General features: G+C 37.2%; 4 protein-coding genes and 1 pseudogene across 4 annotated transcripts in view; 1 reads left to right on the top strand and 4 right to left on the bottom strand.

The window, feature by feature from the left end:
- LOC119986182 (WAT1-related protein At2g39510-like) overlaps positions 1–1,501 on the bottom strand; it is a 2,159-nt gene extending 658 nt beyond the window's left edge. Inside the window, exons 1-5 of the mRNA XM_038830739.1 lie at positions 1,291–1,501; positions 1,124–1,186; positions 927–1,043; positions 496–742; positions 236–400 (exon numbers count right to left, since the gene is read on the bottom strand). Coding sequence (XP_038686667.1) covers positions 236–400; positions 496–742; positions 927–1,043; positions 1,124–1,186; positions 1,291–1,484 — 786 coding nt within the window. The 5' untranslated portion in view covers positions 1,485–1,501. The remainder of the gene's footprint in view (positions 1–235; positions 401–495; positions 743–926; positions 1,044–1,123; positions 1,187–1,290) is intronic.
- A 31,677-nt stretch (positions 1,502–33,178) lies between these two features.
- Positions 33,179–38,054, bottom strand: LOC119985487 (annotated as a pseudogene).
- A 1,015-nt stretch (positions 38,055–39,069) lies between these two features.
- LOC119985486 lies at positions 39,070–40,323 on the top strand. The gene is made up of 2 exons (XM_038829780.1): positions 39,070–39,227; positions 39,489–40,323. Exons 1-2 carry the CDS (start codon positions 39,070–39,072, stop codon positions 40,321–40,323), a joined length of 993 nt encoding a protein of 330 aa, XP_038685708.1.
- An 11,451-nt stretch (positions 40,324–51,774) lies between these two features.
- On the bottom strand, positions 51,775–53,910 carry LOC119985485 (WAT1-related protein At2g39510-like). The gene is made up of 7 exons (XM_038829779.1): positions 53,729–53,910; positions 53,546–53,608; positions 53,347–53,463; positions 52,686–52,932; positions 52,426–52,590; positions 52,123–52,271; positions 51,775–52,039 (listed from the first exon to the last, which is right to left on the bottom strand). The coding sequence occupies exons 1-7, from the start codon at positions 53,908–53,910 to the stop codon at positions 51,775–51,777; spliced, it is 1,188 nt and encodes a 395-aa protein (XP_038685707.1).
- Positions 53,911–65,619: 11,709 nt separating this feature from the next.
- LOC119985484 (WAT1-related protein At2g39510-like) lies at positions 65,620–67,922 on the bottom strand. Its single transcript, XM_038829778.1, has 7 exons — positions 67,709–67,922; positions 67,544–67,606; positions 67,341–67,457; positions 66,711–66,957; positions 66,451–66,615; positions 65,967–66,115; positions 65,620–65,884 (listed from the first exon to the last, which is right to left on the bottom strand). The coding sequence occupies exons 1-7, from the start codon at positions 67,888–67,890 to the stop codon at positions 65,620–65,622; spliced, it is 1,188 nt and encodes a 395-aa protein (XP_038685706.1). The 5' UTR covers positions 67,891–67,922.
- Positions 67,923–72,089: the final 4,167 nt, after the last annotated feature.

Here is a 72,089-nt window from a genome sequence, read left to right as displayed (position 1 = left end):
AGTTATTGGATGTTACCTTAGTATATATCGGCTCGCTAAGTACATAAAAAAAATAAGGTTCAATTATGCCATAGTTTGAGCATTAAAGAGAATATCGATGTTTCACATGGTATTTGAGACTTGGGAGAAAGGTGAGATCTTAGATTCAAACTTGGTCTCTTTCCATCTAAAAATAATTAAAATGCTTTTATCCGATGACTGATGCGTAAAAAGCATGTATGGTTTCTTATCTTACTCCATATAGTACAGCTACGATGTTGCTCCTTTGCTTTTGTATACACCAAACTGAAGTTTTGCCTTGTTCAACAGCGAAGGCAAGAACTGTGCTTTCTACCATTCCCATCATGCATTGCAAAGTTGTGAGAGAGAGTTTAGCTGGGTACGATTTTAGTGTAAATGCCTGTAAATCAATACTATCATAAGAAATTGTTGGCAGCAATTAAAAGTTGATCGAATTAGTTAGTTTAGGTTTAAAGAAAAATTTTCAACTATTACTTGCAAGACGAGAAAAGCTGAGGCAATGAAACAAGCAGATACAATCATGACAGCACCCTCTCCGAATTGTCCCTTATGATTAGTGCCAGCAATTATAGCAGCTTGATTAACATGTTGTCCATTAGTCCATTGAAAATTTAGGTGTTTTCCTTTGACAAAAGTCATTAGCATTGTTCCTCCAACTGTCACAATTGTTCCAATAATTTTCGCTTGGCTGGACAGCTCCTTAATCTTCACTTTCTCAAGCCTACATAGATAACAATATGTTAGATCACCATTACAACGTACATGTGTGGATCGTGTGGGTCGGGGCCTTCGGGTTGAGATGGGTCGGGTAAGAATTGCCATCTCTGCATATGAACACTTACGCCATGCAGACCCTAAGCATAGACACATGCAATCAAATTGTTGCGAAAGAGAAGGTTAATTACCTTAAAGTCCAAGCCAGTATGAACGTGATGGCAGGAACAATATTGAATATAGCGGCGCTAAAATTGGCGCTAGTATTTTTCATGCCGGAGTAGAACAAGTTATGAAAAGCTACTGGCCTGCACAATAATCACATTCCTTGATCAGAGACATAAATAATCAATTTTTGATGAATCTACAAGGGATGAGAAATCATTACTCAAACAAGCTGAGCAGCATTATCTTTGCAAAGATTGGCAATGTCATCTTTGGTCTTGAGTTCCTGTGGAGATACTCAAGTGATGTAACTAATCCCATAGAAAAAGAAAAGAAAAGAAAAGAAAAAAGCTCAATGCCAAGTATAGCAGAGTAAGAATTATTGTAGACCTTTCCAAAACAAAGGCGAACGGAGCAATGACAACAGAGGCGATGGCCATCCGGTACACCACAAGTACATGTTGGCTCATACCATCATTTAAAGCTGCCTTGATAATAATGTTCAATACTCCAGAAGCACATTGCAATAGAATCACAAGCATGTATGGCTTTGATCTATCGATTAGGCTCGCAAAAGACCCCATAGTCACAACTCACAAGGCCTTCTCTATTAGTGCTCAAGGTCTTAAAACACACACTCACTCACACACACACACACGCATATATATATATTCACAAATATATGCTGTAGATATTGTGATCACGTATTCTTCACTTCATGGTAAAAAGAAATTTCGTGTAGGAAAATGCCAAAGGGCTCTTGACAAAAAATGACTACTCACTAGTCACTACCTTAATCAAATGTTGTCATTCAATGACGTAAGACAAAATTTGGAATATTTACATAACTATTATGAATTATTATTACAATGTTATTAAGAGTTTTGTTATTTACTTAATAGAAAATCTAGTCAAATTAGTATTTTAATTTTATTATTATTTTTTTTGGTAATTTCATGTTATATTAGGGTTCTCTCAATTTTCTTGGTGGATTCTAAATTATATTGTCTTAGTCTTAAAAAAAGCAATTGATCATTACGTCTGCACTGCACACGAAAATTCAAGCATTACACCAGCAATAATTGTTGTAGTTTTGCAGGAATCTAACAAATATAGCGTGGAATGCTTCACATGGCTTTCTGCGTTCCTTCGTGGGGTAGGGGTGGACTGGGTCAAGCTTACATAACGTTGGATTTTCGAGTCTACGTGAGCAATCCAGGCAACCACACAAAATCCAGGCAACATTATTGAATGCTTAATTGTTTTATATGAACGGATATATAAGTTTGTTTGCGAACACTAAGTGAGTTTGTTATCAAACATAAACGAGTTGGAACTCAGCTCAGTTTCCTATTCGGCTCATCTTTTATTAAACAAATGTAAGAATTTTGTTCAAACTCATTTGTTAAGCTTCATTAATAAGCCATTAGGATTAACCCAAAGCGGGGCTAAGGAGAAACAAAACCGCATGAGTACGAGGTATCTACGGTGACCGAATATCTTGCATAACGTTGATTTACGAGTCTAATTGAGCAATCAAGTTATATAGGACTTCTCTCAGCTAACTAAATACACAAACTGACAGCGATCATAAATGTTAAAACCATATTTTAGCTTGTCTATAACCATATTATTGAATGCTTAATAGTTTTATATGAACAAATATACAAGTTTGTTTGCGAACAATAAGTGAGTTTGTTCTCAGACACGCTAAGAATTTTGTTCAAACTCATTTGTTAAGCTTCATTAATAAAGCCGTACGTTCAAATTAACCCAAAGCGGGGCTAAGAATGAACAAAGTCGTGTGGGTTCGATATATTCATAGTAACCAGATAGCCGAAAACGAGGTTAAGGAGAAACAAAATTGTGCAGGTCCGATGTATCCACGGGAATCGAATAACTCAAAACGGACAATATTATTAACATGTATTGGGGTGTAGATTTCTGATATTATATATTGTTGACTCTACCTGTTGACAACCCTAGTCCTGTCTAATTAAACATTCCACGACGTGGCTAGACTTCCGACTGGCTGGCCAACCTAGATTGATGAAGTCTTGGTCCTCTCTACATAGATTCTACTTTTTCTCGACTCTCGTACGTTATCATGGCTCTTGGGACCACGTAATGTGGAAAGGAGAAAATTAATTTCTTGGACAGTGGACTTACGTCAATATGGAGGCAACCACATAAATTCTTACGTTTTTCTTTAATTTGCTTTTGAATAGATTTTCCGGGGTCTATTTCACAACACCATATAATGACTGATGCAAATTGCATGGAAAAATAATTATTTTCTTTTTTAGTCATTAATCAAACAAATTCTCTCAGATCTTCTTGCTCATTGCTCAGGCTCCCAACTACCATACATGGTGAAAGCTTGTGTGCTGATCACAAAGATAGTTAATCAAATGATCGAACACAACCACTAATACGAGGAAACTCAAATGGGAGAAAACCTTTAATCTACATATCGACCAACCTTTGAAACAAATGACTAAGCTTTAATAAGAGTTAGAAATAATAAGTTTCATCTCACTCACTCTAATCCTTTGATCTAGCGAATCTATAAATCTCTTTCTTGATTATCTATACGGTGTATGTCTTATACTTCTGGAGTCCGCCAACGAATCTCACAAGTGAATTTGGAAAATTTCACGCTCAATAAATCTCTCTCTTGATTACCTATACATTGATCTATTTTCACTCAAGTACAAGAGAGAATGAAACCCAAAACAAAGATGTGAAGCTATATAAATCTCAAAAGAATCTTCAATTGCTTTGATTACCTTCTTTGGGTGCATTCCTGTGTATTTATAAAACCTGTGACTAAGAGATTGTTTGACCTTTGGTTCTACATGTTTAATTTTGATAATATTAAATCATTTGTAAATGATATTAAAACATTAAAGCAATATTTGATTTATGTGAATAGAATTTAAATGAATATATTTTATTGATTGTCTTACATGATCTCATGTTTTAAATGAGGCTTTTGCCTAATACTATGTGACATGTACTCATACTTGATATATTGTTGGAAATTCGGAATTGCAAATGAACTAGAATGGATTAAATTAGAGCATGAATTTTTCAGTTATCATATCTTAACCAATTTAGGTCCAAATGACTTGAAACTTGAACCACATGCACATGATGGTCTAATATATGTTCTAGGAATATAATAATGAAAAATTAAGCGCATCACATATATATTTGGTCATATGCTTAAATTTTGTCAAAACTAGGTTTTACCTAATTTTGTACATATGCGTTCTTTGTGAACGTGGTGAATCAAATGAACTCCGATTTAAATGAAAATTTGTGTGTACCTTATTTTCATCACTATGAACATATTTGACTTTGTAAAGTTCAAGAGAAAAGGTCGTTTACATTGAGTTTGTAAAATGACATTGAATTTACACTTAGAATTTATTGGTTTCACTATTAGTGACATATTTGGTTGGTTGAGTGACCAAACGATTTCCGATTGTTATGAAATTTTATACCGAAATTCTAATACGTATAAAATGATTTATAATGCAGTAATATGAATTTTCTAGGTTGTTTTTCTAATATAATTAACCTGTGCGCTCTACATGAAGCTCTTTGAGATTACGCAATTGGGGAGTTCTACCTCTTATTTTTTTGTAGGTCAATCATCTTTGTGTACTCATATAACTCAGAATTCAGTATGTTCAAGAGAAAGTCTGGTTTCTAAGAATGAGCTTTGAGCTCTAGGAAACTATGGAAAATCCTATTTTCACGAACTTACCACTAAGGACTTGATGGGATGATTGAAACGAGCCTTAGGGCTAAGCATTGGGGTCATATGGAAGGTATTCAAGCAATTATTGGAGTCAAAAAGGCATGAAATGAAGATGTGCAAAATTCTATACCCAAGAGAAATACCGATCAATCGGTTTGGGTTCCCGATCGATCAGAAGTGGATGGCAACACTTCATCTTTTATGACAAAGCTGATTCGCGATCAACCGGTGATGAAGTCCGATCGATCGGATTAGGGCTTGGCATCGGGCTGGGCTGGCGTGAAAATATGAGTCCCAAGCCCGGCCCGGGCCCAAATGAGTCGGGCCAATAGGCAAGGCTTCTGGGCGTGGGCCGGGGCTTCCGGACAATGGGCCGTGCTTAATTATTACCATTTTATATATATATATATATATACACACACACATGTATAAATACACATATATACATATACACACATATATACATGCAGATATTGTCTGCAATAGACATATACACACACAGTAGATATCATACATATATATACACAGCATATATATATACATACACACACGTATAAATGCAAAACAATGTGTGTAATACACAATATATATATATAATCTTGTGTCATTTGTCGAGCCTCGGGCTGGGCTAAGGGCTCAGGCCAGCCCAAAGTTGGGCCAAGGAGTCAAGCTAGGCCCGACCCCAGAAATGGGGCCCAGGCCCCCCAAGACTAGGGGGCTGCCCAGGCCCGATGTAATTTTGGGCCTGAACCTGGGTCGGGCTGGGCTCGGGTCGGGTCTCGGATCACTTGCAGGAATACCATTTCGTGAATGTCAAGAAAAGAAGGAGAGAATGAAGATTTTTTGGAAGGGAAAAGTGTAGAGCCAAAATACTTGGAGGAGATTCATCCAACAAGGCTTTTACCAAAAAGATACAAACATGTGGGACCAGCCTTGTACTCTCCATAAGAAGTGGTATATTCTTTGCTTGGCTTTTTCATTCAAGACTTGAGCTACCAAGAAGATTAGTTTGGCGCAACCAAACAAGGTCCTTGCCTAGGGTTTGCTTTTGAAGTTTTGGAGCTAAAATGGAAGGACAAGATTGGTTAGTACATTTTCATCCTATGACTGAGGTTTGCTTGTTGTACTACACAACTTTCAAGGGCAAGGATGGAGACCAAGAAAGAGAATCAATGGCTGTGGTTATGACAACCATTTTGCTTGCAAGTATAGCCTTACTTGAGACATGTGCAACGGCTCTATAAGGAAGGGCTGAGATTTGATTTGTTTGAGTTATCAATGGCCAAGATTAGGATCTGCAATAAATGGTAAAGATCAACTCTTGAAGTTTGATCCAATTGCTGCAAGCATAGGAGAGTATTGACACGAAAGAGGGATCTTCTCTTTCATTCAACTTGGAGAAGCATTTGCCATCAAGAGAGAACTTTGTTCAAAGCTTTCAAGCATTCAAGCATTCATTGTCTACTGAAATTCCAGCTTCTTCCTGAGCCACTACTCAAGGCCTTCTCACTATTTTGCTGCTGCAAAGAGAGGGTGCTTCTGCTTAGGCTTAAGGTGTTACTTCTCCCAAAATCACCTCACCTTACCTACTTGTAAATCCTACCTGTGAGTGTGTGATTGTTGTTATTGAGAGTTCTTCACTTAAATAGCTTAGTGCTAGCTATGAGAACCTTGGCTGAAAACCCTATTGGGAAAGTCCCTTTGTTAGGGCAAATTGTAAACAATGAAGTTTGAGGGAGTTCTTAGAAGCCTTTGGTGTAGTTGAGTTTTGTGGGTCTCGTAAAATCACACCTTAGTGGAGTTGGGAAATCTTAGGTTGGTGAATCTAGGTAGTAGACATAGGAGAAGGGTCTCCAAACTACTATAAATCGCTGTGTTGATTTTGTTTTGTTTCCTTACTCTTATTTGCTACTTGTTTCAAATTGTAGGATTTTCAAAACCCTAATCTGTTCGGGATTATCAGGCTGACTTAATCTTTGAATTTTGATCTGAAATTTTGATAGTGTTTATCAAGGTGTTGTGAGATTGCATATAAAATTTTGTTGCATTTAGACATCATTTAATAGGTCAAATTTGTATTGCAAAATATGTGCGCAGTGTGTTGTTTGAAAATTTTGTTTTGTGCAATTCTTGATTATTTGATATTTGATTATTACCATCTTGTATCACATCCTACATTGGATTGAATATTTATTAGAATAATCATTAGAGTCTAAATTTGTGTGTTATTTGTTAATTGTCATTAATTTGTTCGAATTTGAAAAAGCGATTCTAAAAAGGAGATTTGGGGACACAATTCACTCCTCTCTTGTGTTAAACTCGATCCTTCAGAGATAAGTTGATTGAAACATTATGATCATGATTAAATTCAACTTATCAACAGGCTTGTTAAATCTCTTAAATGATGATTATCAATTTCCAGTTAAGTGATGCATGAGAGAGTAACTGTATCTCTGATGAACCCATTATCACTTCGAGAGATTTTAACAATAAACAAATAAATGAACTTTATCTCAACAAGCAAGTGTTTCAAGATTTATCCAAATGTCTAAATTAAAGATTATCCGTTTTATCCATACATGATAATTTAGGACAGAGTATGAGTAATAAAAAACATCTAATCCAAGCGTCTAAATAATCACATATGTAACAGATAAGATCTATTAAATCAAATCCAACCAAAGTAACCTACTTCAAGATTACTTTCCCACAGTTACACAAAGATATTAGACAAAATGTGGTGAATGACCATGCAAGTGACATAGTAGCTAGGATTAAAAATTCTACAATCACCCCCTTGGCAATTGCGAGGTCAAAACCAATTGAAAATCCTAATCACAGCAGTCCAACAAAAACCTCCAGACCACAAGGATATGACCATCTGCATACCATAACACAAACGCTGATCAAAGACAAAGATCAGTAAAATAACAGAGCCCGCAAACAAGTTTAAAGCACTATGCACACAATCTAATGCAAGCATATCAATAAAGGAAAAGAAACGCAAATCAAACCAACGTTCAAATGAAAAATAACAAGGGAATCCACCCTAAGGTTGAGAGAAAACTCTCTAGGTTTGGATATATTGATTGAAAATGAAAGAGATAATGACCACTTGGGCCGGCTTCATACACCTGAAACAGAAAAAGCCCGTTTGAAGCTTGAAACGATGGAATTTTATGAAACAACGGTAGGGCCTAAAGGTACCAGGTTCGGTTCAAAACATCGTTTCGTTTTAACAGATCAAATTTCATCAAATTCAAACAACATTTGTAAAATTTCCAATTGGGCAAAAACCAAGCAAAAATTCCTTCCCGTTGGAAAATGATTCCTACTGACTAGTAAAAATGATAATTTCCAGCAACTTTCTGTTTCTATCATTTTAGCTTCAAATCAATCAAAAGATTTACAACAGGTCAAATCATCTTCCCTTTCTTGAAACCGGGTTGCCAAAAATGTGGTTAGCATCGCGTCAGACTGGTGATCACCGTGGTGGTTGTTTGATCTTAGATTCTTGAGGATTCGTTCGACGACTATGGTACGATTAGGTAGTGCCACACCTACTATTGGAACCAAGAGTTCCGATGGTTCATTTCTACCCAGATTAAACCCTATTGGGTACTGGTGTAGTCGAACGGTAAATCTACACACTCACGATGTCCTTGGTCTTTGGCTCTCTAGGATATACCGATCAAATAAAAACCATAACCAAGCCGTAGCTCACTTGTCCAAAAGTTGGTTTCTCCTCAGACCCCTTTCCCGCAATTGACCAATCTGTCCAATATCCATTTACTCGCTTGTCCCTTCTATCCACATTAGATGTTAACATATATAGATAATTGTAGTTCCTAACCATTAACAATGCATTTTCATGGAGGACAACATCTCGTAGTAACTTTGCAGTGAAGCATGCTTTTGCAAGAGCACTATTAGGATGGGTGACCTCCAGGAAAGGCAAAGCAGTACGAACCCGTTATATGCACGGGAGCCGGATAATCCAAACCAACAAATATTGTTGATATGTATTGGACTAAAAATTCTAATATGGTATATGAGCCAACTCCACTTGTTTGTGTCGAGAAAAAGGCGGTGAAAAACGAACCAAATTTGTTGCAGAATTGTAACTGTTTGGATGACACAAGTGTTGTCCGGACAGTCAGTGGAAAATCAATCTCGGTGGCATGTAGAACACAGCATGTTCAGACAGCTCAAGTGGTTATCTAAACAGCTGTCGAGCAGTAGCAGTTCTAACCCAAGTTCAATTATGATTTCGGGGTTTTTTTAGGTGTTTTAGGGTTTTAAGTCACCCGAAACTCCTCATATCTTGTAAACCCCAGGGACTACAATAAAAGGTTAGACATATTATTTTCTCTACAACAACCCTTTGACAACTTTGGGGTTTTGTTCATCCGTTTTGCTTGGGAAGAGTGTGAGAGATTTTGGGTAGTTCTTGACATAGAGAGCTTGTCTCTTTGGGATTCTTTGTAACCTCATTCATATTAGTGGAACTTTTATTGGCTTCGCCCAAGGATTAGGCAAGTTGTCGAACCTCCTTAGACTTGTTTCTTGTTCTTTTTTTCTATTTTGTTTCCTCAATATTGTTTCGTCAAATTGAGACATCATTATTCACAATAGTTTGGGTCACCTATTGGGCCTTTTGAGTGTCTTTATGGATGGATCACTCACAGGTGAGGGGTACTTGTGGGGCCTTTCGAATGTCCATTGGATGAACAATCCACATGTAACCTTAAACCCGTACTGTTCACTTGTTGGGTTTGGTATAACCTAACCCACAAGTGCTGATTCTGTGAGATTCTGCGAGTGGACTATTGGGATAGGTGACCTCCGGGGAAGGCAAAACCGACAATATTGTTGATGTGAATTGGGTTGAAAATTCTAATATTCAAAAAATCAGTATATCAATCTATGTTCAACCGTAAAATCAACCAGTTCATATATACAAAACAAAATGACCACTCATCCTCTATTGTGCAGATCTAGCTTGGCTTGCAGACGTCTCAAGTTGAACCAAATTAGGCTACTACTAGTGAAGATTTACGAGTTGTAAGATGGACAAATGTAAGCTAAAGAGTCTCCCCAAGGTGTTTTCCTTGAGAAAGAGACTCCGATACTTAAGTCAGATAAACAAGAAACTAAGAAGTCTGGGGATCATAACTCTTAGAGAAAAAGTATGAAAGTTGTGAATGAATCTTTTACTTGACTGGAGCGCCTTTTATAGAAACAAACTTGCTCTAATTCATATTAGATTTGAAATCTTGCCTTCTATGTGAACTAGGAGATGTTAACCTTTGTTCTTTCAGCTGAGTTAGGAATCTCCTTTAATAATCCTGAAAGTTACCTTACCACTACCATGAGTAGAAATAGTTCTCTCAGCCTCGAGGTAGGTATCTTGACACAGAGATATATGCTCTGCTCTCTCCCTTTGGCATTTTTTAGCCACACCGAGGTGAGGCTTATCGAGATATATCTTCTCATATTGGTCTTGGGTGTGCTACCTGTTAGTTTTTGATTGGTAGGTCGTATCATCAAATTTACTCATAGTACGATATTTAAAAAGTGAAAATAGACCAAACAACTTAGAAATTAATATATATATATTCAAAGTTATATAACTAGATATTCACGTAGTCATATATTTGTACAGTGTGAATACATGCAGGCATGTTTATCTGCCATTGTAAATATAGCGGATATATATATATATATATACACACACACAGACACGTGACAAATAGCTCATGTGAGCAGGATAAGAAGCTAGAGTAGAGGCATTATATTTGTATCAATAGCATAATACTTGTTAACATATATTTCACATTTATTGTAACCAAACACCTCGATCGTATAAATACGATCAAAAAGCTATTTTATATTTTCCAATTATGCGACTGGCATACCTCTTTAAGTAGAGTGTCATAGATAGAGGTACAGTAACACAAAAAGCAGTGGAAATCATAACAGCATAGCAAATCTTTTATACAACACCATCACCATCTCCAATTGGCTTCTTCTCTATATTTCCCCTCTCAAATTCCTTCCAATTCTTTTCCCCTTCTCCTTTCATACCTCTACTCCTCTCCCCTTTCACTAAGGCTTCCTGTAAAATTACCAAACTCCCCCACCCATCAAATCTCCTTCCTTCAATGTCACTTATCTCCATGCTTACTTCATCCACGTGCACTTCCCTTTCGTCTAATCCATTGCACGTGACCACTAACCTGCACTCCACCAAATCCGCTTCCAATCCTAGTCGTCCATCTCCTGCCATGATCGTCGAGTAATGGAGTTGCACGTTTCGTGTTGGAGAAGGCTATTCTCGTGAAACTAGGTTCCTCGAGGACATGTTGGACGCTTGCTTCCCAATCGGGTCGATCACAATCCAACTCAAACTCACATTCTCTTTTAGATGCTGAAGAACCTCTTCAATGTCTCCTTCATGTTGCATTGGAGTTGAAACGACATCGTTTGATCCATGTAACTTGATATGGAAAGGTGAACAACGAAACTTCCTCGTCGTGGTGTTTGTTTCTTGAATATTCGAGACTATGAGTTTGTTCTTGTAGTGGATATCAACGGTTGAGATTAAATCTAACGGTCCAAATGAACGATCTTGATTTTGGTTGGAAGCTTTTAGGTGCTCTAGAAGGGGGAAGGAATCTGAGAAGAACAAGCAATGACCGCCGGGGAAAGTGGAGATGACTTGGCAGACACGCAGGTGGTTGGTGGAGCTCCACGTGATAGAGCAAATTTCTAGCCATAGTTTGTAGTCAGTAGAGAGTACGAGAAATTGCAACGATGTGCAACCAATAGTAGCGAGAGATGGGCCGTCGTGTCGGGTCAAGATCTCGGTTTGGATGATGTCATGGATTTAGAGTGGGGAGAGTGGTGGTTGATGTGCAACAGAGAAAGAAAGAGCTGCCATGAACAAAATGTAATGTAATGTACCTTACGATTTGTGCAATGCATTCGTTAGCAACACTGTCAGTTTTATTTATATAGGAAAGCTAATGATTTAGGCACGGGGAAAGACGACTTTTGGTCACTGTGTAGTGTTTCTAAGGAGAAATAAAAAAAACTTACTGATTTCCTGATCGATACAAATAAACGAGGATCGGTTTCCGACTTTATTACTAGAACCAAGAACTATTTCACAGTACGAACATTTTTTATTCGCTTGTAAACTTTGATTCTCCAAGATCAAAGTGTATGGAAGATTTTGACAGAGAGATCTCTATCTTTTTCTGTACTATGTTCTCTCTTCTTAAAGAGAAGAAGACGTCAGTCACAAATTTGTAACTGACGTAATGAAGTTACTAGCGGTTGTCTCCAAGACAACTACTTAATAACCCATCTATAGGTTGGGTTGGGTCAAACCCTCATGGGCGGCCCATATCCAAGATCCAATATCCAACATCTCCCACTCGCCCATGTAGGGCTGGGCCCTTTTAATGTAACTTTCTAATTTGTACAAGCAAATTCATACAAGTGAATGGACCGTGCGACCTGAAGTACACAAACAATGGGAGCTTCAATATAGAAACCTTCCATAGGCCATATAAGACCAAGAACTATTCCACAGTACGAACACTTTTTATTTGCTTGTAAACTTTGATTTTCTAAGATCAAAGTGTATGGAAGATTCTGACAGAGAGATCTCTATCTTTTCTATACTATGTTCTCACTTTTTAAAGAGAAGAAGACGTCAGTTACAAATTTGTAACCGACATAAGGAAGTTACTAGCAGTTGTCTTGCTCAATAACCCACCTAAGGGAAGGGTTGGGTTGGGTCAAGCCCTCATGGACGGCCCATATCCAAGATCCAATTTCCAACATCTCCCACTCGCCCATGTAGGGCTGGGCCCTTTTGATGTAAATTTCTAATTTGTACAAGCAAATTCATACAAGTGAACGGACCGTGCGACCTGAAGTACACAAACAATGGGAGCTCCAATATAGAAACCTTCCATAGGCCATATAGGAGACATCAACCTCTTTAAGAAATTATTACTTCTGAATATGTATTTATATACCCCAAGTATTTTCAGTTATACATGATTTGAGTATTATCCAATCCCTCACGAATTCTATACTCAACCCATCCTTACAATTACAAGTATTCTAAATGAAATCAAACTTTTTTGAATGAGATGATTTCGGCCGGTGAATACCAGTAACAGGTGTAAAACCAATAAATAATTTTCTTTTCACCCTCATATCACTCAGATCTGAATCAACATGCTTTCGTAGGAGTGTTCCATTATGTCGAATCATTCCATGACCATAGGTGACACTCTTAAAGTAACAAACATTAATTCATCACATCAATACATAGTCAAAAGTTGCAAACGGTAATAAAAATTTGAGATATATTTAAGATCTCTAGGACTCACACAGTAAAGAAACAGAGATCCATTCTTTACTTCATGAATGGTCGCTTGCACATGTAGTATGAAATACATGCTATGGTGGAGCTTCTCTTTTCTTATCGTTAGATAAAGAGCGTATGTCATTGCTCTCCTCATATGAGGAAATACACCATACGAGTCTGAGTCTTGTCACCAATTCACACGTGTCAAACTTGAAATTCTCATCTATTCACTATCAACAGTGTCAGATGACTAATTTCACACTCGGTATTCTACAAATAGACTCATGAATGGTGAGGATTCATTCATGTCGGTTCTTCTTGTTCTAAGAAACTCATATTGGCCCCAACCAAGGCGACTCCATTTTCAATAATATTGAATTATACTCGCTCCCACTGCGCCCAAGTCACATTCTGAGCGTTCTAATTCAAATAGTCTCATCTCTACTCGCCCTTTTAGCGCTAGAGGCGATTGCTCGTATGAATGAGCCAATCCATGTCTATTGACACACTTCATAAATTATACTATCAATACTCACAATATACGTCATAAATAAATGTTGAATAATTTCATGGCATTCAAATATTATTCAACAGTTGTAAGTATTTACATGGTCCATATAACATATAACATTCTAAATCATGTGTAGAAATGTTTTTGAGGACCACTTCCTGTTCAGCAATTGCGTCTCCAATATAGTGATATCTCATCCTGATGTGTTTGGTCTTTCCATGGTATTTGGGATCCTTGGCTACAACCAATGCAGTAGTGTTATCGTAGAAAATTGTCATAGGTTCTAACATTGATTTGAAAACTTCTAAATGCTGCAGGAAACTGCTTAACCAAACTGCATCTTGTGTTGCTGTGGAACAAGCTACGTACTCAGCCTCCATCGTGGATATGGCTAAACAGGATTGCTTCTTACTACTCCATAGTATTGCACTACCATTAAGCAAGAAAGTATATCCTAAAGTTGATTTAGACTAATCTATTTCTCCTCCCCAATCAGCATCAGAATAACTGTTTAGTCGTAAATCCTCCTTTCCTTGGTAATATATCATGTAATCTGAAGCTCCTTTCAAATATCACAGAATCCTTTTGATTGCTATCCAGTGCTTTTGACCAGGGTTCGATTGAAATCGACTAACCAACCCATCAGCATAACATATGTCAGGACGTGTACACATCATTGCATACATCAAACTATCGACAGCATTGACATATGGTACTTTGGACACTTTTCTATCTCTTCTGGAGTCTTAGGACACATATCACGACTTAGGCTCAAGTTCTTATCAATAGGGGTATCCATCGGCTTGCTAACTTGTATGTGATAGCGCTTTAACATCTTTTTGATGTAAGTTTCTTGAGAAATTCCCAAAAGCCTTCTGGCGCGATCTCTTATGATCTTCACAACTAGCACGTAGCTAGCCTCACCTGTGTCTTTCATTTCAAAGGTCGATGATAACCACTTCTTAGTGGCATCAATCAATTCTTTGTTATTTCCAGCCAATAAAATGTCGTTGGCATACAAGGATAAAATTATGAAACCATTACTTGAACGTTTTAAATACACGCAATGGTCTTCTTCCATCATCGTAAAGCCATCCCTTTAGATTGCTTGATGAAACTTGATGTTCCATTTCCTAGATGCTTGTTTAAGACCATATAAGGATCTATTTGGCTTGCAAACTTTGCGTTCTTGTCCTTTAGACTCAAAGCATAAAGGTTGATCCATATAGATTTCCTCATCTATTTCTCCATTGAGAAATGTAGTTTTCACATCCATTTGGTATAATTCTAAGTTCATGTGTGCGACTATTGCTAGAACGAGACGAACTAAAGTTATTCTCACAACTAGTGAGAAAGTATCTTCACAATCAATTCCCTCTTCTTCAGTGTATCCTTTTGCTACTAACTGAGCCTTATATCGTTCTATTGTTTGTGTCGCCTTTCGTTTAATTTTTGGAATCCATTTATGTAAAACAACCAAGTCCCAGACTTGATTAGTTTTCATAGACTCCGTCTCTTCTTCCATAACTTTAATCCATTCCTTAGCTTTAGGGTCATATAAAGCCTCATTGACTGTTTTAGGCTCTTCATCATCCTGTGGAGTAATCATGAATATTTCCCCCTCAATCTCAAATCGACGAGGTTGAGATTGCTCATGATCTTGCTCCATAGGAGTTTGATCAGGCACTATGTTGCTCCCACTTTCCCCAGGAGGATTAAGAGTTTCCTCTAATCCCTCTACTAGTATAGGTGCACCATTTTCTAGATTTTCCATTTCGTAAAATTGGAAATCTTTATCAATCTCACCACAACATCACGAGACTCAATTTCTGTCACCTTCCCATCAGCTTCTTTACCAATAAATACGAATCCTTTAGAGTGAGAAGAGTATCGAATGAAGATACATTTTTTCCTTTTAGGACCAAGTTTCCCGTGGTGATGGGAATTATTGTGAACATAAGCTGCACACCCCCAAGGATACAAATTTCCTAAATTAGGTTTTTCAGCATTCCATAGCTCATATGGGGTGGAGGGGATAGATTTAGAGGGCACGCGGTTAAGAATGTAGGCAGCAGTCAATATTTCATCTCCCCAAAAGGAAATTGGTAAATTGGGTTGCGTCATCATTGACCTAACCATATCTAATATGGTCATATTCCTTCTTTCTGCTACGCCATTTTGTTGCGGAGTATAAGGAATAGTTAGCTATCAAGCTATACCCTTTTCATCACAAATTTTTTTTAATTGGTTAGACAAATATTCACGACCTCGATCGGTCCTCAAAGCTTTGATCTTTGTGTTTAATTGATTCTCCACCAAATTGGTGTATTGCTTGAAGCAGTCCAGTGCTTCAGAGTTTCATGAGATCAAATAAACTTGACAAAAACGTGTGAAATCATCTATCCAAGTGATGAAATATACGGCACCATGCCTAACCCTTACATTCATTGGTCCTCATATGTCAGAATGAAATAAGTTGTAATGGACTATTGGTTCTCTTGGCTTTGCCAAATGATAATCTAGTTGCTTTTCCAGTTAGGCAATGCTCACAAGTGGGCAATTCTACTTTGGCGAGAGATCCTAAGAGACCTGCTCGAGCCAATCTATTTAAACAGTCTTTCCCAACGTGTCTTAATCTAGCATGCATAATACACTGTCAGTATTGGGAATAGAACTTGAATTCCAATAACGAAGATAGACGCATTGTCATTAAGTACAATATTAACGGTGTCTAACACCATAAAACCATCCAACACATAGCAAGAACCATAATATACGTTGTCCAAAAATATTTTCACACAACCTTTATTTAAAAAAGGATGAAAACCTAGTTCTAGCAACACAAGAACAAAAACTAGATCTTGTCGAACTTCTGGAGCATAGAGCACATCATGGAGATAGAGTATGCGACCTCCCCATAGCTCTAGCTTACAGGTGTCCATCCCAAGAACATCATCGGAAGCATTTTTCCCATGTGTATACATCTACTCCCCTTCAGAACCCAATGAAAATCTACAAAAGTTGTTTAGTCCCTTGCTATGTGGTTGGTTACTGCTGAGTCTACAGTCCAATAAGACACAGATTCAACAAACATTAAGCAACTACTAACATACAAGTTAGAGGGACTAAAGTGGTCAAACATTACCTTTGGCTTAATGCAATCACGAGCAAAGTGATCTGGTTTGCCATAATTGAAACAGTTGTTGTTTTTACCTTTCTTGCCATCGCGTTCCCCACGCTTGCGCTTGTGTCCACTTAAACTAGCTTCATTCCCCCCTTTGCCTTTATTGGGACCTTTACCTTTTCACTTTTTACGACCAGAGTTTGATGTTATTCGCGAATCAACCATAAAAACCTCTTCAATAGGTTTTTCAGCGAGAAGACGATCTTCTTCAAGCTTAACATGGCGAGCGACCACATCAAATGTCTTGATGTTGTCGTTGTGGGTAAGGTTAACACGCATGTGTTCTCAAGTACTCGGTAAAGAACGAATAACAGCTTGGACTTGCAGCTCGTCAGTCATTTCATGCCCAACAACCCTCAATTCACTGATCATGTTGGACAAGACCGCTAGACGCTGCCTCATCGTGCAATTTTGGCGCTTCTTATAACCATCAAATTTGAGGGTTAAATGACGAATTCTAGTAGTCAAGGTTCCCCCATATTGAACGTCACAACATCCCAAACTACTTGAGTTGAACGGTGCTTCTCAAAGCGCAGCATTATTCATTCTTCATGCTGCTCAACATCAATATGCGAGCCACACAATCTTTGCGCTTATAGGCTTGATATAATTCCATATCACGCCTCTGTTGAGCAGTGTTCTCATGCTCAGGTCCAGCCATTAGTTGAGTGATTGTTTCCAGCATGTCTTGCTCTTCTAGAAGAGACTGAATCTTACGATGCCAAACATCATAGTTCTTTTCATTCAATTTGTCTCCTTGGTTCAAGTCAGCGACAATACTTTTTGTTGCAACCATTTCAACTATACAGACAAAATTGCTAACATTAGAATCTAGTACAATTTAAAATTTCAAATAATTTTGTCACTTCGTTTCAAATGAATAATATTAATCTAACATATGCCACAGAACGAATAACAATGTAAACATTCAATCAATTTCCATTAGCATAGTCCAATTAGTATTTTTGATTCAAACAAGTGCAAAATATTCTAGTTATTAGTTCATCTAATAACTGTCACTATTTAATGACATTTATATTCATGCACATTTATTGTAATTAAACAAATAAATTACATAAAATAAACATGTCATTAATGAAAATATCCAATATGTACATCAAATACATAAATATGTACATACATAAGAAAGATGTACAAATAAAATAAATACAACATAAATCACATGCTAGGAACATAATTAGGATCTTTTTTCATGTCATCTTCATCTTCTTCATTATGTTCACCAAGTTCGTACACCTCATACCATGGAACAAATCGAGCAGCAGAATCCAAATGATTTGCGCTATGACCAGTGCGTCGTATACCCATATTAGCATACTGACGTTTCCTATTTAGCAGCAGCTTATCCGCGAGAGTTTCGAAACGCAATGTGCTCAACCTTTGCTTCAACGAGTCTCGAACCATGTTCCACTCTTCCTTTAGAGAATAGAGAACAATTTGAATTTGTTGTTCAATGTAGAACTCATGAACATCCCGAATCCACAAATTTTTCATCCAATTATACATATGATATATGTGTAGATGCATGGTGTGACTAGGATTTTTTTTTATATCCCAATAAGTATATTATTTGTGATCTTGTAGCCACTACAAACACAAATAATTAAATCACATTAACAATTAAACTTTTAACTATTTAATTATCATATGTAATGATTTTCTATTAACCAAAAAAAAATTCTAGAAAAATAATGGAAAAATATAAATTATTATTTTAATTAATCTTAAAAAAAATTAAAATCGGACGATACACGCTCTCTCACGCGCCACCACAAGTTGAATGGTCTGATGATCGACAGTGTACTACACTCACCTCTGGTGCACCTGAAACAGATACAGCATAATCTATTATAGGGCACGGGTCAAACCTGACCCGTATCCGCTATTTGACCCAGTAAGTTGGCTAGACAGAGTCAATCGGCGCGTGATCGACACCCGCCGCCTTAGGTGGCGTTTTTGGTCAAAATTTGTTTTCTATCTGAACAAATAGGGTGTCCCGATTTCATTTCTAGTCTTATATTTAACGTTAAAGTATTCTAAATTAGTGTTTAACGTTCAAACTTTAAACTCGCGATTGTAATTCGTCAATGAAAACATAAAACCAGAAAATTGAAACCAGTTTCGATTTGAATATTTGAAAAATCATATCAATTCACATAGTTCTCCAAAAATTTCACAAAAATATCCATTAAAAATATTGTTTCATGAGCTTTCCAACCATGCCAAACTCGTTCATAGCAAAATTATATATGATAGTCGATTTTGAACTCAAAGTTTTGGTTTTATTCATGAATTTTGAAGAACATAAACCTGATTTACACAATTTTCAGCCATGTATATAGGTTCTAATCATGTAAATTAGATTCAACATTATAGAAACAACCTATGCTTCATTACCAATGTAGTGTTTCTAAGGAGAAATCAAAAACTTGTTGATTTCCTGATACACTGAAATATTTGACCAGGTTCAACTTAGTCAATCATTCTATAAACGTTTCAATTTGGGTATCCAAATTTCTAAACGGTTCCAAATTAGTCACATTGACAAATTTTAGAGAGTTCGGGCAACAATTAGTTGAGGTGACATCAAAATATAAAATAATTGAAATTTTAATTGATGTGGTATGAACCCAAAAAATATCAAAGTACCAAATACTTCTTCTAGAAAGAACCACAGCTTTGAATGCCTAAATTAGTTGATTTTGACTATATTGAGCCACATGGGATTGTTGACTACCCGAATTGGGTGAAAACTGCCCGTGTGATTAGTTTGGAACAGTTTAAAAATTTGAATACGCAAATTGAAATGTTTGTAAAATAGGTGACTAAGTTGAACTTGGTCAGATTCTCATAGGAAAGTCAATGAGAATCTAGGAGCCAACTTCCATAATTAACTTTTGTTGGCACCAAAAACATATTGGGCCTAATGGGCTAAGAACATATGCAAGACCCATTGTGCTACCTATTATGGCTTGGATTGCTATGGCCCATAAGCCTATATTATTGAAGAAAAGAAGTTCATTTGATGAGTAACTGCCATATAGAGTTATGCTGAGATTGGTGCATGAAAAGAGGAAGAAGTGGTGGCAGTTATAACAAGATGGTCTAGGTGGCATCTTGTGAGAGATTTAAGGGAAAACTAACATGAAGAGGTGGTAATGTAGTAATGGTTTCAAACTGACAGAAGATGGCATGAATCAAGGATAACTGCAGAGAAATCATGGTTTATGGAGGAGATTTTCGTGCAAAGACAGAAGATATATAAGATGGTAGACAGACGAAGAACACACTCAACCAATCAGTCAAACAAACTACTAAAGCCCAAAGGCAATTTCGACTTTCAAGCTTCCTAGCATTCTAGCATTTCATTTACATTTCCAAATCTTTGTCAATCTCAAACTATGTCAAATTCCGTTGTGTTTATTCCTTTTCAAGTTTCAATGCCAACCATCGTTGTGTAAATTGTTCTCTGTTTTTGTTTCTTCATTTCAATCTCAACGAAGCGCACTTCAGTGGAGTTGGGGAACCTAGAACTATTGAGGTCCCAAGATAGTTCACTCAATCGTCTATATAGAAGTCATATTTACATTTGGTGCAATTTATTCATTAGTGTAGGAAACTTTAATCCTTGGCACACCTGCAAATCATCATCACCTTGGGCCATATTTAGGTGACAACAACCTTTTTTGGCACACCCGGTGGGACCAAAGAAGAAGCATCTACAAGTTATCATGGCTCCGTGCACTCGTTTGTCAGGAAAGGAACCAGTTGTTGGGCAGAATCTGCAGGAGGAAAACCCGTTGATAGAAGTGGAAGAAGCTGCCAATGATGGCGATACTGAAGAAAAACAGGAGCTGATTGAATGACCAGCTGGCTTATCCGATGAAGCCGCTATCTTGTTTGAACATCTGGTCAAAACTATGAAGAATCTGGAGGCACGTTCAAATCAAACAATGAAAGATGCGATTAAGCAGATGGAGTGAAAGCTGGAGCAGAAGTTCGAAGATCTGACTGTGGGGGGCAATTCCCATCACAGAAAGGAGCTAACTACCAGGCTGATGATGGTTACAGCAAATACACACCTCCCCCAATGCGCTCTCCATCTGGTAATGGTAAGAGTTTCAGACCTGTTACATATGGGAATACTAATCCTATGAGTAATCCAGCTGCCTATGCAAATGCTGAACCCGTTAGATCTGGAGGCAACACGGCTGCAGGAGTGGGTACCGCTCGCCGAGTTCAACCTGTAATTCCACCAACACCACCGATTGATCTGGAGATTCTCAGACAGCTAGTTCAAGATTTATATGGCTATGACCATGGACAAGTTGGCCGGCCAGAGTATCACAAACCTTATCCAGCTGCTGTGGATAGGGAAAATCCTTACCCAAGAGGATTCATAGTACCCGACTTCACTTTATTTTCTGGAGAAGAAGGACTGTCCACCGTGGAGCATATTGGTCGCTTTACTATGCAGTGTGGCGAATTGGCAAACTATGACAACTTCGACAACCTTCGTCTCAGGTTATTTCCAAACTCTTTGACAGGAGCTGCTTTTACTTGGTATTCCACATTACCAAGGAATTTCATCAATACATGGTGGGAGATGGAACGGTCATTTCATACTTAGTTCTTTAGAGCTAAACCAGAGGTGTCTGTGGCTGAGCTATCCAAATTGGTGCAGAAGGCAGGAGAAACCACCAATGCTTCTATTGCTCGTTTTAAAAAGCTGAGCAATAGATGTCGCATCTATCTGCCTGAATCAGAATTTGTCAAGATGGCCCAGCGATGATTGGATATTAAATTGCGCAAAAAGTTCCAGGGTATGGAATTTTATGATTTTTATGAAATAGCAGCAAAGGTAGCAGAGTATGAAGAATTGTTGAAAGAAGAAAGTAGGAGAAAGAAATCTTCTATGGAAACTTACTACTAGGAGATGGAGATGACTGCCACGGAGGTGACTTCAGAGAAGAAAGTGTGGGTTTGCCCCGCATTATCCAAACTGAAGGCAACTGAGCCACTAAAGAAGCAGCCTATGGGTGGTAACATCAATTATATTTTTGATGTGACCAAAACGGAGGAGATTTTTTATTTTCTGTGGCAGGAAAAGTTTGTTACATTTCCAGCTGGACACAAAATACCTTCTCAGGAGGACATGAAAGGGAAGGAGTATTGCAAATACCATGACCTATGGTCCCATACTACCAACAACTGCTAGACTCTGAAGAACATGATTCAGGAGAAAATCGACAAGGGTGTCTTGCGATTCTCTGATAAGGAGTCCATGCTAGTAGATGAAGATTCATTTCCTCCGGTGGCAACTACAATGCATGCAATTGATGTAGATCTTCGTGACTACCTGGAGCTGAAAAGGAAATTGAAAGAAAAATCTTAGGTATGGGAACCAAAAACTCATAATTCTCAAAATTCACAAGCCCACAAGGAGAAGAAGGGATGGAAACCGCGCTATGTGCAACCACCAGCCAGCACCATTACCAACAGATGGCAATTGGTGAGGAGAAAGCAGAGGCAGTATACTGCCTATAAGAGGAGTCACTATAAACCTCCAGTGGTTCAATACAAAAACTGGACGTGGGTTCATAAAGAAAAAAAAGCAAGAGGATAACCACCAAGTGAAAAAAGATCAACCATCAGCAAAAGAATTCATGGTGGGAGCAATTCAGGTACCGTATGAATGTTCTACTATTACTTTAGTTTTGCCAGCTGCTTGGCAGGCTAAGAAGCACATAAAGGAAAATCAAATGCCAAGCTTGACCGGCTAGGGAAGGATGATCAACCTTTCAGTTCAGTGACGGTGCAGATAGTGGATGAAGAGACCCCCAAAAGGGTTATCTTGGAGAAACCTTCAATCCAAATGTCCCAACACATCAAGCCATTGTACGTCAGAGCACAGATAAATGGCAGGCCAATTGACAGAGTCTTGGTGGACAATGGTTCTGCGGTCAATACCATCCCACGATCGGTTCTCAGGTTGCTGGGTAAGAAAAAAGATGATTTAATTCCAACTGACGTGACTATGGCAGGTTTTACAGGGGAAGTTACTAAGGCAGTTGGTATACTGCCAATAGAGCTGACTGTTGGGCAAAAATTGTCCATGACTGCCTTCTTTGTCATTGACAGTCAGGCCAAATATCAAGCTTTATTGGGAAGAGATTGGATTCTTTCCAATTGGTGCATTCCATTTTCACTACATCAGCTCTTGGTGTGCTGGAGAGGAAATGATGTGGAAATCATTTGGGTAGACAACCAGCCATTCAAGACTACATCAGATCAGGTGGAAGCTCACTATTACCATGCTCAATGTGGACCAATCCGGTTCGGAACCAAGAAAGAAGAGATGCAGAAAATTGTAGAACAATTATTACAACCAACGACCATTGTTCCTTACAGGCTGAGGAGTTCAGAACCAATCATTGAAGAAGTTCCATGATGTGGTCGAAGGATGAAAATAAGATAGTGGCGGCTGTAATAAACAAGATTATAGTACAAGCTGCCGTTGATAAAGTTGTAATAGAAGAAATTAGTGAAAAAGAGATGATAGTAAAAGATGATGGCTGTTTAGCCACTAATAATAAAAAGGAGTTGAATTGGAATGATTTACGAATAGCACTGGCCAAATTAGATGATTTAAGGGTCGAAACCCAAGATGCTTTGGAAGAAGTGAACTTGGGGGGGCAAGAAGAATCCTGAGTTACTTACATAAGTTTTACTTTGGATCCATCTATCAAGGTAAAACTAGTAGCTTTACTTCACGAGTTTCGTGATTGTTTTGCTTGGGATTATCAGGAAATGCCAGGATTTAATAGAAAGGTGGTAGAACATAGACTGCCTATCAAGCCAGGATACAAACCATACCAGCAACCATCCAGAAGAATGTCTTCAGAAGTAGAGTTGCGTGTCAAATAAGAAATACAGAAGTTGGTTAAGGTTGGTTAAGGTCGGCTTCATACAGGCAACCAGGTATGCTGAATGGTTATCCAATATTGTACCAGTAGTTAAGAATAATGGCAAAATTCGTATCTGTGTTCATTTTCGTGATTTAGACATTGCTACACCTAAAGATATGTATGTTATGCCAATTGCTGATATGCTGATAGATAGTGTGTCTCAACACGAGTTATTATCTAGGATGGATGGTTACTCTGGGTACAACCAGATATTTATTGCAGAAGAAGATGTTCCAAAAATGGCATTTAGATGTCCAGGAGCATTAGGGACATATGAATAGGTAGTGATGCCTTTTGGCCTAAAAAAATGCCGGAGCAACCTACCAACGGGCAATGAATGCTATCTTTCATGATATGATAGGCAGAAAACTGGAAGTTTATATTGATGATATCATTGTCAAGTCAGTTAAGGCCAATGATCATGTGGCCGATCTCAGACATGCATTTAAAAGGATGAGGCGGTACCAACTAAAGCTCAATCCTTTGAAATGTGCATTTGAAGTTAAAGCTGGAAACTTTCTGGGTTTTGTAGTCCATCAGAGAGGCATGGAGGTTGACCAAAACAAAGCCAAAGCTATATGCCAAGCTCAACCACCAAAGAACAAAAAACAGCTCCAAAGCTTCCTCGGTCAAGTAAATTACCTTAGAAGATTTATTTCAAATCTTGTAGGTAAGACCAAGGTATTCTCAGAATTGTTGAAGTTAAAGAAAGAGGAGGCATTCAGATGGGAGTCAAAACATGAAGAGGCCTTTCAAACCATCAAGGCCTACCTAAGCAAGCCTCCAGTCCTCATGCCACCTACCAGGCATAAACCATTGAAGTTGTATATATCAGCTACTGATGATTCCATTGGGTGCGTACTAGCCCAGGATAACGATGTTGGAAGAGAAAGAGCAGTCTACTACCTAAGCAGATTGCTGACAAATAGTGAAGGACGATATTCTACAGTGGAGAAGCTCTACCTTGCATTATATTTTGCATGTACCAAGTTAAGGCACTACTTGCTTCAAACTAAGGTGTACGTGATCTCAAAGATGGACAAGATCAAGCACATGCTGACCAAGCCATTATTAACAGGAAGGATAGGTCGATGGTCATTGGCCTTGACATAATTCAACCTCAAATGGAGACCACAATAGGCAGTCAAAGGACAAGCACTTGCTGACCACCCATGTCTGGAAATTCTTGAGACCTTACAAGGCATGATAGATGTGCACACTACACCAAACTTTGAAGATGAAGGTGAATGGGTGCTAAAATTCGATGGGTCGAGCACTGAGGTGGTTGCTGGAGCTGGGATAGTCATTCAATCCCCAAGAGGTACAAAAACCACCTTAGCTTTTAATTTGGATTTTGATTGTACTAACAACCAGGCAGAATATAAAGCGCTCATCATTGGCTTAGAGATTTTGCTTGAACCAAAAGCCAAAAATAATCTGGTGGTTGGAGACTCTAAGTTGGTGCTAAAATGACTGGCTGGAGAATAAAAATGTGCTAGCTTCACATTGGCACCATACTACAGTACAACCTTGCAATTGCTTGATGACTTCCAAGAGGTGGAGTTGAAGTACATTCCACGAGACCAAAATCATGAGGCCAACGGATTGGCCCAATTAGCTTCTGGTTTAATACTTCCAGAAAGTCTGGTACAACAAATCATCATAGTGGAAAGACGATCTCATCCATCTATCAAGGAGAGAGGCATGGCGGTTGAATGTCTAGCTCTTGACAATCAGATGGAAGACTGGAGGAGAGATATCATTAACCATCTATCATATCACAATGATCCAACATCCAGAAAGATCAAAGTGATGGCACAAAGCTATGTAATGATTGAAAGGGAACTCTTCAGAAAAGGAGCTGATGGTTTGTTACTTCGATGCCCTAGTTTTATTGAAAGTATGAAAATAATGCAACAGGTACACGAAGGTATCTGTGGTGCACATCAAGCCGGGCCAAAGATGAGATGGTTGATAAGAAGACACGGCTATTATTGGCTAACCATCCTGAAAGATTGCATTAAATATGCAAAAGGCTGTCAACAATGCCAAAAGTTTGGCAACATTCAAAAAGCACCAGCAGTAAACATGCAGCCTATCATTAAACCATGGCCATTTAGAGGATGGGTACTTGATATCATTGGAAAGATTTTTCCTGCCTCATCTAAGGGTCATCATTTTATTATGGTGGCTACTGACTATTTCACAAAATGGGTAGAGGCAGTACCTCTGAAAAAGGTTGAGCAAGCAGAGGTAGTAGATTTCATAAAAGAACACCTCATTTTTCAGATTTGGCATTCCAGAAACCATTACAACTAACCAAGGGACAATGTTCACTGGAGGGGAGGTCAAAGCATTTCTAGAAGATTATGGAATCAAATTGCTTACATCTACTCTATACTACGCTCAGGCCAATGGACAGGCAGAAGCTTTAAATAAGGTAATCATTTATATTTTGCAGAAAACTATTGAGGATAATTCTAGAGCATGGCATAAGATATTACAAGAAACATTATGGGCTTACCGCATATCCAAGAAGACAAGTACTGCCACTAGTCCTTTTGCTTAGAGATGGCAACGGGTCAGGTACCCTTCCAATTAGTGAATACCAAAACCGTTTCCATTTAAGGTACCTAATACCAAAACCTTTCCAAAACCGTTTAAAAAACCATTTAAATTTCCAAAACCGAAACCATTCCATAACCGTTTACTATCAGGTACCTGTTTACCATTTAACTTTTTAATTTGTTAAAATTTTCTATAAATGTATAATTCAATTTCTTAAAAAATAATATGACTTATCATGTTATTATAGTTTGAATGTATAATATATAATTCTATTATATTATTTTATTTAATATACTTGATCATGTTAAAATTTAGCATCCTAATAATATACTTTTATAAAGATGATTTATAATGTTATTACTATAATTTAGTTTTTTAATTAAACGGTTCGGGTACCCTAAATTTGGCATCAAAAACCAAACCCGACCCTAAATCATAACGGGTTTGAAAATTAAAACCAAAACCGTTTCCAAACCCTATAGGTTCGGTTTTCGGGTTTTAAATGGATCGGTTATCCTATGGATAGTGCTCGGATCGGTTTTTTTTGCCATCCCTACTTTTGCTATCACATATGGGCATGATGCAGTACTACCTATGGAGTTGGTAATTCCATCTTTGAGGGTCATGAAACAACATGGTCTATTTGCTGGAGAATATTCAGAAGCCATGAACATGGAGCTGGAGCAGTTGGATGAAAGCAGGATGGAGGCTCTGAACAAAATGATAGTCCAAAAGAAGAAGATAGTGAAGGCCTACGACAAGAAAGTAAAGAAGAAGGTGTTCCATGAAGGCCAAATGGTGTGGAAGGTAATCCTACCACCAGGAATTAAAGACAGAGAGCTAGCCAAATGGTCTCCCAAGTGGGAGGGACCCTTCAAAGTGCACAAAATTCTCAAAGGCAATGCATACTGGTTGGTAGACTTAGATGGTCAACCACATAAGAGATTTATCAATGGCAAATACTTAAAGCCATATTTCCAAAGCATTTGGAAATCTATATCTGTAATGGCATAAAGAATGTAGACGCAGGCTATTTAGCCGCAGCCATGAGCTGGCCTCAGCGGTCGCATATTATGAATAAAATATTAGATAACCATGGGCCACACAAAAGAAAGTGCAAATAAATTATTAGCAATTATAAAAGAAAATATCCAAAATTAAGGCCAAGTAATGGCCAAAGTCAAGTACTAGAAGCCTATAAAGTAAACCAACCAAGGCCAAACAATGGCCAAAATCCAATAGTCAAGTTAGCATATGCTTTAAGGATGACCAGGTATTTTGATGAGCTTGAAGACGAGCTTGAGTCAGCTGCACCAAGCTTGAGCATCAGGTAGTCGGGACTTGATAGAAGAACCTAGAGTATTCATGCTTTGCTGAGCCTCTTGGAATTTTTCATGCACCTGGCCTCTTGCATCATGCTGCTGCAGAATCTTATCCTTCAAACTTTGGATTTTGAGCTCCAAAGCTTCAATCTCCTCTTGAGCAGCAATAATGTCTTTTTGAATCCCAAGGTCTTCAGTAGCCAGACTTTCAGAATGGGCAAGTAAAATATCATAAGCAGCTCGGTCTTTAGATAAATCCTCTAACTTGCTAGATAAGGTCTGTTCCAGAGAATAATCTTGATGAAAAGCAGTGGGTAGATGATGCAAGTCGTGCTCCAAACGTATGAGCCTGCCTTTACTCTCTGGGACTATCTGAGGATCTGCCAGCAAAATCTTCACATGCTTCAAAGCTTCCTTACCATCTGCTTCTTGAACATCTGGAAGGTTTATCTCAAAAAGCTGGACCAATCTGTCGGTTGCATGCTGTAGTTCTTCCTCAGTTGGCACTTTGCTAGCAAGAAGAGGTGGAGTCAGGAAGGAGAAATCCAAACCTACTAATGGGTTTACTATGCTGGTTGGGATGATAGAGGTAAGCACTTTAAATGATGTTGCTGCCTGCATGCATATGGTATTGTCATAAGCATCAAAGTATTATTTATGGTAACAAAGTAAAAGAAAGATATCAACCTGGGAAGAGAGAGGAGTAACTGAGCCAGACGGTGGGTTGGAGATTTTGGGGGCAACAATTGGCTCATCTGTTGAATGAATGCCTACATAGCTGGTGGAAATCTTTTCACTCTTATCTCTAGAAGCTTCACTATCATCATCCCCTGAGATAGTAACAGGCTCTGAACTGGATTGTGTGGTCTTCTTTATTCTAGTGGAAGATCGTTGAGATCTTCTCACAGCCGCCACCTTCTTATAAGTTTTTGGCTTTTTACTGGGAGAAAGTGGCTCATTCTTAATGTTCAATTTTTTAGAGGAGATTGGAATGGCAGGAATAGCTGCATAACATACTGCCAGATCAGAACTTCATAAACAGATAAGCAAGTGAAAAAGAGAGCAAGAAACATACCAGGGGTAACATCTGCAATATCTGCCTCAGATTCAGTATTGAGAGGAGGAAGTGGTTCAAGTGGAAGCAGATTTATATAGTATCTTTCCTTCCAGGATTGATAGTCGGAGGTACTACCAGGACTAAATGGTGGTAGCATTTGGAATACAAACCTCCTCAAAGCATTATTATTGGCAGCCACCTGGTTTTCAATCCTTTCTCTGGACTGAACAATGGTCCTCTCTTCTCCAGGAGGGTTGTAATGGAAAAGACGATTAAGAGGCACATTTTGGGTATAACTCAATTGCCTAGCACAGAGCTGAGGGTTGTAGGCTTCAAAGCCACAAGGAGGGTTTATAGGATTATCAATGTTGGCACCTTCATGAAGATACCTGGGTGTAACAAGACTGGCCCAGAAATCACGAAGGAAATGGTCCATTACCATAGAGATGGTAACTTTTGAAGTCAACAAGGGCATCAAAGACCACCAGACAGAGTATCAGTAAACAAAAAATATTCAGAATCAGGTCGGTCTGAAGGTAAAGATAAGAAGAAATTGAAAATTTCTACAAAAGATTTATCACTAGTACAAGTTAAGACAGACTGCCCATAGGAAGTGAATTTGGTAGGCAGTCGATAATCAGGAGAACGTAAAGTAGGGAAGTAAGTCAACAGCCAAGGCTGAAGAATCCAAAGGCTGCTGCCAGACAAGCTATGATAAAAGGGTTTTTCAAAAGTAAGCAAAGAAAGACAGTGATAGACACGACCTAGCCAAATACTACCCAAAGCTACATTCTGACCTTCTGCTAGGGCACATGCAAGAGGAAGATAATCTTTGACAGGTTGATTAGCAAAGGTACCAAAAATATATCTGCATAGCAGACACCACAGGAACAAAGTATGTTCTTTGAAGGTAGGTTCTCCAAGATGTCTTGTGGAGCTTAAACCCTGGTAGGAAAAAGTCTTTTTTTCCTCCATTACTCCTACCTCGGTGATTCTTACTGAAGAAAAGAGGCAGGGAGCATCGGGACCTGTAATGGGTAGTCCAGTTAGGGCATACATATCCCTCAACGTGATGGTCATATGGCCACCTGGAAAGACAAAAGAATTTGTTGAACGAGACCAGAAACAGCAAGACGCTGAAATCAAAGACTGGTCGAAAGGAATTGATTCAAGGGTCATGTTAATAAGCCGATCAAGTCCTTGCTTCATCCACTATACACCGAAGGTAGTTCGAAGGCGATTAACCCAGTCTCTCCATCCTAGAGGCGGTTTGGGCCAAGAACGGTGACGTTCCAATAAAGGTAACTCCTTTACATGGTTAGCAAGAAGTTCTTCATGAAAAGATGATGAAAAGCTCGTCAGTCTTTTGGGGGAAAGGTGAGAGTCAATGTGAGCAGTATGTGGAAGGAAGGAAGCCATTGTAGAAAGAAGAAGAAAGGAGAAAGCTAGGGATTTCTCAAACAGGTGAAGAGATGAAGAGGCGTGCACGAGTGAAGGATTAAAGCTGATCAAATTAAATGAGGTAAGAGTAGAGTTTAAATTTTAAATGGATAGTAATTGATATTTGAAGGATTGTTGAGAAGGACCAAAAAATCAGCTTGGAATCCAACTTTGAACAGTTGAAATTCAAGCTGGGGGGGGGGCAATTGTTGGCACCAAAAATATATTGGGCCTAATGGGCTAAGAATATATGCAAGGCCCATTGTGCTACCTATTATGGCTTGGATTCCGATGGCCCATAAACCTATATTATTGAAGAAAAGAAGTCCATTTGATGAGTAACTGCCATATAGAGTTATGCTGAGATTGGTCCATGAAAAAAGGAAGAAGTGGTGGTAGTTATAACAAGATGGTCTAGGTGGTAGCTTGTGAGATATTTAAGGGAAAACTAACATGAAGAGGTGGTAATGTAGTAATGGTTTCAAACTGACAGAAGATGGCATGAATCAAGGATAACTGTAGAGAAATCATGGTTTATGGAGGAGATTTTCGTGCAAAGACAGAAGATATATAAGATGGTAGACAGACGGAGAACACACACAACCAATCAGTCAAACAAACTACTAAAGCCCAAAGGCAATTTCAACTTTCAAGCTTCCTAGCATTCTAGCATTTCATTTACATTTCCAAATCTTTGTCAATCTCAAACTATGTCAAATTTTCTTGTGTTTATTCCTTATCAAGTTTCAATGTCAATCATTGTTGTGTAAATTGTTCTTGGTATCTGTTTTTGTTTCTTCATTTCAATCTCAACGAAGAGCACTTCAGTGGAGTTGGGGAACCTAGAACTATTGAGGTCCCAAGATAGTTCGCTCAATCATTTAGATATAAGTCATATTTACATTTGGTGCAATTTATTCATTAGTGAAGGAAACTTTAATCCTTGGCACACCTGCAAATCATCATCACCTTGGGCCACATTTAGGTGACAACAACTTTTTTTAATATGTAAAATAATTTATTGTTTTTTAAGGAAATAATTTATAGCTAATTGGGGAATTGTATAATCTTGTACCGACAATGATGGTTTTGTTATAATGTCATCAAACAAAAGAACTTAACAAACAAATTGTACAAATATTTAATTAAAGCTTCTAAAAAGAGGAGACAAAATGACAAATTGACTTTCCTTTGATTGTTTTGTATAATGCTTTACCATTTCCCTTATTTTTATTTCTCCGCCGTTTGTTACTAATAAAAAAATTATGAACAAGTTCAAACTCCAAACAATCTCTCCCCACACACTCTTTTTTTGCGGTGTTTTAAAAGTCAATCCAGGGCGTCTGTCAAATTGGTTGGATCTATGCGATTTAATTTTACACTTGGAATCAATGTTTTAAATACCGATATCAAAATCATATTAGTAAAGCGACTAATTCAACCGGCCAAACCGTAAAAATTATATATATATATATATATATATATATATATATAAAAGAATTCTCTTATGCACAGCTAACTTGCGCACTTAAAATAAGCACCACTTTTTAAAGGTATGGATGAGTGAAATGATAAATGGAACCCACTGCCTTGGGTCCCACATATTTTAAATCAATGGTGAGACCATAAATGGGTATTTTAAGTGCGTAAATTAGATGTGCACCAGAGAATTCCTATATATAAGAGTATAAGAATAAGCGAAATTTCTCTAAATGACCTAATCCACTAACAAAACCACAAAAATGATCTGGTTTGTTAAAAACAGGTAAAATGACCACTTTTTAATTTTCAAAGTCAAATATACCCTTACCCTTATAAAACAAATACAGATCTGAATATCATTCTCTCATCCTTCTCTACCGAAACACAAAATAACAATTTTTCTACCTCGTGACGCAACTACTCCACCTCAATCTGCACTTGAAAACACTAAAACCCTTATCGGAAAACACAAATCAGAAATACCCATTGTATCGGCAATATTCGTTTTTAATTCGCACAGCTCTCATTGCAAGTAAGTACATATATATACAATGGTCGTCTTCAGTTTCATTTACTTGTCCTGCTATAGTCGAGCAAATTGCTCGAGAATTTTATATAGTTGATTAATCTATTTTTAGTAGAGTATTTGGTCGAGCAACAATGAATTATCTAGTCGAGCATTATTTTTTTGGTCGAGTATAACGAAATTGTTTGGTCGAGCAATATCTTTTATATGCTCTAGCATTAGATTTATACTTGTTTGTGTATTTTTGTAGGTCGAGCATTTATTAATTTTTGGTCGAGAAAATGCTTTTAGTGGTCGATCAACCTTTTTTGTTTGGCCATGAATCATTTACCATGTAACTTGTTTTTACAAGGATGACATTAATTGATTTCGTGGTCTTGTATGGTGGCCAATGGGAAATTTTTCGCGGTATGTACAAGTTCAAAGGTGGAAGAAGTCAAGGTGTCATTGTTAATGATACCATTACATATTCAGAGCTGGTGGATATGATCTATGAGTTGTTTGGAGTTGATAGTAATACACATGTTTTGGAGTTGAAGTTTGCATATAATACACACTTTGACATGGAACCAATGGTCTTAAGTAATGACCGTGACCTCAAATTCATCTCAAGGTAAAATGATGATCCTCGAGGACTTGCTACTCCACTTTGTGCATCAATTCTTCCTATACATGAAGATAAGGTTCCCTCACAAAATGTGAGTTTCATTCTCCAAAAGCAGGAGGAGTTTATTTGACAATCGACAAACGTGTGTAAGGGTTTTGTTGATTGTGGATTCAGCAACATAGATGCGTCATCAAATCCGGATAATGATGGTGATGATGACAATGAACATCATTATAAGCCTAATGAGGGTTATCTATTTGAGGATCATTGGTTTCATGATGATACCGTGATACAGGACTACGAAGAGGATTCGCAATCTCGTATCTAAGATAGAAGAGAAATTAAGAACAACTGGGTTGACAAGAAAAGTAACTTGATTTTGTCGAAGAAATCCTCCGGATACAGAACTCACCACCGAATGATTCGACACAAAGTCAAGGATCTAGTGACGAATGGATTCGATACAGAAACACCACGAGTCCACGCTCACTATCTAGCCTAATCGTTGATACAGGAGCACCACAACGAAAAAACTAGGGTTTTGGAAGTTTTTCACAACCAAGGAAGAGAAAGCCTCTCAATTTTATTAAGCACCAGAATAATAATCTCATACAAACTAGGGCCTTTAAATAGTTGCGAAATAAATCCCCACACATTAGGTTTAGGAAACCCTATTAAAAAGAGAACAAAAATACCAAAATTCGTGCTAGCTAAAAAAAAGGAAACAAACTCGAAATAAAATAATCGGCTGATTTGGCTCGAGCTACCAAAGTTTGCATAGAGCTAAGACAAGCAATTCTCACAAGAGCTGCTACTGATGCAAATTTGGCTCGAGCTAAAAAACTCAATTCTCACATGAGCTTCTACTGATGCAAAACTTTGTTATGGATCCGACGTCCGCGTCATTCTCTCCGGGTTGGAAGGGACTAGACCTCGAAGTTAGCAACTCCTCCACAACCTCCTCTTCATCTTCTTTGTAAGGAGACAGGTCGGCAACATTAAAAGTAGCGGAAACTCCATACTCACCTGGCAACTCTATCTTATATGCATTGTCATTGATCTTCGCAAGAACACGAAATGGACCATCAACTCGCGGCTGTAACTTAGCAAACTTGCGATTTGGGAACCGCTCCTTCCTCAAGTGAATCCACACCAAGTCACCTACATTAAAAGAAACAAACTTTCTATGCTTGTTAGCACGAGAAGCATATTGGTTAGCTTGTTTAGTCAAGTGCTCACGGACTTGCTCATGAATCCGTTTAATTTGAGAAATACGATCAGCTGCATCCCCACTAACTTTGTGTGGAGTAGGTATAGGAATCAAATCTAGAGGACCATGGGGGTTTCGTCCATACACCGCTTCAAAAGGACTAACACCTGTTGATTGACTTTTTGACTTATTGTAAGCAAACTCTGCATGGGGCAACATCAAATCCCATTCTTTAATCTTTTTCCCCACCAAACTCCTCAAAAGATTGCCAAGAATACGATTCACAACTTCCGTTTGTCCGTCGGTTTACGGATGACAGGCCGTACTAAATTGCAGTCATGTACCAAGCTTTAGCAATAAAGTACGCCAAAAGTGGCTTAAGAACTTCACATCTCTATCGGAAGTGATAGTTTGAGGAATTCCATGAAGCTTTACCACCTCCCGAAAATAAAGATCCGCCACTTGAGTAGCATCATTAGTTTTGCTACACGGAATAAAGTGCGCCATCTTGGACAATCTATCCACAACCACCATAGCGGAATCCTTTCCCCGTTGCGTTCTAGGCAAACCCAACACAAAGTCCATCGTCACATCTTCCCATGGAGAATTAGGAATAGGTAAAGGCGTATATAATCCAGAATTTTGCCCACGCGTCTTAGCCTTGACGCAAGTCACACACCTCTCAACAATACGAACAACATCCTTGATCATCATAGGCCAAAAGAAAGATTCTTGGACCAAGGCCAACGTTTTGTCTCTTCCAAAGTGACCCACCAATCCTCCACCATGTGCCTCACGCACAATTTTCTCCCTCAAGGAACAATTGGGTATACACAATTGGTTACCTTTAAATAAGAACCATCACTCAACAGATAAGGAGGCATAGGACCCTCCGAACAAGCAGCCCAAATAGTTCCAAGATCAACATCGTCCACATATAAAGTCTTAATATGATCAAATCCAATCAAACGACTTTGGAGACTCGTAAGAAGTGCATATCTTCGGCTCAATGCATCGGCTACTTGATTCATCTTTCCCGTTTTGTGTTTAAGAACAAAAGAGAAAGATTGTAAAAACTCTACCCACTTAGCATGTCTTGAACTCAATTTTTGTTGACTACTCAAATATTTCGACGCCTCATGGTCGGAATACAAAACAAAATCCTGCGGCAACAAGTAATGGCTCCAATGAGACAAAACGTGCACAATAGCATAGAACTCCTTGTCATAAGTAGAAAACCGTCGCTTTGCATCACTCAACTTCTCACTAAAGTAAGCTATAGGTCGGCCTTCTTGACTCATAACAGCTCCAATCCCAACTCCGGAGGCATCACAATCAACTTCAAATAATTTTTTGAAATCCGGCAATGCGAGAACGGGGGCTTCGGTCATCTTCTTCTTCACTAACTCAAAACTAGATTGAGCTTCATCATTCCACTTGAAATTTCCTCCCTTCATGCATTCTGTAATAGGTGCCATGATAGTGCTAAAACCCTTGATGAATCTTCTATAGAAAGAAACCATACCATGAAAGCTCCGCACATCATGACTGTTTTTAGGAATAGGCCAAGTTTGGATAGTCACCACTTTTCCAGAATCCATACGAATGCCATCACCCGCTACCACATACCCCAAAAAGATCACACGCTTTTGAAAGAAATCACACTTCTTCAAGTTGGCATACAAAAGCTCACGCCTTAACAAATTAAACACTTCACTCAAGTGTGCAACATGCTCCTTTTCAGATTTGGAATAAATCAAGATATCATCAAAATAAACAACAAGAAACTTACCCATGAAAGGTCTAAAGATCTCGTTCATCAATCGCATGAAAGTACTTGGAGCATTGGATAACCCGAATGGCATTACTAACCATTCATATAACCCTTGACCGGTTTTGAATGCCGTCTTCCATTCATCCCCTTCTCTCATTCGAATTTGATGGTACCCACTCCTCAAATCAATCTTTGAAAATACACTAGCTCCATAAAGTTGGTCCAACATATCGTCCAATCTAGGAATTGGAAAACGGTATTTGATAGTAATTTTGTTGATGGCTCTACTATCAACACACATTCTCCAAGATCCATCCTTCTTTGGTACAAGTAGTGCCGGTACCGCACAAGGACTCACGCTTTCCCTCACAACCCCTTTCGCTAACAACTCTTCAACTTGCCTTTGTAATTCCGCACTTTGGGAGGGATTCATGCGATATGCCGCTTTGTTAGGTAAAGAAGCACCCGGCACAAGATCAATACAATGTTGAATGGATCTCTTGGGTGGTAATCCCGGTAGAATCTCACTAGGAATAACATCGGAAAATTTCTCTAAGATAGGGTGCAACAAAGGATGTAAAGGCATACCATCTCCATCATTCTTCTCACTCCCACACTCCACCACTACTAAAGCATACAAATTTTGTTCCACTTCGGCTTCCCTCATAATTTGGGAGCCTGTCAAAAATACCCCACCATTCCCCTTTTCGTTTTCTTTTTCAGCATCGGGCTTCATTGCTGCTAACACAATTTTTCTTCCATCTTTACTAAAAGAATAAGTATTGTGAAAACCATCATGACTAACCTTTCGATCATATTGCCAAGGTCGCCCCAGTAAAATATGACAAGCGTCCATGGGAACGATGTCACACCAAACGGTATCGCTATATGTCTTGCCAATAGAAAATTCCACTAGACACCGCTTCTCCACTCTTGTGCTCTTTCCCTTTTGGAACCATTGAAGATTGTAAGGATGAGGATGGGTCTCGGTTGGTAATCCCAACTTTTGAACCATAGTCAGGGCGACAACATTAGTGCAACTTCCTCCGTCAATGATTACCTTGCACACCTTGCCCTGGGTCGTGCACTTAGTGAAGAAAATACACTCTCGCACCCAACTATCTTCATTCCCAATGGTTGTTTGCAAACAACGTTGAATTACTAAACTCTCTCCCTCATCCGCATGTAAAATCTCCTCCACTTCGGTTGACTCTTTTACCTCTTCTTCCGAATACTCTACATAAGCCGTCTCCTCCCCCTCTAGGATGGTAATCACTCGTCGATTTGGGCAATCCGATGCAATATGCCCAAATCCTTGGCACTTGAAACACTTCCTTCCCTCCGGCTTATTGATAGGCCTTTGGAAAGTCTTCGAGGAATTAGCTTGTTCTCTTGGGACCTCCACCTTTTTAGAATTACTTGGAGGTGTAGTGTTGCTAGAAGAACTCGTAGTCGATCTATAATTGGATAGTTTATAAGGTGTTTGATATCCGGGTTTGTGACCCCTTTGTTTTTCTACCTTAATAGCCAACCTCTTCACCTCGGTATATGTCCAATAAGGTTGAAGTACCACCGCATCTGCAATCTCAACCCTCAACCCCCTCAAATACCTCACAAAAGTTTGCTCATCCGGTTCAGATATGTCACACTTGAGCATGAGATTATCAAACTCCCTTGTAAACTCCGCCACGGACTTCTCCCTTTGTCTCAAGTCACACAGCTGCAAATAATTGTTGTGCATGTAATCTTCACTCAAGAACATCTGTTTCATGACACTCTTCATCTTTTCCCATGTCCGGATTCGCTCCTTGCCTTGCCTACGTCGATATCTCTTCACATTCTCCCACCAAATTGAGGCATATCCTTTCAATCGGATGGCCACAATTTTTACTTTCTTCTCTTCAGCATATTCTTTGTAGTCAAATATACGCTCCACCGTATGCAACCAATCAAGGAAGGCATCACAATCAAGCCTTCCATCAAATTTAGGAAGCTCAATTTTTACATTATCAAAATCCTTCAGCCTATGGTCATACTCAAAATCAAGATCGGGTTCGTCAAAATCCTCCTCTTCACTAGAAGAATTTTAAAACCCCCTTCGTGGCCCCCTAGGCCGAAACCTAGCCGGTCGCTCCTCATCAAATTGGGGTTGTTGGTTCACTCATCCCATTGGTCGTGGAACCGGCACGCGGGCTGTCCTCAACGCGGCCAACTCCCTCCGTAATTCTTCAATCTTAGCTCTCAAGGCGGCTTCGTTATTGCCTTGCGTCTCATGTACATCATTCCTTGGATTAGCGGCTACATCATCCTTCTTGTCTTTGGCCATGGTTCTTTGTTCTATGCGAACAAGTCTCTTACTATTAGCTTCTCTTCTCCACATAAACAACCTGAACAGCTCCAATACCAAGATGATACGGGACTACGAAGAGGATTCGCAATCTCGTATCTAAGATAGCAGAGAAATTACGAACAACTGGGTTGACAAGAAAAGTAACTTGATTTTGTCGAAGAAATCCTCCGGATACAGAACTCACCACCGAATGATTCGACACAAAATCAAGGATCTAGTGACGAATGGATTCGATACAGAAACACCACGAGTCCACGCTCACTATCTAGCCTAATCGTTGATACAGAAGCTCCACAACGATAAAACTAGGGTTTTGAAAGTTTTTCACAACCAAGGAAGAGAAAGCCTCTCAATTTTATTAAGCACCAGAATAATAATCTCATACAAATTAGGGCCTTTAAATAGTTGCGAAATAAATCCCCACACATTAGGTTTAGGAAACCCTATTAAAAAGAGAACAAAAATATCAAAATTCGTGCTAGCTAAAAAAAAAGGAAACAAACTCGAAATAAAATAATCGACTGATTTGGCTCGAGCTACCAAAGTTTGCCTCGAGCTAAGACAAGCAATTCTGATAAGAGCTGCTACTGATGCAAATTTGGCTCGAGCTAAAACACGCAATTCTCACATGAGCTTCTACTGATGCAAAACTTTGTTATGGATCCGACGTCCGCGTCATACCGTTCATGAAGATGTTGAGAAAGAAATACCTCCAGCAGATACTAATGTGCCTAGCCTTCCAGACATTGCCTCTGTGGAGGTGCCTAAAAACTTCGGATCAAATTTTATTGTTCCATGTGTTGGGAGTAATACCATTAGTAATTGCTCCACCGGTTATAAGATCACAGTAGGGTAGATTTTCTCAGACAAAATGGAGTTACAAAAACATATTGCTTTGTGTGCTATGAAAGGGAACTTCCAATTTCATGTGATAAAATCGACGAAGACTATATATGTTGTTCAATGTCTAGGAAGAGGCTGCGACTAGCGTATGAGAGCCATAAGAGTCAAGGAATCACCATTATTCATAGTGACAAAGTTCAATGACATTCACACTCACTCACTGGACTATCTCAACGGAAGTCATAGGCAAGCATCAGGGAAGGTGATTGAGAATTGCATTAAAGGAAAATATGATGGTGTGGGGAGGTATTACAGGATGAAAGACATAATACAAGATGTACGGACATAATTTGGTATTAATATTACCTACGATAAAGCATGGAGGTCTAAGGAGCATGCTTTAGAATCAATACGAGGATCTCCAGAGTTATCTTTTGCCTATCTGCCACACTATTTTATAGAGCTAGAGAAGAACAACCCCCAAACTATCACTCATATAGAGTCCGACAAGGAGAACATGTTTAAATATTTTTTCCTAGCTCTTGGTCCATCCTTGCATGGTTTTAGATCTTCGATGAGACGTGTCATCATTGTTGACGGTACCTATCTAAAGGGAAAGTATCTTCGCACGCTTTTTATTGCATCTGCTTTGGATGGTAACAATCACATTTATCCTATTGCTTTTGCTGTTGGAGATTCGGAGAATAACGAATCTTGGATATGGTTCTTCGAGAAATTACGACAGGCAATCTCACTTAATGACTTCTCTGAATTTGCTATAATTTCATATCGGCATCAGAGTATTGAAAAGACATCGACCTTAGTTTTTCCAGAATCATACCATGGTCACTGCATGTTCCACATCAAACAGAACATGAAGGCAAAGAAATTCGACCCTACAATGTTTTCAATTTATTTGAAGGCAGCGAAGGCATATTGTGTTTTCGAATTTGAGGTCCTAATGACACAGTTGAGATTAATTGATCCCCATGCACAGAGTTATCTACTTGAGGTTGGTTTTGCTAAATGGTCTCGTGCACATTTTCCTGGTCGGAGGTACAATATACTAACTACAAACATTGCAAAGAGTATGAATGTTGTTCTTAGAGAAGCCCACCACCTTCCTATAACAATGTTGGTTGAGCACTTGAGGGATTTGCTTCAGAGATGGTTTTATGAGCAACGTACAGAAGCAGCATCTCTGAATTCTATACTCTACAAGGAGGTAGATAAACATCTACGGAAGCGGATTGATAGGTCTCGCAGGATGGATGTTACACCAATATCACATATTGAATATTACGTTCAGGATCGATGCGGTAATGGTGAGGTTAACTTGCACAATAGAACGTGTTCTTGCAAGAAGTTTGATTTGCAGCAACTACCATGTGTACATGTGTAGTACCCGGTTTTCGTCCGGCCCAAAAAATATATATATATATATACAGAAAAATAGAAAAACTAAAATATAATAATAATAATAATTCAAAAGCCCGTTCTGGAGCCCGTAAACTTACAAAAAAAAATCAAAATCAAAAAAATCAAAGCCTATTTCTTGGACCCACAAACATGCAAAAATCCTAAAGCCCATTTCTTGGGTCATAAGCCCATAAAAATTCAAACCCAAACCCAATACAACAAAACCCTAGAAAATATCTAAAAATAGGAGAATTAAATAAAATAATAAATAAAACCTTTAAAAAGGAAAGGTGACACCTTTAAGGTTTTTGCAAAAACATTGAAAAATACCAAAATATTAGTTTCTTAGGAGAAAATAAATAGGGTTTGGGGGGACATTTTGGTAAAAGGATGAAATAGGGTTTTATAGGGATATGGTATAAAAGAAAGAGAGATTCTGAGAGAAAGGGGGGGAGCCGCACAACACACACAGAAAAAGAAAAAAACAAAAAATTGCAAGGGAGAAAAGGCAGGCGGCACAACTAAAAAAAAAAAAAGGGAAATCGGGCAGGATTTTTTGAGAGAAAAAGGGAGAGCCGCCGGTGAGGGAGAAGGAGCCGACGACACCAGAGGAAAGAAAAGAAAAGAAAAGGAAGGAGAGGAAGGCGAGAAGGAAAGGAGAAGGTAATTTCCGGTTCTCCTGCAGTGTTCTTGCTTTGGTTCTTTGCTTGTATTTTTTGAGTTTCACTTTGGTTCTATCACCATGAAATATGCTTGATTTCAATATATGAATCTCCGTCTGAAATTAATTGATGTTGGCTTACTCTTTGTGTTTTAATATCTGTGTTTTGGGGATGTTTGATTGAAGTTTAGTGTGATGTTTGATTGATGATAGTTCTGGATTGAGATCTAGTTTCACTCTCTATTCCGATTTCTCTTGTTTTGATGTTAAGGATAGAGTTGGTTTTTTTGATGTTTGACATTCTGCCTTTCTGTGGGATATTTGCTCTGAAGTTTTTGATTTCGGTTTACATTGTTGAAGAGAATATAGTTGATTGTTAATTTCGGTTTCTGATTTTGATTCAGAATAAAGTTGATTTCTGAAATTCTTGTTTCAAATCATTGATGGAGCAAGTTCTAGGTGCATATGTGTGTATCTATATATGTATATGGTGTATGTATATATAGCGTGTGTGTGGATATATGTGTCTCTGTGTATGTGCATATATATATGATGTACGTGTATATGTATATATAATGTGTTTATGTATATGTGCGGGTATATGTGTTTACGTATATGTACAAGTTTATAGGTATATGTGTTTGTGTACGTATACATGCTAGTTTATATATTTATAATGTATGGGAATTTGTACTTAATTTAATTTGAACTTAATATTGGTTTTGAATACCCATTTGACCCCATTATTTTTGTGTTCGATATTGGGGCCTGGACCGGGCTTGATTCAACTTGGACCGGACGTGACTTCATTTGGGCCGAAACATATATTTGGAGATTGGATTGGGTTTGAGCAATGGACCGGGCTCCGTGGCCATATTTGTATTTGTATTCATATTCTTTATTATTTGTTATTTTGTATATAGTTTTATCTTGTTTTTATTTGAATATGTCTATCCTTGTAAATATAAGCCATGTGATAAGGTAGTGGTAATAATGAAAAGTAGTGTAGTGTAGTGGAAATAATGAAAAGTAGATTAATGTAGTATAGTTTTATTTATGTTTAACGTAATTAGTATACATGTTTAGGGGTTTAGTTTTACCAATCCATCAATTCAATAATCACGTTTTTACCAACTCTTCATAAAAACAAATTAATGGATACTACATTAAAGTCAACTAGGAGGAGGACTTGATGACATTCAGCTCCTGCCTAGACTTTAATTGTGCTATCCTTATTTAAACAAAATGTAAATGGTAATTTAATTTACTAGATACCTAAATTAAAGTTCATTAGGAGGAGGACTTGATGACATTCAGCTCCTGCCTAGGCTTTAATTATGTTATCTCTTTAAATTAAAGTGTCATTTGTATTTCTAAACACACTGATAAATTAATTTACTAGATACCTAAATTAAAGTTCATTAGGAGGAGGACTTAATGACATTCAGCTCCTGCCTAGGCTTTAATTATGTTATCTCTTCAAATTAATGTATCATTTGTACTCAAAAATATAATGGTAACTAAATTGAAGTTAATTAGGAGGAGGATTTGATGACATTCAGCTCCTGCCTATGCTTTAATTACGTTATCTTTTCAAATCAAAATATCATTTATATTGGACAAATAACTTTTCAAGAAAAAGCACATAGATCAATCTAGGTAACCTTTTAGGGAGTTGTGGGGTGCCTAACACCTTCCCCACACTCAATAGACCCCCTTACCCATTTTCTGGTTCGTAGACCATTTTTTTTAGTGTCCAATTGCACTCAAATCAATTGGTGGCGACTCTAAATCATTTTTCATCCTTTCATCGCCGGTCCGCGTCGTGACCCCGGTTGCGACAACATGCATTGGCTGCTTGTGCCAATAGAGAAATCGCGATACATTCTTTGTGCTCAAGATATTATACCAATGAAGCTATTTTGGTAGTGTATGTTGAACCTATCTATATAGTTGGTATTGAGCACCAGCGCGTTGAAAACAATATAAGAGTATTGTTACCCCTTAAAGCGAAAAGACCATGTGGTAGACCTAAATAGCAAAGAATACCTTCCAAAGGTGAAACTGTGATTATCATACACTATGGTCGATGTAAGAAAAGTGGTCATAATCGTCAAACTTGTAAGGAACCAATAGCGTTGCATCCAAGAACTGAATGAACTTTTGATAGTAACATTTGATATTGCTGTATCATTTGCTATAATATCTGCGTTGTGTAAATTGGCTTCATGGTCGAACAATACCTAATTAATGGTCAAGGAATAAAACCATGGTCGAGCAATGTAAAGAAGCTGGTCGAGCGATAATAAATTAATAGTCGAGCAAAACTTAATTAATGGTCGAGCAATAAAACTGTGGTCGAGTGACGTATAAATCTGGTCGAGTGATGCTAAATTAATGGTCGAGCAAAATAAAAAAATTTGTCATAGTGAAAAAATATGCGCAAACACAAATAAGTAAGCATGTACAACAACAATTGACCCCTAAATGTACAGTACAGCAGAGTTAGTTTTCACAATGAGAAATGTCACCCTCAACTCTCTGCTGTGAACTTTTTCCTGTAAAACGTCATGTCATTCTAATTTATCTCAGTAATAGGAATTTTCGTGATAACAATATCATCTTTATTGCCACCCAATGCTTCTCATCAAAGTTTGCAGGAAAATACACATGGTCCACTTCTCCCCAAGGAACACCTTCAGGAGGACTGGTACCGACAACGTAGTCTGTGAATAAAGTATCCGAATCAACCCAATTTCCTGGATTTTCTTTGAATACATTGTAGGTAATATCAATCTTGCTCTGTTATTACATGGTTAAAAAATGATGGTTAGTTAACTCTGAATATGAATATCTACTGTTCATTAGCAAATTATTGGACACATACAAAGAATATTGTGTCAAGCACTGCCGCCTTCCTTTTAACTATGGCAGGGTACTTGGCAAGTCTCCGGCGTATGTGGTATCTAGTAATGTCAAGATGTTGCATCAAATATTGAAAAAGAGGAAATAATTAGTATACATGATTCGCCAGATAATATTAAAGCTCGACCAAAGAAATATAGTGCTCTACTAGTCAATATGAATGCTCGACCAAAGGTTTTATATGTTCGACCAGATTATAAATATGCTCGACCAACTTATAGATATGCTCAACTACATAAAGTTTAGTTAGTTATATTGTACTAAATTAAAACTACTTACCAGGTCTCTCAACCATTTTCCAGGTTGAATTGCCTCAACAAACCAGACCTTAACAGTACAAGGAATCCATTCAATTTTATCATGTTGTGTTTTGGGATCCTTCATCCATTTGTGACATTTTGCTAACCACTGCCTTGGATATGGCCTTTTGAGCTCAAAAGCCATTGGCAATGTGCCTTTGAGAATTTCAACCTCTTCTGTTATCATGGATGATGAATCAATTTTTTGTTTTTTAGTGGGATTGGTGTAGGGTGTTTTCAATAATGATCCAAGCTTTCTTTTGCACTTTTCCTTATTTGAGCGATAAGGAATTACCCAACCCTTTTTTTGCAACTGGAATTTGGATGGAGTGACAATCTCCACCCCCTCGTGTCCCTATCCATCTTATTTGGTGTAACCAAAGTAGTGGCAGCTATATCCATTGAAATAATATCGTCCTCTGTATCTAGGCTAACAACATCCTCACCCTTTATAGCAGCCTCCTCTATATTTTCCACAAGAAATTTCTGGGACTCAACAAATATTACAGCTACCCTATTTTGCAGTTGACCATCAGTGGCATCCCCATCCCCATATTTTCCATCATTATCAGCCTCATGCTCAATTTGACCTAAAGGATGTTGCTCTTCCTATACAGATATCTCTTTAAGTCCAACAATCCTTGGACACTCCAAAACAACCTCTGCAATATCTTTTCCAGTAGTCCTTGGACCATCAGTGGCATTCCCATCCCCATCCTTTATGACATGCTTCACATCCCCATTCCCATCCCCCTCATTTCCTGCATTTTTCTTTTTAACAACTTCTAGAAGAGTCCCCATGGATTCTTCAATGAATTGCAACATCAAACACAATTCCACCTCAGATCTTTATGCTTCTTGGAGTGATCCTTAAGCAAACTATCAAATACATCAATCTTTCTTGCAATATTATCCCTCAAAACATATTTCTGCAAATGAAAAATATACAAATTGGATTATTGAGTTTGTGATTGACCAGAAATGAATAATGCTCAACTAGAATAGATATAAATGCTCGACCTTAATCTGAAAATATGCTCGACCATATAAATACTCAATGCTCGACCAACACATATAATGCTCGACCATATAAATACTTATTGCCCGACCAAAAGATATAATGCTCGACCATAAGATACAATACTTGACCAAAAAAGATTAATGCCCTACCAAAGACAACTAAGTGCTCAATCAATAAAAATTCATATTACAACCTCTGTAACAGGTGGAATATCCCTATGTGTTTGAACTTCCTCTTCCTCTTCCTCTTCAATCTCATCTATAACAATCTTTGGCTTTTTTTTTTCTTTGCCAACCATTGTTCCCACAATATTTTTGAGTACGTTGGAAGCCTTTATGCAGTACTCTTGTGCCATCTCCAATTGGGTTGGGATAAGTTGACCATGTACTTGAATCTGTGAAAGGTACACATAGTAACCATTAGTTCTATAAAATAGGCAATCCCACAAAATTTAAATTAATACACATAGATGGGTGTGATACCTGCTTCCTTCTAAAAACACTTAGGATGAGTTTTGTTGAGTCAGGAGTGATTGATGTACTCCAGTTCAATATCCTTGGATACCGAATTTATGGATCCTTTTGTGCGTATGTCCTCTCGATAAGGGGAATAGCTTCATAACTCCATATTTGTAAATCAAACAATGATATACAATTACATACATTGCACATTGAGTATAAGTTATAAATCAAAACAACATTGAGATAAATGATTAGAAAATTAAATACCTATAGAGTTAACGGGAATCCATAGAGACTGTATTGCTCCTTCTGAGTCTTGGTTGACTTTTATAGTCTTTTTTAAAAAATTTTAAACACGTCATTTCATTGCTCGTACAAGTGACTTGGAGGTACATGCATAATTGACAAATCCCCATGGATACTTGTTATATTCATCCAAGTTTTCAACCAATTAGAGATATGCCACAACAGAAATGTTCCTACTACGCTCCCTACCAAGCAACACAAACTCCACAAAATAAAACAAGAGCTAACTTGACAACGTCATCTTCATTGTCAGGCTGAGGTTTTAGACCCAAAAATGTACTCTCTAATTCAGATCTCTTAATGCTATTATTCCCCTTGGAATAAGTATCCCTTAGCCTATGTGTGCTAGTATCAACAAGTGAAGAAATGGATGGAATTCCAGTACATACTAATCCAGTAAAAGAGCAAAATCTTCAAATGAAGATGTTGCTTGCTTTCCAGCCAACCTGAAGTTGAAAGTTGTGCCAAAACTATGGTTGGAGGATTCAACCTGTCTTAACAATAGCTGATGGACAAGCTGCCCGAAAAAAGTTAGACTCTTAATACGAAGATACATGCCAAAGCATGATCTACTAAAGGTCTCCAATTGATCATCATTTAACTTATCCCTCATATTACAAATAACTGCATCTGGTTGGGAAAAGTTTGACACTTTTGTAGGAAAATGTTGACCCTCTGGAATAATGTAAGCCATTATAAACCTAAAATAAAAAAAGTGAAATAAATAAAAGTTAACAATGCTCGACCAGTCAATACGAATGCTCGACTAGTCAATATGAATGCTCGACCATTAAATATTAATGCTTGACCAATAAATATGAAATGCTCGACCAAATCAATTAATGCTCGACCAATCAATATGAATGCTTAACTAGTAAATATGAATGCTCGACCAGATAATAGATATGCTCGACCCCCATAACAATAAATCTCGACTAATAAAACCCTACACTCGACCATAGACCCTCAAAATGCTCGATGAAAGGCTCAAACACTTGACTACGTCGAAAACTTCATTTTTAGCTGTGCAAAATTGTTTTGAGCAAAGTCATGCAGTAATATAGAACACAACAAAATGGGTGAAACATCACGAAACCCGTAATGGCACACAAACCGTTGATGGATTCATTTTTGAATAAATGGTAAACTTAGCTTGGAGTATTCGGAATAGTTGATGGAATGCAAACCGTTGTAGTTGATGCAAACCGTAGTAGTTGAGAATGAGAATGAAACTGTGTTTGAAGGAGAAATAAACTGTGTTTGAAGGAGAAAGAAATTGTGTTTGAAGGAGAAACTGAAAAGTATTTCGGGAAACAGAAATGAAGGAGGGACAAAGAAAAGTTAGGGTTATTTTGATCTTTACCAGTATAAATTAGGTCATTTTACTTTTTTTTATAAACCAGGTCAGTTTTACCATTTTGTTAGTAAACCAGGTCATGTTTGCTAATTTCCCTAAAAATGACAAAAAATTATGTTGTTTTCCTTGTTAAGACTTTCTACTTCATAATTGACTGCCGAACTTAATTCTTACTAATGTTATTTTTAACATTTTTTTTTAAATCCATACAACAAAAATTCAATATAAAAAAAAGATTTAAATTTACAACTACGACTCTTGTAAATAAAGGTTAAACTTCACATAGAAGTCATTATTAAAAATTCACTTGAGAACTACTTTTAGAGACTTCGAGTATGAATTAAATTTTGATTTTAATTTATGTATAAACTAAAAAGATAATTGAAGTTAAAAAATTATATATAAAACCAGTTTAACATCGATTTAATATTGGTTCAATCAACAAATTCAACCGATTTCGATCAACACGACATAACCCGATATTTTAGACCGATTCGTACCAATGAAAGGTTTGGTAATCGGTTTAAGTACATACCGGTTGGTTTTAAAAACTTTTTGAAAAAAAAACTTATGGGCCTAAGAAGAGTTGACGTAGAAGAAATGATACTACAATAATGTTTATGCTTTGCTTTCAATACTACATAATTATTTATCTATAAAAAAATACTACGAATTTAATTATTAATCTATCCATACAATTCCACGGATATGCCATTGCAGGCCACCTACTACTATGTACATGTCCTCAATTGGACCAGCTATGTCAGGGCTAAAAATTGACATCGAAAAATTTGATGGGAGAATGAAGTTTCGCTTGTGGCAAGTACAAGTCAAGGATACGCTGATTCAATCCGGGTTACACAAGAGGTTAAAGAGGAAACAAGATTCAACAGATGATAAGGAACAGTCCAATAAGAGTGATGAAGCTTGGGAGCAACTTGATCTAAAGGCAATTAGTGCAATTCGGTTATGTTTCACCAAGAATGTTCTTGCGAACGTGCATGGAATATCCACGGCCAAGGCACTTTGGAAAAAGCTTGAATAATTGTATCAGTCAAAGGGTATTTCAAGTCGAGTACATCCGAAGGAGCAGTCTCACACACTGTGGATGGTTGAAGGTACATCAATCGCAGATCATTTGAATGTTCTCAACTGGATCATCTCAGAGTTAGGGTCTGTTGGAGTGAAGATGGATGATGAGGATATAGCTTTGCAGTTAATATGGTCTCTTCCATCTTCCTATGAGCACATAAAGCCAATTTTGATTCATGGGAAGGAAAACGTTATTTTTCTGAAGTTATTGGAAAACTATTATCTGAGGAACAAAGATTAAGTGATGGGAATAAGGGTTCACCGAGAACTCAATTTTGGTTGCGAAAATCAAAAAAATAAATAAAAGGGCTTCTATGAAGCAAAAGCTTGAGTGCTGGATGTGTGAAAAAATCGAACACCTCAAAAGGAATTGTCAAAAAGGTGGAGTTGAGGTGGCAAACAACTCGGGTGAAGTTAGCGGCGAGTTTTCAGAAGAAGGAGCTGGTGAAGCCTTTTAAAAGGGGCATGTACATCCTCATGGCATGGCACTAGTGTGACAGAAGAGGATGTGTTAAACGATAGCGGGTCCACGGGTTTGCACACAGGCATTTGCTTGAAGATTATACAGGGTGTGTGGTGGAAAGGATGTCGAAGGGGCTGAGAAACTCCCGAAAAAGTCAAGCACGGGGGTTGCACCATAAATTTTAGCAGGTTTATTTGGACATGTGTCGAAGGAAATTCTTGTAGCGGTAAAGCTCTGAGTGGGTATACTCTTTTATGGTAGAGTATAATTGTTGGTCAAGACAATGTGTAGCGAAAGCTATGATGGACAATTCTTGGTTTAGATAATTGTGTCTATTGGTGAAAACGATAGTATAGAGAAAGCTATGGATATTTTTGATCAAGGTGGAGAATTATGATTTTTTTTTGTGTCAAAAATAAGGTAATAAAGGTGACAAGAACCTACCAAACGAGGTATTGTCCGAACGGCTGGGTGTGTTGTCCGGATAGCGGCTGGCATAAAGAACTATAGTGGACAGACAGGTGCATGACTGTCCAGATAGCTAGAGGATCCGTTCGGACAGCTAACGGATAAATTCGATTCTGGACAGTTTTAATTGCTACGAAAGAATCCCGGTTGTGATGAAATTTATTTTCCAAGGTAGTCTCTAGTTAGGAACGTGAAGGAAATCATATTTATAATTGGACACTTCTTGGGGAGGGACTCCTAAGTAGAAATGAACAAGGAGATTTTATACTACTATAAATACTAGTGGTTTACTATGATTTTTGGTACAGAAAAATCAAAGGGTTGTGTGTGAGGTTTAAGAGAGAGCAAATGTTGAGAACTTTCTGGTTTATCTCTTGGGTTGCTTGGGTTTTATTTTGGTGTCTATTTGTAACAATTTTCTACATAGTGAATTTTTTCTCGGTTGTCTTTTGATAACGGCTATGATTTGATCAAATGCATTGCTCCTAATCTTCAGGCATCCTTGGACATTAGTTTGTGCGTGATTGGAATATACCATGAGAGCTGAGAGTTATCCTCTCCCAACTCTTTATTCTTAACACGGTTCCAAGGCGCTACAATACATAGCTTTCTTTCCACATGTCATGCTAACTTAGCATGAGTCATTTTTCTCATCTACATTGTCCAATTATTTTTAACATTCCAATATTTCTAATGTCTGGGCTTAACTCCCGATATACTAAGATCCAATTACCTCCAAAAACATGCTGACATAATTTAATAAACTTTCGTAAAGGTCCGTTTGGTTTGCTCTCTGTTTTCTATTTTCTGTTTTCTATTTTTGTTTTTCATTTTTCATTTTCTGTTTTTAGAAATAGAAACAGAAAAACGTTTGGTTTGAAATATTGAAAAATTATTTTTCATTTTCTATTAATCGTATTATTTTTTAACTCACTATCGTAAAAGCAATATGGATTTTTTCCCCTATTTGACACAATACAATATAAGCATTGTTTTATATATACATAACTAATATTAATATATGTTTAACATATCACTGATTTCTTTTTTTTAAAAGTGACCGATTTATTTACAACACAAAAATTTTAAACAGCCATAATGCTATTTATGTCACATCATCATGGATTTTTCCCATTTATCCTCCCTAACTTCCTTTATTATAGAGAAAAAAAAAAGTAAAGTTAAGGGTGACAAAACTCTGTCCGGTGTGGATAATCAAATTTGTCTAACGCAGATTAATTCAAGTTTGGACATAAGTTACATGTCTGAAATTTAGGTCGAAAAACAAAAAATTTATCAGGTTTAAAATCGAGTTCGGGTCTAAACATAAAAATCTTGTCCAATTTATTTGTCTAGACCATAACCCGGATTAAGTTATTGTTCGATTTATTTATTCATATTTAAACCAATTCAGGTTTGACCAATTAAGTACGTCCAAAATTCATTCCGGATTAGTATCCGAACATAAATATATTTCATAAACACGCGATGTTGTCCAACTCAGAATCGATTTTTTTACCACGCCTAGGTAAATCTTCGGCCTTTGATTTCGTTTGATTATATCAAATAATACCAAATGTTGGAGAAATACTACAAATTGTGGGACCCATCAAAGCAAAAAGCTATAAAAGAGTGGGACCCATCATAGTGGAAGGTGCACGTTGATGTAGTTGTATTTCATTTCGGATTAGGGGCTCTCAAATTCTTAAAAAATTTGAGAGTCTCAAATTCTAATATAAAGGTTGTAGTTTTATCATATAATCACATATAAAAAGTAATTTTACACTTGTCTCTATATTTGTTTCTCTCTCCCATTCAAAAAGCCCTCTCACAAGTTTGTAAATATAAATTCAAATCTTCACTATTGGATAAAACCTCATGTGGCAAAACTACAGTCTTTAAATTGGAATTTGAGACTCTCAAATTTTTTAGGAATTTGAGAGCCCATTTCAAAAACCTGTGAACATTTTTGCATTTCGGAAATTTTTTGACGGAGAGTAGCGTACCTCCGTGTTTTCAAATTTGTGAAAACGTCTAAAAGATGTTTTCTATATTTTTAAAAAATGGAAATTCATTTTCTGGAAAATGAAATTGAAAAATGATAAACCAAACACCATTTCTATAATTTCAGAAAATAATAGAAATGAAAAATACAGACTGCTCAAACCAAACAACCTCTAATATTTTTTGGGGTCCGGGGTATTTCAGTTATTGAGGAACCAATTAATCTACACGTACAAATAAAGCAATCAGCTCCCAATCATGAGAAAATACAACCCATGGTTAGACAACATAAAGTGAAGCACTGAAGGTGACTACTCTCAATAATTGCATAAAAGCATTACATGCATATAGCAAGTTATTTTCTTTATGTTGTTGTCTTATCCCTCTCTAGTTCTCTCTACAACAACAAAAGCATGATCACGAGCACCACCTATGTTGCTGCCATTCTTTGTAGTTGTTTCTTGACATGCTGTTGCGTTCTCAATATCAGTATTGTCTATGTTATCATTCAACCTTGTTGTTGTTGTTTCTTGATTTGGTGCTACCTTGTTAGTTTCTGTAGCTTGTTGTTGAGGTTGGTCTTTGCTCTTACCCCATAACACCAGATACAACCCTATTACAATGACAGTGGCTCCAAGAACCCTACACATGTTTTTTTGGCTCAAGTTAGCTTAACATATCTCAGTTGACTTCGAAAATAATTTCAAGAATTTAAACTTTAATACCTTCCCAAGTAAAGTTGCTCATGCAAAAAGGAGGAGCCTATGATTGTGGTGACAATCATGCTTAGAGGATTAGAAGCACTCACAAACACAGGACCTCTTATCTTCGCTATTAATGCCATGATATAGTAAGCAACCCCAGAATATAGTCCCTGAAGAGAAGAAAAAAAGAGTGAGTAGTATATATACAAATTCAGATAAAGAAGGGTAGCGAAAAAAATAATGTATGGTATCTTATCTTACTGAGTGATTTTATTGCCCATCTATGATTGATGCGTAAAAATAATATATGGTATCTTATCTTACTCCATATAGTACAGCTACGATGTTGCTCCTTTGCTTTTGTATACACCAAACCGAGGTTTTGTCCTGTTCAATAGCGAAGGCAAGAACAGTGCTTTCTACCATTCCCATCATGCATTGCAAAGCTGTGAGAGAGAGTTTAGCTGGGTACGATTTTAGTGTAAATGCCTGTAAAGCAATACTATCATAAGAAATTGTTGGCGGCAATTAAAAGTTTATCGACGTAGTTAGTTTAGGGTTAAAGAAAACTTTTAAACTATTACTTGCAAGATCAGAAAAGCGGAGCCAATGAAACAAGCAAATACAATCATGGCAGCACCCTCTCCGAAATTTCCCTTATGATTAGTGCCAGCAATTACAGTAGCTTGATTAACATCTTGTCCATTAGTCCATGGAAAATTTAGGTGTTTTCCTTTGACAAAAGTCATTAGCATTGTTCCTCCAATTGTCACAATTGTTCCAATAACTTTCGCTTGGCTGGACAGCTCCTTAATCTTCACTTTCTCAAGCCTACGTAGATAACAATATGTTAAAGCACCTTTCCCATGTAGATAATTAAGCTATGCTTGACACCAGTATTCGCGGGCATCGGAGAAATTGGTGTTTGGGAAGGTTGGGAATTTGGACGGTGGTTGAGCAGTGCTTATGATGTGACAGTTTGAAGTAATAAAACCCTTGTTTTGAAAATTATATTCTCGGAAAATGTACGAGGTTGTCTACCTCATGTTTATTGAGAATGTTTTCAACCCGAACTCTCAATGACACTGGGGATGGCAATGGGGCGGATCGGATGTGGATTATGCAAGTCGGGGTGGGGCCTTCGGGTAAGAATTGTCATCCTTACATAATACCTATGAACACTCATGCCATGCAGACCCTAAGCATAGATACTATAAAATTGCTGCGAAAGAGAAGGTTAATTACCTTAACGTCCAAGCCAGTATAAACGTGATGGCAGGAACAATATTGAATATAGCAGCGCTAAAGTTCGCGCTAGTATATTTCATGCCAGAGTAGAACAAGTTATGAAAAGCTACGGGCCTGCACAATAATCACATTCCTTTGATCAGAGACCTAACTAATCCATTTTTTGATGAATCTTTAAGGGATGAGAAATCATTACTCAAACAAGCTGAGCAGCATTATCTTTGCAAAGATGGGCAATGTCATCTTTGGTCTTGACTTCCTGTTGAGGATACTCAAGTGATGTGACTAATCCCATAAAAAAAAAACAAAAAAGGAAAAAAAGAAAAGAAAAGAAAAAAAGCTCAATGCGAAGTACAGCAGAGTAAGAATTAATGGAGACCTTTCCAAAACAAAGGCGAACGGAGCAATGACAACAGAGGCGATGGCCATCCGGTACACGACCAGTACATGTTGGCTCATACCATCATTTAGAGCATCCTTGATAATAATGTTCAATACTCCAGAAGCACATTGCAATAGAATCACAAGTATGTACGGCTTTGCTCTATGCAAAGACTGCATATTCACAACTCACAAGGCCTTCTCTATTAGTTCTGAAGATCTTAAAACACAAACATATATATATATATATATACACACACACACACATATGCTGTAGATATATATTGTGATCACGTATTCTTCACTTCATGGTATAAAAGGAATCTCGTGTATGGGAAATGCCAAACGACTCTTGACTAAAAATGTACTACTGTCACTGCCTTCGTTAAATGTTGTCATTTAATGAAGTAGGACTTCACTCATTACAACAACATTGTTGTAGTTTGCAGGAATCTAATAAATATAACGTGGAATGTTTGACATTAATGTGTTTGTTTGGAAGTGTGTTTGCACTGCTTTTCTTGGCTGTGGTGAGGTGCACCATAATTTTTTTTATGACACGCCAAACGTATTTTATCAGCAGAACTCACTTCGTAGCATCACAGTTTTTTACCTCGCAACACCTTAGCTCACGGCACCAAAATATAAGCACTCCCAAACGCTTTATACCGTAACGTAAAATACTTTAGGTCCAGTAGTTTATTTTAGATTAATATACAATGCAAACATTAAGTGATTTTATATTAATATTATTAATCATTTAATATAATCGTAATTTAGATACACCAAACGCACGTCACAACATCTCACCACAGTTTTAAAAGTGATGCGCCAAACAGTTTCTGCGTTGGAATTCATCTCACAGTACCACAGTTTTATACCTCACAGCACCACAATTTTATACCTCACAGCACAGCACAGCAGTTCACAGCACTCCCAAACGACTACATTGTTGTTATGTCCCCTTCGCGAGGGAAGCTGGACTGGGTCAAGCTTACATAATGTTAAATTCATATTTTAGCTTGTTTGTAACCATTTCATTACCACATTATTGAATGCTTAATAGTTTTATATGAACAAATATACAAGTCTGTTTACAAAACACTAACTGAGTTTGTTCTCAAAAACATAAACGAGTAGGAACTCAACTCAGTTTCCTATTCAACTAATCGTTTATCAAACGAATGTAAGAATTTTGTTCAGTGGCATCCCTACCCTGGCGGGGGGCTACATGGGCCGTCGCTCAGAGCCCCATATTTTTGAAAAATTATTAACGTTATCGTGACCCCAAACTCATTTAAATAACATACCACTTCTAATCTTTTTAAAAAGACTCATTTTTTGGAGTTTGTCCAGGGCTCTCAGAGACACAGCTATGCCATTGATTTTGTTCAAACTCATTTGCTAAGCTTCACTAATAAAGCCGTGCGGATTAACCCAAAGCAGGGCAAAGAATGAATAAAGTCGTGCAGGCTAGATGTATCACGGGAACCGAATAACTCAAAGCGAACAATATTATTAGCATGTATGGGGGTATGAATTTCTAATAATTATCGTTTATTGAACGAATGTAAGAATTTTCTTAAAACTCATTTTGTTAAGCTTCATTAATGAACGCAAAAGGTTGGTCGTAAAAGACTCTATCTGTTTACAACCCTAGTCTGCCTAATTAAACATTCCACGACGTGGGCTAGACTTCAAATGACTTATAGCATGGATTACACGTATACGGTCAAACTTTGACTGGCTGGTCAACCTAGGTTGAAGAAGTCTTGGTCCTCACTACATGTCTACATATATTCTACTTTTTCTTGACTCCTGTAATTACCATGGCCGTTGAGACCACGTAACGTCGGTAACGAAGTGGGTGCCTCATATGCGAGGAAATGTGTTTAATGTGGAAGAAAATTACATGCGAAGAGGGGGGAAGATGAGAAAATTAGGAGAAACTCATCAGTCGCCAGACCGGAGACTCTAATAAAGTAGGAGAGACTCATCAGTCGCCATACCGAAGACTCTAAAGCAAGATTAATAAATTAAAATTGATTGAATGTTCTTCTCAATATTCTTGTATTCTCATTGTTTATAGTGAATTTCTTGGACAGTGTGAGTTACGTCAATTGAGGCAACCACATAAATTGTGACAATTCGAAAAATGGGTAGAGGAGAAAGGTTGGGTTCAACAACACTTAAGATATTGTCTCACATTGGGCCAAAGATCCATGTGGGTTTTGTCCCTAAAAGGGCCCTCAGTGTTTTGAGGTTGGGTTTATCTTATAAATTAGATGAGGAATCTCATATCTAACCGATGCGAGACTCTCTTAACACTTCCCCGTACTTGTGACCTCGGTTATGCGAGGCCCAACAAATAGACTACACATGTTTAGGGTCCATCGTGTAAAAACCTATCACCTTGTGGGTGGTCCATATCCGAAAAGCCCACAGGTGATCCAAACGCCATCATATGGAGGTCTTGAGGATCTAGCAAATGTTCCGATATCATGTGATAACTTGAAGAATGAGCAAAGGAGAAATGTTGGACCCAACAACACTTAAGGTATTGTCCCACATTGGACCAAAGGGTCATGTGAGTTTTGTCTCTAAAAGGACCCGCAAGTGTTTTGAGGTTGGGTTTCATCTTATAAATTGGATGAGAATTTCACATCTAACCGGTCTGGATGTGGGACTCTCTTAACATAAATTCTTATGTTTTTCTTTAATTTGCTTTTGATAGATTTACTAGGGCCTATTTCACAAGACCACATAAGACTAATGCAAATTGTATCTTATGGACAAATTTATACCAAAAATGCCATTTGAATACCCACTTGACAAATGTTGGACACAGGTTCAATTAAAATTCTCTTTAACAAATGTCATATAAGTACCACTTTGACAATTTATGGATACATAGATCCACTTGATAGTATCTTTTCCACATAAGTACCTCTTCTCCACATAGGTGCCTTTTTTAAAAAAGTTAATAATTTCATATTCACATATTTGTCATTCTTCTTCTATACGCATAGACGTAAGAATACCTAGATCTAAGAAATTTCTCCTCTATTTTCAACACTGCCACTTCCGCCTCCACCATTGCGATTGTCCGCCTCCACCACCGTCATCTTTCATCTCCACCTTCGCTCCTCCACCACCGTCACACCTCTACCACTATCGCACCTCCACCATCATCTTCTTCATTTTCTTATTCTTCATATTCTTATTTTTTATTCTTCTTCTTCATCTTCTTAGACCTGAGATGTAATATGAGATTTGAGATGTACTGAGTTCAGATATGAAATCGTATAGATCTGAGATCATACATTTATAATGTTACTATTTTAAAAATGTAACATTATACAATCAAATAATTTGACTTATTTTCTTAATCCTCTATGTTTTGAAACTATAAAAAGATACAATCAAAATATTAGCTTATATAACGTAGATGGACTTCTTAATGTCTATGTTATAGTCTGAAACAGTAACATTACGCAAACAAAAGGGGTCAACTTCAGATCTTCATTTTCAGTGACTTTTTGGATGGAATATGACTGGGTATTATGCATCTCAGTGAGGGGAGTCTAACGGGGTCAACTTGTGGTCTCTTTCCCTCTATTTCTTTCTATTTTTGTTGTTCGAAGTTGTTTCTCTGCCAAGAAAGTGGCTTCAAATAGGGAACCTCTTCTTCGTGTGATTCTGTCTCCGTATAGAGGAGGTTCTCTCACCATTTCCTTGCAAAGGATACTCTACCTTGGTATGAGATGTGCAAGATTATCTTTGGGTGATTTCGTCGGTTTGTCCTTATTTCTAGATATTTGCTGGTTTGTGGGACTCTGCCTTGAATGTATAGGATCCTATTAATAACAATAAGCCCCAAACTCACAAGTTTTATTCTCCAGGAAACTTTCAATATGGAGTTGGGCCTGTTCAAAATCATTTCCATTTGTTTTTAGTATGTTAAAGTTGTGTGTTAAAAGTCACAAAGGAGTTGGAAAAATCTTAAGTTGGCTACAGGTAAAAAGTTTTGAGTCTTAAATGGAGGAGAGATACGTTTGAGCTTTGTGTTAAAGTAACTTGCTTTTTGACTATTTGTTCACAAAAAAAAATAATAATAAAAAATATTGATTGGATTATGTTCTTACAAGTCTTGTTGTGATTTCTACGGCATTGATGTGATTTCTACCGTATTGATTTCTACATATTGGTTTCTATGTATTAGTATTGATTTCCTACACCGTATTGGTTTCTAAATATTGATTTCTACGTATACGGTATTGATATGGAGGATGATTTCTACGGTATGGGTGTTACAAAGTCTTTTTGTGATTTCTACAGTATTGATAAAGAAAATAGTAAGATGTGGCTACGGTATTGAAATGATTTCTAAGCTCTCATCCTTCGTGGGATTTTGTCCCTGTATAGGTGATATGTCAATTATATTCATATAATTGTGCATCCTTTTATATGAAATCTTGCATTGTTTAAGAGTTAATTCGAATTATATGCTGCTTAAAGAATGTTATTTGCACATTTCAGGTTCCGGAGCATAAATGGAAGAAAAGCAGCTTAATGGATAGGAATGAGCAAGAATTGGACAGTGGAGAATTCCGATCGATCGGACCAAAATTCCGATCGATCGGACGCTGATTTAGCTGAATTGGACAGTGGAGAATTCCGATCGATCGGACCAAAAACCGATCGATCGGCCAGAGAAATCTCGCGACTTCTGAGGCCTTCAATTGTCCGAAATTAACCAAGAGTCAAGGGAGACCAGCTCAAAACGACATAGAAGTGTGAGATAAACGACTCTGGGTCGTGGGGGTATATAATCTTAGATTTCTAGGGTTTTTGGAATTTTTGGATCTTGGGGAGCAAAAACTTAGGGTTTTTGGAGAGACCTCTCTACAGCAGCCATTGTTGCAAGCGAAAGGGGGTTAAGGGGTTTTTCCTTCTCTTCTCTTTATTCTTGTATTTTAATGACTGCCATTTCTGATTTTGAAGTGTACTCCTTAGTTATGAGGAGCTAATCCTCTCTAACTAAGGATCCTAATGGAACCCTTCTTTGAAGATTAAATGAAATTGGTTTCTTGTTCTTGAATCTCTTTTTTTATGTTGTTGATTTTCTGTGGATATGCTTATTGCTTTCAAATGCTTGATCACCATTTGAATGATGTCTAGTCTAGGTTGAAACCGGAAGGATAAACCTAGGGTTGCAAGAATCCATAGAAGACATAGGTTGTATGAACCATAGGAATATAGGTTCAAGACTTATGCAATCATTAATTGATTTCCATTATGCTTAAGGGATTTTTGATATGAAACCGAATGTTAGGTAAACAGGGATTCTATTGAAAATACTTTCAGTGTATCTAGGAATAGAGCATTGGATAATTTGGGAAATCTATTGTCAACAACTAAATTAAGAAATGAGAATTAATGAACCAATGGAGTTTAGTTGGATAAGAAGTGGTGAAATTAGGAACCTTAGTGCTTACTTTGCTTGAAACAAAAATTCTGGTTTGTTGCTTTGCTAATCATTTAAGTGTACTTAGTTCTCTTTCAATTCACTTGTTTAGTATTAGGTAAAAACCAAAGCAACAATTCGCTTACCATTTTAGTGTGCTAATTGCTTATTTTGTCATTAATTTGAGATTGCCAAAACATCCTTGTGGGACGATACTCTATTCACTCTTTATTACTTGTGCGATTTTGTCCGCTTGCGAATATAATCAACAACAATAGGTGAGAATTCCACCAACGACAATAAGATCCCTAACTTGTAAACTCTCTCCTTCATGGGATTTTATCTCCATATAGGAATAGTTTATATTTGAAGTTGAGCTTGCCGGTAGGTTGGAATATTTTAGATTCTCCTTCATGGGATTTTGTCCCCCATATATGAAGAATACCACCACCATTTTTTTTTTTTTACTAGTTTATTTTCTTTTTTGGTCAATACTTGATTTTTAATGTTTTATTTTTAAAATCAGAATAGCTGTCATCTGAACAAAAATGGTTTCCACCAGCCACTCGAAAAAAAATGACTTTAATTCAAATAATTATTGTCAAATTCAAAAGTGGGACATAAAAAAAATATTTTTTACGAAATACCTTTTTAAAAAAGTTTTGCAAGTTTCTTTTTCGTGTTCTTTTGTCCTCGTATAGGAGGAATTTTTCCAAAAATAAATTTTCAAAGATACCTTTGGTTAAATTTTCAAGAGGCTATCCGAACGGTTGTCGGGCAGTAGCAGTTCTAACCCAAGTTCAGTTCTGATTTTGGGGTTTTTTTATGTGTTTTAAGGTTTTAAGTCAACCGAAACTCCTCATATGTTGTAAACCCTAGTGACTACAACAAAATGTTAGACATATTCTTTTCTTTGCAGTACCTTTTGACAACTTTGGGATTTTATTCATCCGTTTTGTTTGGAAGAGTGTGACAGAGTTGATTATTGTTCCGAGTGAGATTTTGGATAGTTCTTGGTATAGAGAGCTTGTCTCTTTGGAATTCTTTGTAACCTTATTCATATTAGTGGAAATTTCATTGGCTTCGCCCGAGGATTAGGCAATTTGTCGAACCTCATTAAACTTGTGTCTTGTTCTTTTTCTCTATTTTGTTTCCTCAATATTGTTTTGTCAAATTGAGCCATCATTATTCACAACAGTTTGGGTCACTTGTTGGGCCTTTTGAGTGTCTTTATGGATGGACCACTCACAGGTTAGGGGTACTTGTAGGGCCTTTCGAATGTCCAATGGATGAACAATCCACAAGTAACCCTAAACCCGTACTATCCACTTGTTGGGTCTGATATAACCTAACTCACAAGTACGGAGGTGAACATCTTGTAGTAAGTCCGTAGTTAAGCGTTATTTTGTGAAATGAATATTGGGATAGGTGACCTCCTGGGAAGGCAAAACTGACAATGTTGTTGATGTGTATTGCACTGGAAATTCTAATATTAGAAAAATCAATATATCAATCTATGTTCAACCGTAAAATCAACCAGTTCATATATACAAAGTAAAACGACCACTGACCCTCTATTGTGCAGATCTAGCTTGGGATTGTTGACTCTGACTATACTGTGCTACATGGGATTGTTGACTGCCCTAATTGGGTGAAAACAGCCCGTGTGACTAGTTTGAAACAGTTTGAAAATTTGGATACCCGAATTGAAATGTTTGTAAAATAGATGATTGAGTTGAACCTGGTCAGATTCTCATAGGAAAGTCAATGACAATCTAGGAGCCAACTTCCATAATTAACTTTTTTTAATATGTAAAATAATTTATTGTTTTTTAAGGAAATAATTTATAGCTAATTGGGGTATTGTATGATCTTGTACCGACAATGATGGCTTTGTTATAATGTCATCAAACAAAAGAACTTAACAAACAAATTGTGCAAATATTTAATTAAAGCTTCTAAAAAGAGGAGACAAATTGACTTTCCTTTGATTGTATTGTATAATGCTTTACCATTTCCCTTATTTTTATTTCTCCGCCGGTTGTTACCAATAAAAAAAAATTATGAACAAGTTGAAACTCCAAAAAATTATGAGTCTTCTAATTTGTTTCCTTGCCATGAACTAAAACAAGTCCTCCCTTTATAGGTGCGGCGTTCACCCTGTCTCTTTTGACAGAATCTGTGGTCCATTGTTTTGGGTCTCACATGTTTTAAATCAATGATGAGAACATAGGTGGATATTTTAAGTGCACAAATTAGATGCGCATAGGAGAAATCTTATATATATATACACACAAACACATACATACATATATATATAAGAGTATAAGAATAACAAAAAATCGTGTTGTTTTCCTTGCTAAGACTTTCTACTTCATAATTGAGTGCCGAACTTAATTCTTACTAATGTTATTTTTAACATGTTTTTTTAAATCCATACAACAAAAATTCAATATAAAAAAAGATTTAAATTTACAACTACGACTCTTGTAAACAAAGTCTAAACTTCACATACAAGTAATTATTAAAAGTTCACTTGAGAACTATTTTTAGAGACTTCGAGTATTAATTAAATTTTAATTTTAATTTTAATTTATATATAAACTAAAAAGATAATTTTAGTTAAAAAATTATATATAAAACCGGTTTAAAATCGATTTAATGCTGGTTTAATCAACAAATTCAACCGATTTTGACCAGCACGACATAACCCGATATTTTAGACCCATACGTACCAATGAGAGATTTCGTAATCGGTTTAAGTACATACCGGTTGGTTTTTAAAACTTTTTTTAAAAAAAAACTTATGGGCCTAAGAAGAGTTGACGTGGAAGAAAGGATACTACAATAATGTTTATGCTTTGCTTTCAATACTACATAATTATTTATCTATAAAAAATACTACGAATTTAATTATTAATCTATCCATACAATTCTAAGGATATGCCATTGCAGGCCACCTACTACTATGTACATGTCCCCAATTGGACCATATATGTCAGGAATAAAAATTGACCTCGAAAAATTTGATGGGAGAATGAATTTTTGCTTGTGGCAAATACAAGTCAAGGATATGCTGATTCAATCCGGGTTACACAAGGCGTTAAAGGGGAAACAAGATTCAACGGATGATAAGGGACAGTCCAATAAGAGTGATGAAGCTTGGGAGCAACTTGATCTAAAGGCGGCTAGTGCAATTCGGTTATGTTTCACCAAGAATGTCCTAGCGAACGTGCATGGAATATCCACGGCCAAGGCGCTTTGGGAAAAGTTTGAAGAATTGTATCAGTCGTAGGGTATTTCAAGTCGAGCGTATCTGAAGGAGCAGTTTGACACATTATGGATGGTTGAAGGTACATCAACCTCAGATCACTTGAATGTTCTCAACGGGATCATCTCAGAGTTAGAGTCTGTTGGAGTGAAGACGGATGATGAGGATATAGCTTTGTGGCTAATATGGTCTCTTCCATCTTCCTATGAGCACTTAAAGCCAATTTTGGTTCATGGGAAGGAAAACGTTATTTTCCTGAAGTTTTCGAAAAACTTTTCTCTGAGGAGCAAAGATTAAGTGATGGGAACAAGAGTTCACCGAGAAACTCAACGTTGATAGCGGAAAACAGAAAAAATAAAAGGGGTTCTATGAAGCAAAAGCTGGAGTGTTGGAGGTGTGAAAAATCAGACACCTCGGAAGGAATTGTCAAAAAGGTGGAGTTGAGATGGCAAACAACTCGGGTGAAGTTAGCGGCTAGTTTTCAGAAGAAGCAGCTGGAGAAGCCTTCTAAAAGGGGCCTGTACATCCTCATGGCATGCCACTAGTGTGATGGAAGAAGATGTGTTAACGGATAGCGGGTCCACGGGTTTACACACGGGCATTTGCTTGAAGATTATGCAGGGTATGTGGTGGAAAGGAAATCGAAGGGGCTGAGAAACTCTCGAAAAATTCAAGCATGCGGGTTGCACCATAAATTTTAGTAGGTTTATTTCACCATGTGCCGAAGGAAAATCTTGTAGCGATAAAGCTCTGAGTGGGTATATTCTTTTATGGTGGAGTATGATTGTTGGTCAAGACAATGTATAGCGAAAGTTATGAAGAACAATTCTTGGTTTAGAAAATTGTGACCATTGGTGAAAACAATGGTATAGAGAAAGCTATGGATATTTTTGATCGAGGTGGAGAATTGTGGTTTTTTTTGGTCAAAAATAAGGTAATAAAGGTGAGAAGAACCTACCAGACATGGTATTGTCTGAACAGCTGGGTGTGTTGTCCGGACAGCGGCTGGCATAAACAGCTATAGTGGGCAGACTAGTGCATGACTATCCAGATAGCTGGAGGATCCTTCCGGATAACTAACGGATAAATTCGATTCTGGACAATTTTAATTGCTACAAAAGAGTCCCGGTTGTGACGAAATTTATTTTTCAAGAAAGTCTCTAGTTAGGAACGTGAAGGAAATCATATTTACAATTGGAAACTTCTTGAGGAGGGACTCCTAAGTAGAAATGAACTAGGAGATTTTATATTACTATAAATACTAGTGGTTGACTAGGATTTTTGGTACTGAAAAATCAAAGGGTTGTGTGTGAGGTTTAAGAGAGAGCAAATGGTGATAACTTTCTGGTTTATCTCTTGGGTTGCTTGGGTTTTTTTTGGTGTCTACTTGTAACAATTTTCTACATAATGAATTTTTTCTTGATTTTGACAACGGCCGCGATTTTTCCTCCTGGTTTGGAGGTTTTCTACGTAAATCTTGTGTTATGATTCTTGATTTCTCAGTTTGAATTTCTCTATTGTCGTGTTGATTAATCTGTAAATCATGAGAGTGTGTCTAATTTTCCACGAGGGGCGACTCGAAATTTTTTTTTGGGTTATTAATTATGACTTCACAAATGAGATAAAGTGTTTCCTTGGTTGTTGATATTATTATTCCTAGGATGTCGTGATATGATCAAATGCATTGATCCTAATCCTCTGACGTCCTTGGACATTAGTTTGAGCGTGGTTGAAATATATCATTGGAGCTGAGAGTTATCCTCCCCCAGCTCTTTATTCTTAACATGGTTCCAGGACGCTACAATACATAGCTTTCTTTTCAACTGTCATGCTGACTCAGCATGAGTCATTTTTCTCATCCACATTGTCGAATTATTTTTAACATTCCAATATTTCTAAAGTCTGAGCTTACCTCCAAAAACACGCCAACATAATTTAATCAAGTTTTGTAATATTTTTTGGGGTCGGCGGTATTTCACTTATTGAGGAACCAATTAATCTACACGGACTAATAAAGCATTCAGCTCCCAATCACGAGAAAATACAACCCATGGTCGAGTTTTTTACCCAAATAACACTCTCCCCCATAATATATCCCAATATAACACCCACGGGAAAGTATTTCCCAAAATAGCACTACACGTCACTGTCAGTGGCGTGTTCTTTGTATGTTTTCAACGATCACGCCATCTCTGATGGCGTGAATGTATATATGTGTGTATATATGTGTGTATGTATATATGTGTGTGTGTATATATATCTTAATGCATATATGTATAGATATATACATATACATGTAATATATATGCGTACATGAATTTTCTTATGTGGACTAAAAGTGTGGATCAACTTTGTGGACTTGTTTTTTAACCATAGATACGGTGGGTCCCATAATAAATATATGACCCCCACTTATGTTGTGCTTTATCGCAACTATTGGATTTTGGTCCACAAAGTTAGTTCACATAAGAGAATTCCTCTGTGTGTGTATATATATATACACATACACACACACACATAGAGGAATTATCCTATGTGAACCAACTTTGTGAACTTCAAATCCAATTATTGTAATAAAACAAAACAAAAGTGGGGATCATAAATTTTCTGTGGGACCCATCACATCTATGGTTGAAAAGTTGGTCCACACTTTTTGTTCACATAGAAGAATTATTCTATATATATATATATGTATGTATGTATGTATATAGATGTATATATGTATGTATGTATATAGATGTATATATATATAGATACATATATATGTGTATATTTTTATGATGATCACGCCAACTGTCAATTGGCGTGATCATCATAAAAATATGATTCACGCCAACTATGAATGAAAATATCCATTAGTCACTCCATTGCCAATGGAGTGACCAATGCTAATTAGATCACGCAATCTCTGATGGCGTGATCGTTTAAAATTTTCAAAGAACACGCCACTGCCAGTGGTGTGTAGTGCTATTTTGAGAAATATTTTCACTCGGGTATTATATTGAGACATATTTTGAGTGAGAGTGTTATTTTGGTAAAAAACTCACCCATGGTCAGACAACATAAAGTGAAGTACTGAAGGTGACTACTCTCAATAATTGCATAAAATCATTACATGCATATTGCAAGTTATTTTCTTTATGTTGTTGTCTTATCCCTCTCTAGTTCTCTCTACAACAACAAAAGCATGATCATGAGCACCACCTATGTTGCTGCCATTCTTTGTAGTTGTTTCTTGACATGCTGTTGCGTTCTCAATATCAGTATTGTCTATGTTATCATTCAACCTTGTTGTTGTTGTTTCTTGATTTGGTGCTACCTTGTTAGTTTCTGTAGCTTGTTGTTGAGGTTGATCTTTGCTCTTACCCCATAACACCAGATACAACCCTATTACAATGACAGTGGCTCCAAGAACCCTACACATGTTTTTTTGGCTCAAGTTAGCTTAACATATCTCAGTTGACTTCGAAAATAATTTCAAGAATTTAAACTTTATACCTTCCCAAGTAAAGTTGCTCATGCAAAAAGGAGGAGCCTATGATTGTGGTGACAATCATGCTTAGAGGATTAGAAGCACTCACAAACACAGGACCTCTTATCTTCGCTATTAATGCCATGATATAATAAGCCACCCCAGAATATAGTCCCTGAAGAGAAGAAAAAAAAAAGTGAGTTGTATATATACAAATTCAGATAAAGAAGGAGGATTGTGATAAAAATTCGCAGCTAATGTATGTTTCCTTAATATATATAAAGAAGGAGGGTTGTATATATCGGCTCACTAAATACATTAAAAAATAAGTTTCACCTCTCCCATAGTTTGAGCTTTAAGGAGAATATTGATGTTTCACATGGTATTTGAGGCTTGGGCGCGAACGATGAGATCTTAGATTCAAACTTTGCCTCCTCCCATTTAAAAATAATTAAAATGCTGTTATCTGATGATTGATGCGTAAAAATAATACATGGTATCTTATCTTACTCCATATAGTACAGCTACGATGTTGCTCCTTTGCTTTTGTATACACCAAACTGAGGTTTTGCCCTGTTCAACAGCGAAGGCAAGAACAGTGCTCTCTACCATTCCCATCATGCATTGCAAAGCTGTGAGAGAGAGTTTAACTGGGTACGATTTTAGTGTAAATGCCTGTAAATCAATATTGTCATAAGAAACTGTTGGCAGCAATTAAAAGTTGATCGAATTAGTTAGATTAGGGTTAAATAAAACTTTTAAACTATTACTTGTAAGATGAGAAAAGCAGAGCCAATGAAACAAGCAGATACAATCATGGCAGCACCTTCTCCGAAATGTCCCTTGTCATTAGTGCCAGCAATTGCAGTAGCTTGATGAAGATGTTGTCCGTTAGTCCATGGAAAATTTAGGTGTTTTCCTTTGACAAAAGTCATTAGCATTGTTCCTCCAATTGTCACAATTGTTCCAATAATTTTCGCTTGGCTGGACAGCTTCGTAATCTTCACTTTCTCAAGCCTACGTAGATAACAATACGTTAAATCACCATTCCCATGTAGATAATTAAGCTATGCTTGACACCTGGGTTTGGGAAGATTGGGAATTTTGATGGTGGTTGAGCAATGTTTATGATGTGAGACTTTGAAGTAATAAAACCTTGTATTGGGAATTATATTCCCGTCAAATGTTCAAAGTTGTCTACCGCATGTTTACCGAGAATGCTTTCCCGAACTCTCAATAATACTAGGGATAGCAACGGAGTGGATCGGGTCGGGGTGGGGGCCATAGGGTTGAGGCGGGTCGGCTAAGAATTGCCATCCCTACATACCTATGAGCACTCATGCCATGCAAACCTTAAACATAGATAGAATCAAATTGTTGCAAAAGAGGAGATTAATTACCTTAACGTCCAAGCCAGTATAAACGTGATGGCAGGAACTATATTGAATATAGCAGCGCTAAAGTTCGCACTAGTATGTTTCATGCCAGAGTAGAACAAGTTATGAAAAGCTACTGGCCTGCACAATAATCACATTCCTTGATCAGAGACATAAATAATATTCAATTTTTTGATAAATCTATAAGGGGGATGAGAAATCATTACTCAAACAAGCTGAGCAGCATTATCTTTGCAAAGATGGGTAATGTCATCTTTGGTCTTGAGTTCCTGTGGAGATAGTCAAGTTACGTGACTAATCCCATAGAAAATAAAGAAAATAAAAGAAAAAAGCTCGACGCCAAGTACAGCAGGGTAAGAATAATTGGAGACCTTTCCAAAACAAAGGCGAACGGCGCAATGACAACAGAGGCGATGGCCATCCGGTACACCACCAGTACATGTTGGCTCATACCATCATTTAGAGCATCCTTGATAATAATGTTCAATACTCCAGAAGCACATTGCAATAGAATCACAAGTATGTATGGCTTTGCTCTGTGAAAAGACTGCATAGTCACAACTCACAAGGCCTTCTCTATTAGTTCTCAAGATCTTAAAACACAAACATATATATATGTACACACACACACATATGCTGTAGATATATATTGTGATCACGTATTCTTCACTTCATGGTATAAAAGAATCTCGTGTAGAGGAAATGCCAAACTGTCACTGCCTTCCTTAAATGTTGTCAGTCAATGACGTAGGACTTCACTCATTACAACAACATTGTTGTAGTTGGCAGGAGTCTAATAAATATAACGTGGAATGCTTCACATTGTTGTTGTGTCCCCTTGGCAAGGTAAGCTGGACTGGGTCAAGCTTACATAATGTTAAATTCATATTTTAGCTTGTTTGTAATCATTTCATTAACCACATTATTGAATGCTTAATAGTTTTATATGAACAAATATGCAAGTTTGTTTGCAAAACACTAAGTGAGTTTGTTCTCAAACATAAACGAGTTGGAACTCAACTCAGTTGCTGTTCAGCCTATCGGTTATATGAATGTAAGAATTTTGTTGAGTGACATCCCTGGGGGTGGGCAACATGGGCCGCCATCCAAGGCCCTTGATTCCTCAGGACCTCATATTTTTAAAAAATTACTAGTGTTATAGCGACCCCAGACTCATTTAAGTTATCCACGACTTTTACTTTTTTTTAAAAGGATCCATTTTTCGGAGTTCATCCAGGACCCTCGAAGACTCAGATATGCCACTAATTTTGTTCAAACTTATTTGTTAGGCTTCATTAATAAAGCCGTGCGGATTAATCCAAAGATGTATCCATGGGAATCAAATAATCTAAAGCGGACAATATTATTGGCATGTAAGGGGGTGTGGATTTATAATATTATCAAACGAATTTAAGAATTTTGTTCAAACTCATTTGTTAAGCTTCATTAATAAAAGCAAAAGGTTGGTCGTAAAAGACTCTACTTGTTTACAAAATCCTAGTCTGCCTAATTAAACATTCCAAGACGTGGGCTAGACTTCAAATGACTTATAGCATGGATTACACTACACGTACAAGGTCATCAACTCTGACTGACTGACTGGTCAACCTAGATTGAGGTCTTGTTCCTCTCTACACAGATTCTACTTTTTCTTATCTACTCTTTTAAGTTAGTATGGTGTTGGACCAAGACTTAGTGTCTAGTCAACATTGTGTTTTTGATGATTGTGTATGATTGTATACTAAAATGTGTGTGAGCATGCTTGACTTGAACATATCCTAAAATGCTAGAAAACATGCTTAAATGGTTATTTGGTTAATTGTTTAATATCTTAATTGTGCATATACAAATGAAGGCTTATGCATATCTCTATGTGAATTTGGTATCTATATATTTTTGAGATAGTGCTGGAAATTAAGTTTTGAAAATAAATATACATGGACTAAGTTAGGGTATTAATCTTCTAATGATCATAATTTATCTTACTTAGGTCCAAATTACTTGAAACTTGAACCACATGCACATGAAGGTTTAATATATGTTCTAGGACTATAATCATGAGAAATTAAGTGCATCACATATATATTTGGTCATATGCTTAAATTCCGCCAAAACTAGGTTTTACCTAATTTTGTGCATATGTGTTCTTTGTGAACGTAGTGAACCAAATGAACTTCGATTTAAATGAAATTTCGTGTGCATCTTAGTTTCATCACTATGAACATATTTGACTTAGTAAAGTTCAAGAGAAAATGTCATTTACACTGAGTTTGCAAAATAACATTGAATTTACACTTAGAATTTATCGGTTTCACTATTAGTGACTTATTTGCTTGGTTGAGTGACCAAACGATTTCCGATTGTTATGAAATTTTATGTGGACATTCTAATATATATAAAATGATTTATCATGCAGTAATACGAATTTTCTGGGTTGTTTTTCTAATGTAATTAACATATGCGCTCTATATGAAGCTCTTTGAGCTTACATGCAATTGGGGAGTTCTACCTCCTATTTCTTTGTAGGTTAATCATCATGAGGATGTTATATCACTCAGAATTCAGTTTGCTCAAGTGAATTGAAGTCCGGTTTTCAAGTATGAGCTTGGATCTCTAGAAAACCAAGAAAAACCTATGTTCATCAACCTTCCACTAAGGCATTTTGATTGATGATTGGAACTAGCCTTAGGGCTGTATAATATGGATATATTGGTGCTGCCAAATTCAGAGTTTGAAGTCAAGATTGGAGGGACATGTTTGGTCATGTGAAGGATCTCTTATCTTCATCAAACAAGATCTTGCACATGCTTCCTTTATTGAGGTCAATGATAAGATTTTTGTGAGAAGAAAATTGATGAAGCTAAAGGACAAATGCAATGGTTGAAATTTGTAAGAGATGAGAAAGTATATTTTGCAACTAGACAAGACTTAGATTATGAAGATATTCTTGAATACTACAAGCTCCAACGGAACACTAATCTATGGCCGAGATTGAATTGTTTTGAATTATGAATGGATCAGATTACAACAAGACTTGAAGGGTTAAGATGACCATTTAAAAGGTGAATCCAATGGTTGTGCATAAGACCATATTCTTGCTTGCAATTTTTGACTTAAAAGAAGATCTTACTTGATTTTTGGAGTCAAAGATGGTTGCAAGTTGCTACACATTTTGTAGGAAATCATTGGAGATACCAAGGCCAAGATTTAGTGTAAGTTTGATCAAATGGTCAAAGATGACAAAATTGTTGGAGATACCAAGGTCAAGATTTGGTGCAAGTTTGATCAAATTGTCAAAGATGGCTGCAAGTGCACATGACAACTCAAATCTTGGAAAGCTAGACTTGGAAAATAATGCAAGTGCAACGGCTACATATTGTAAGGTCAAGATTTAATGATCTATTCATTCAATGGCCAAGATTTGCACATGTAATTGAAGGTCGAGATTTGAAGATAGAAAAAGATCCAATGGTGGAAATCACAAGAGCTTGGTAAATTATAAAGAGGGGTTCTTCCTCATTCCAACTTGGAGAAGCCAAAATTATATTGAAGAAATTCTTGCTCTCAAAGCTTTCAAGTTAGTTTGTGCCATTGAATCCAAGCTTCTACCCAAAGCCACTCTAAAGGCTTCCTCACTATTTTGCTTTTGCAAAGAGGGAGTGCTTCTCATTTGGCTTCTTATTTTCAGATTCGAAAATCCTCATTATTCTTCATTTTCTATCCAACCCGTGAGGTTATATTGTGATTCTTGAGTGTTCCTCAACCCTATTTGCTTAGTGCAAACCTTGAGTGAACTATTTATACCGAACACTTGTAAAAGTCCCTTCATTGGGCAAAAACCTTGTTGAGGTTGAGTTTAAGGGAGTGCTTGAAACCCTTGGTTGTAAAGTTTGAAGATTATCTTGAAATCTTCAGTTTTAAGGGTGACCTAAAAACCCTTGTGAGTTTTGTGGAGCTCTTGAGAAAACCACATCCTTAGTGGAGGTTGAAAAATCCTAGGTTGGTGAACCTAGGTAGTAGATGTAGGAGAAGAGTCTCCGAACTACTATAAATTGCTGTGTGGACTTTCTTGATTGCATTGCTTGCTTGTTGATTGATTAAGTGTTTTGATTGCAGAATTTTCTGAACCACTAGTCTGTCCGTGCACTGTTCACATAGCTAAACTTTGAATTTTAATCTGAATTTTTGATATAGTATTCATTAGGGTGTTGTGATACTGCATACCAAATTTCATTGAATTCTGACTTGATTTGCTAGGTGAAATTTGAGTTGTTAAATCTGTGCGCAGTGTGTTGTTTAAAAAATCTGTTTTTGCAATTCCTTGATTATTTGATAATTGATCATTCACCATATTGTATCACATCTTGCATTGAAATGAATATTGATTAAGATAATCATTAGAGTCCAAATTTGTGTGCTAATTGTTAATTGACATTGATTTCCTTTTAAATTTTAAAAAGAGATTCCTATCGGAATTTGGGGACACAATTCACCCCCCCTCTTGTGTTAAGTACGATCCATCAATTGGTATCGGAGCCGGTTTGCTAAAACATAGGATTAACACCCTTATTAGCATTTTTATGACTTACACAAATTTGCATGTTGAGGCCGAAAGCCTTTCTATGGATATTCCACCTATCTTTGATGGTGACTATCCATTTTGGAAGAATAGAATGAGAATATTTATTAAATCTAGAGGCATAGATGTATGGAGGGTAGTAAAGGATGGTCCTCATTGTCCTAGTAGGAGTA

The sequence above is a fragment of the Tripterygium wilfordii genome, chromosome 19, assembly GCF_013401445.1.
Source record: "Tripterygium wilfordii isolate XIE 37 chromosome 19, ASM1340144v1, whole genome shotgun sequence".
Taxonomy (NCBI): domain Eukaryota; kingdom Viridiplantae; phylum Streptophyta; class Magnoliopsida; order Celastrales; family Celastraceae; genus Tripterygium; species Tripterygium wilfordii.
Note: the sequence above shows the minus strand (reverse complement) of the source record. Positions and strands in the feature narration are given on the sequence as shown.

Coding starts and splice junctions, on each gene's coding strand:
- LOC119985485 (XM_038829779.1), bottom strand. CDS start 53,910: ATGCAGTCTTTGCATAGAGCAAAGCCGTACATACTTGTGATTCTATTG. Junction 53,464..53,545: donor ATGCTGCTCAGCTTGTTTGA/GTAATGATTTCT, acceptor ATTATTGTGCAG/GCCCGTAGCTTTTCATAACT. Junction 52,591..52,685: donor CCGCTTTTCTGATCTTGCAA/GTAATAGTTTAA, acceptor ATTGCTTTACAG/GCATTTACACTAAAATCGTA.
- LOC119985484 (XM_038829778.1), bottom strand. CDS start 67,890: ATGCAGTCTTTTCACAGAGCAAAGCCATACATACTTGTGATTCTATTG. Junction 67,607..67,708: donor TTCGCCTTTGTTTTGGAAAG/GTCTCCAATTAT, acceptor CTATCTCCACAG/GAACTCAAGACCAAAGATGA. Junction 66,616..66,710: donor CTGCTTTTCTCATCTTACAA/GTAATAGTTTAA, acceptor ATTGATTTACAG/GCATTTACACTAAAATCGTA.
- LOC119985486 (XM_038829780.1), top strand. CDS start 39,070: ATGAGAGCCATAAGAGTCAAGGAATCACCATTATTCATAGTGACAAAG. Junction 39,228..39,488: donor AAATATGATGGTGTGGGGAG/GTATTACAGGAT, acceptor GCATGGTTTTAG/ATCTTCGATGAGACGTGTCA.